At 36.6% G+C, this 72,089-nt stretch overlaps 1 protein-coding gene and 1 non-coding gene across 2 annotated transcripts; one reads left to right on the top strand and one right to left on the bottom strand.

The window, feature by feature from the left end:
* Positions 1-44,048: 44,048 nt before the first annotated feature.
* LOC145103644 (small nucleolar RNA R71) lies at positions 44,049-44,155 on the bottom strand. Its single transcript, XR_013706724.1, has one exon. It is a non-coding gene; the product is annotated as a small nucleolar RNA R71 (small nucleolar RNA).
* Positions 44,156-45,263: 1,108 nt separating this feature from the next.
* LOC145098353 (uncharacterized) lies at positions 45,264-46,205 on the top strand. The gene has a single exon (XM_079035990.1). The coding sequence runs from the start codon at positions 45,264-45,266 to the stop codon at positions 46,203-46,205; it is 942 nt and encodes a 313-aa protein (XP_078892116.1).
* The last annotated feature ends 25,884 nt before the right edge of the window (positions 46,206-72,089 follow it).

The raw sequence follows: 72,089 nt of genomic DNA, 5'->3' as shown, positions 1-72,089 counted from the left end.
CCAGTTATCCACAAATTATGGTAATAAATCTACCCAAGGTGTGAACTTTAAGAAGATTAAGCAGTAAATTATTACCTTTTTCTTCGGAATTGCAAGGAATAACAAGAGAATGGAGATGAAAGCGAGAGAGAGAGTATTGCTCGTCAAGCGGCTAGTGGCTGCGCTTGTGAGTATGTTTTACCAATTAGGGTTAAAACCCCTATTTTACAGAATGTGAAAATTATATATTTTTTTTGGGTAAATATGTGGACTCGCCGAGTAGGTGTACCTACTCGCTGAGTAGATACGCGAATTCGTGATTTTTCAGGATTTTTCAAATAGACTCGCCGAGTAGAGGAGTGGACTCAACGAGTTTTTCATTTTGTTTGAAAAAAATTTGAGTTCTTAAATTTTATGCCACCATACCCCACACTTGAGCAATGCTTTCCACAAGCAATCATTTTAATGACAGAAGAAGATTGATAAAAGCAAATCCTAAAAGAAAACAAAAATAAAATGAAAAAGAAAGGTAAAAAGAAAGTGAACTCTAAACTCGGTTTGCCTCCCGGAAACGCTTCTTTTTGAGGAGTCGTTAGTTGGGCTCCTTCCCACTTTACGTTTCAGTGGTTTCTTCCAAATGCATCCATTCTTCAAGTCCTTCATCTTTTGGGATCCATTCTTCATAATTCTTCACCCTATGCCCATTAACCATGAAAGGGGTTCCATCTTTGGATATAAGCTCAATAGCTCCATGTGGGAAAACTTTTTTAACCACAAAAGGCCCATCCCACCTTGTCTTTAGCTTGCCCGGGAAAAGCTTTAATCTTGAATTGAAGAGTAACACCTTTTGTCCTTCATGAAAGTCCTTATTACCCTTTAGTCTCTTGTCATGCCAATTCTTAGTATTCTCTTTGTATATCAAGGAATTTGTGTAGGCTTCATTTCTAAGTTCTTCAAGGGCATTCATTTGCACTAACCGGTTGTTACAAAGTTCAGCCAACTCAAATTTACACATCTTTAAAGCCCAATATGCTTTATGATCTATTTCAACCGACTAATGACAATTCTTTCCATAAACTAACTTATATGGTGTAGTACCAATAGGTGTTTTGAAAGTTGTTCGAAAATCCCAAAGTGCATCATTAAGTTTATCTGACCACTCCTTTCGATTTCCTCCAACCGATATCTCCAAAATTCTTTTTAATGCCCAATTCGCCACTTCAGTTTGTCCACTCGTTTATGGGTGATAAGATGTTGAAAACCTATGGTGTACACCATATCTTTTTAAAACCTTAGCTAATTGATCATTTGCAAAGTGAGTGCCACGGTCACTAATAAGAGCTTTAGGAACTCCAAATCTTGAAAATAACTTTTTGAGAAACGCACCATCATTCGAACATCATTAGTAGGTAATGCTTGTGCCTCTACCCATTTTGATATGTAGTCGACTGCCACCAAGATATATTTATTCCCTTTTGACATTGGGAAAGGTCCCATAAAGTCAATCCCCCCAAATATCAAATATTTCACAAACTTGAATATTATGTTGGAGCATCTCGTTACGGGATGATATGTTCCCCGCTCGCTGGCATGAATCACATTCTTTGACATATTGGGCAGCATCTTTAAAAATTGTAGGCAAATAGAACCCAATATCAAATTTCTTTTTAGCCGTATAATGTGCTCCATGATGTCCTCCGGTGGGCCTGCTATGGAAATGCTCCAAGATATCCTGACTTTCTTTCCTGAACACACATCTTCGTATCATCCCGTCTGCGCAGCTTCGGAAAAGGTATGGCTCGTCCCAAAAGTAGTACTTTATTTGTGAAAATAATTTCTTCTTTTGTTGGCGGTTTAAGTCTTTTGGAATGTATTCAGTTGCTAAGTAATTAGCTATATCTACAAACCATGGCACCTCTCCTGCTATTACCAAAAAAATACTCATTGGGAAAATCATCTCCAATCTTGTGTTCTTTCAACTCTTCCAAATGCGGGTTCTCTAATCTTGATAAATGGTCCGCAACCACATTCTCCATTCCTTTTTTGTCTCTTATTTCAATATCAAATTCTTGTAGAAGAAAGACCCAACGTATCAATCTTGGCTTAGCATCTTGTTTAGCAAAAAGATACTTAAGGGCAGAATGGTCGGTAAAAACTATTGTCTTGGATAAGACTAAATATGGTCGAAATTCATCAAAAGCATATACCACCGCTAGTAGCTCCTTCTCGGTAGTAGTGTAGTTTTATTGAGTTGGGTTTAAAGTTTTGCTTGCATAGTAGATAGGTTGAAAATGTTTATCAACCCTTTGCCCTGAAACAACTCCCACTGCATAGTCACCAGCATCACACATTAGCTCGAAAGGAACATCCCAATTTGGGGCTATCATGATGGGAATAGTGGTCAATTTTTCTTTTAATAAATGAAATGCTTCATGACATTCTTTAGAGAACTCGAATGGAGCGTCCTTTAAGAGTAATTGAGTCAAAGGCCTAGTGATCTTTGAGAAGTCTTTAACGAAGCAACGATAAAATCCCGCATGGCCAAGAAAACTCCTTACCCCTTTTACATTTGTTGGAGGGGGTAACTTAGCTATTGTGTCTAGTTTTTCTCTATCCACTTCTATCCCATTCCTTGAAACCTTGTGTCCCAACACAATTCCTTCTTTTACCATGAAGTGACACTTTTCCCAATTAAGGACAAGGTTGGTCTTCTCACATCTAGCTAGCGTCAAATCCAAATTGGATAAACAATCTTCAAAAGATGATCCGAAAACCAATACATCATCCATAAAGACCTCCATAAATTTCTCGATCATGTCGTGAAAGATGGCCATCATGCAACTTTGGAAAGTATCTGGTGCGTTGCATAACCCAAAAGGCATGCGTATATATGCGAATGTTCCACTTGGGCGTGTAAAAGTGGTCTTCTCTTGGTCTTGTGGGTCGATTGGAATTTGAAAATACCCCGAAAAGCCATCGATAAAACAATAATATAGATGACCGGAGAGCCTTTCTAGCATTTGATCGATAAATGGCAACGGGAAGTGATCCTTGCATGTAGCATCATTTAGTTTTCTGTAGTCGATGCAAACACGCCACCCGGTTACTGTTCTCGTTGGAATTAACTCGTTGTCTTCATTGGTAACCACCATCATTCCTCCTTTCTTTGGTACCACTTGCACCAGGCTTACCCATGGACTATTGGAGATTGAGTAAATGATCCCAACGTCTAGTAATTTAACCACCCCCTTTTCACAACTTATTGAATGTTTGGGTTATGTCTTCTTTGGCGTTGAACTACAGGTTTAGCTCCATCTTCTATGTTAATCTTATGAGAACAATAATCCGGACTAAACCCCTTGATATCGGTTATCTTCCATGCTATGGCACCTTGCCTCTTCTTTAGTACCCCTACAAGGCGTTCTTTTTCATGTTTGGCTAGATCAGCAGCTAGAATTACTGGTTTTTGTTGGCCATCTTCAAGAAATGCATACTCCAAGTGACCCGAGAGAGCTTTAATTTCAGTTTTCATGTTCTGAATGTTGAACACGTCGAGTCCAGTGAGGGGACTCGTCGAGTACTGGGTTAAATTCACGACTGATTGGGTTTCTTCGAATGGACTCGTCAAGTCGGTCGATGCTACTCGGTGATTCGCACTTTCTGCACTTCTAATTAGATCATTATATCCAGCTTCCTAGAGCAGTCTATCTATCTCCATCAGGTCTCTTTCAGCATCAAATTCTTCTTCAAAGGTGATAGTGGACTTGTTTGGCTCATCTTCTTTCCATTCATCTATTAACTCCTCCAACATATCAACCGTGAATGTCGTGTCATCACTACTCCTTGCATGCTTCATGGCTTGATCAACTCCAAACGTAACTGATTCGTCTCCCATGCGAAGAGTAAGTTTGGAATCTCGCATGTCAACTACAGCACTCGCAATGTTGAGGAAAGGTCTTCCAAGTATGATTGGGACTTGAGGGTCTGCTTTCATGTCTAGTACTATGAAGTCCGCGGGAAATACAAACTTATCAACTTTCACCAATAGATCTTCGCATATTCCCCTTGGAAATGTGACCGTTTTGTTTGCTAAGTGAATTCCATTCGATTTGGCCTTGGCTCCGGAAGATCTAATTTCTTGAAGAATGAGTACGACATGAGATTTACACTTGCCCCTGAATCAGCCAATGCATAAATAGTAGCTAAATTTCCGAATTGACAAGGCAAGGTTAAGCTTCCCGAGTCACCCTTCTTCTTAGGTAATTTGTTCAGCATGGCAGCTGAACAACTCTCATTTAGGACCACTTTCTTCACTTCTTCCATCTTCTTTCTATTAGTTAAAAGATCCTTGAGGAATTTGGCATATTTTGGCATTTGTGCAACGGCTTCGATGAATGGCATATTAATTTGAAGGGCCTTTAAGTGTTCCAGGAACTTTTGATAGTCAACATCATTCTTTTCTTGTCTAGCTCGAGCTGGAAATGGCAGTGAAGGCTGGTATGGCTTCACAGGAGTTTTATTTTTCTGTTCAGGTGGGGGACTCGTCGAGTCCATATCAACGACTCGACGAGTCGAGTCGGGAAGTCGGGATTCTTCAGTTTCTGCTTCTTCCTCTTGCCCCAGCTTAGGATCTTCTTTCTGAATAGGGGCCAGAGGATTTATAATCTTCCCACTACTAGTTGTAAATATGTTTATATGTTCACCTTTTGGGTTACTTTCGGTGTTGCTACGAAGTCCACTCGGTCTTCTTTCGTTTATTTGTTGTGCAAGTTGGCCTAGCTGCTTTTCTATGTTGAGAATGGATGATTGTTGATTCCTAAGCAAAACTTGTTGATCTTTCATCATAATTTGGTGTTCTCTCAACATGTTTTGTTGATCTTTGATCGCTGCATCGGTATCGTTATGCCTTTTCTCGGACGCGTCTACGAATCTTGTAAGCATATCTTCCAAGTCTGTTTTCTTTTCTAGCACCGGTTCCTCCTTTTGATAAAAGCCTCTTTCTTTTATATTATACTTTTCCTCCCTTACCTTCTTGTACTCATCATATGGTAGCCATTCTTTCTTGGGTTTTCACCATTTGTCATCATACCGATCACCACTTGAATAACATACTTGTACGTTTCGGTTCCCGTTTGCATCAAGGTCACAGTCTTTAGTAAGGTGGGTCCTTCTACTGTTTTCACATCCCACTCTAATGGCATGGATGGATTGGTCCATCTTAGACATTCTTTTATCCATGCTTTCCAATTTTGCCATCAATGCCGCCATGTCATCCGAAATAGCATTCACCATCCCTCTAGTTGAGTCATTCCTTGGGTTATGATATTCTCTAGAGTGTTTAGATAATTCTTCAATTAGCTCTTTTATCACCGGGGGGGGGGGGGGGGGTTCTTTTTTAGAGGTCCTTGCGAATCATGGAGCTGCCTAGTTGTTACATTCACTCCATCATAGAAAATGGAGACTTCTTGTTGACTATTTTGATCATGTTGGGCAATTCCTTAGTAGGCCTTTGTATCTCTCCCATGCCTCATAAAGTGACTCTACAGCTTGTTGTTCAAAATTAGCTATGGCTTTCTTCAACTTGGCTATCTTTGAGGGAGGGCAAAATTGGTCTATAAATTCTTCTTTCATTTTAGCCCAAGTAGTGATGGATTCTGGAGGGAGTGATTTCAGCCAATATTTCGCGGCCCCCTTAAATGTGACCGGTAACACACAAAGCAAAACAGTATAGGATTCACATTAGGAACATTGAAATAATCGGCTTTGTCGTTGACCTTGTCTAGGTGCTTGTACGAATCTTCGTGATCCTTCTCGAAGAATGGGATTTCCTTAAGTTGAGCAAGTATGTAGCCCTTAAGTACAAAAGTGGCGGTTGCGGGAATCGCGGGTTGCACGAGTCTCGGGTCGGTATCATCTCGCATCCTTTTCTTCCATTCACCCATGGGGACTTCATCAATGTTTTCCATTGTGTTAGCAAGTTCTTCTTCAAAGTTGCTTTCTTCTTCGTATTCGTACTAGTATTCATACTCATATTCGGTTTCTTTTGGCAATAGGTTTTCTTCAAAATTCTCATGCTTGCTTTCTTCGCTCCTTTGATTGCTAGACTTGCCTGCTTTCTTTCTTTTCTTCTTTCCAAAGACTGATTTAAGGTCCTTGAAAGGATATTTCTTTGGTGAGTTAGTGTCTTCAACGAATTTATCCTTGTTCTTCTTAAGAGTGGATTTCGGGTCTTCGTATGGAGGAACCAAAGGTGTATTCGAACCTCGAGTCATGTAATTCCTACAACCAAACAAGAAAAACACATAAAAAGAACAAAAATGAAATAAAAACGAAACTGAGAATTCACCTTGGACTCGTCAAGTAGCTTCGACTGCACTCGGCGAGGTCAAGGTTAAGACATAATTTTTTTTAACACAAACTTAAAAACAAAAAAACATAATACTTAATCGTAATAACTAAATTACTAAAGCAGAAACCTTGAGCAAGATAAATCTCACACAAAGGGTCGATAACACTAGTAATTAGAATTAAGTTTTGAACCGTTCCCCGGCAACGGTGCCAAAAACTTGATGTGTATAAAATTGCACTAGTTTTAATCCTGCTTTTAAGATATAATTAGACACACAAAGGCAGTGGACCTATCAATTGGTGGTATTGTTGTATAAGTAGGGTATCGAACACAGGGAACGATAATTAAACTAATGACTAGAATTAACTAAAACAAGTAATAAAAGTAAAAGGTTTTCTCTAGTTTTGCAAGACTAGAAACTTTAACACATTAAACAACACACAGTTTAATTAACTAACAACTAAAAAAACAAGTAAAAACCAATTAAATTCAATGATTAAAAGGCTTCTGTTTAGGTTCGATTCATTTACTCCTATGGTTGATTTTATGGCAAGTGTAATGGATTAATTGTTATTGGCTACCGATTAAAGTGATTAGATTCACATTCGCTATTACCAATCCTTAGAAAACAAAATAATTTAAGTAGTGATCAAGTGATTAAACTAATGAATTCCCTAGTTTATTTATTCGGGTTAAATAAGACTTGTAATTAGCTAATCAAATTAGTAATTCAATTAACCTCTTGCTGATGGTTTATCACACAAGCTCACACATTAATTTACCCATTTTCTAGTTAACCCTAGTTTCACATTTGCTATTCCTAGGCACATAATAATGTTTTCAGATAAATCAAATGAGGTAAGCAATTAAGAGATGTTCATACAGCTTAATTACTTGGCAATTAACAGAAAATAGTTATGGTTAATGCATAAGGTTCTTTAACAAGCTTAATAAAACATAATTCACCAATAAAAAATTAATCCAACCATAAATCAATCCATTGTTGTAAATTTATCTACCCTAAACAGAAACTATAAGGTTTTAGTTCATAATTATAGTAGAGAATAATCCAAAAACAAAGTCTAACAATTCACACATGGTTCTATTAGATAATAAGTAAAGAGTAAAACTTGTGTTGCCTTAAATCTCCTTAGAGTTGAAGGTTAGGGTTTCTCTCACGATTTCCAGAGCTTCAACTGCTTTCCTAGTCGCAAAATTCTTCCCAAGCATTCTAGAGAGAGCTTTTGATTCGACAATTTGGCTTCTATTTATAGTTCTTAGAAAATAGGGGCTACTCGCCGAGTAGATAACCAACTCGCCGACTCCCCTTTAAGAATCCGTATACGCCAAGGACTTTGTATTTTTTTTCTTCGCGAACATTCGTGGGGACTCGCCGAGTAGTCGATGCAACTCGCCGAGTCCTTCAGGATTTTAACTTTTTTCTTCTTTCTTCAATTCTCGAGTTCCCGAACGTATTTCCCGCTTCGTTTTGCCCCGATATACAGGGATGTTTCAAGTGATTTCCTAGGTTGGTAGGGTAGCTTATCGGTTGGAATTGCCTGAGTAGCTCGGTCTGATTCACAACACCTTCCATGTTTCTCAGCTTTGGAAGTGTGTGGCTGATGATTTAGCAATTATTCCCTTGGATGATATTCAGGTTGATGATCGCCTGAATTATGTAGAGAGACCAATGGTGTTTTTGGATAAGAAGACAAAGACCTTGCGCAACAAGGTGGTATCTTTGGTCAAGGTCAAGTGGTAGCATCGGAAGGGTTCTGAATGGACTTGGGAACCCGAGGCATAGATGCATGAGCATTTGCCCTGAGTTTTTCACGACAACGGACTTTAAGGACAAAGTCTTTTTCAAGTGCGTCAGAATTGTAACATCTTGATTTCCAAGTATTTACATTTTTTTACCCTAATTAGGAGATTGTTTTCAAAATGGTCCCATGTGGCACTTAAATAAAACGCATGGAACTGATGGCGTACGTTGGACGTATGTGATTGAACAACTAACCCTAATTTTAGGGTTTGGACCTTATTTAAACATCCTTAACTCCTAAGACCCTCTTCATTCATCAGTCTCTATCCCCATCTTCGACTCTAGCTAACCCTAATCTCTTGTGTGAGCATTTTTGACATTGAGTGTGTATTTTGGTGATCTTGAAGGAGGAAGAAGGAAGTGGAATCATCTTGGGACCTCAAAGACAATCTAGATCCAAAAGCACATCATCATTTTGCACCGCTTGGAGGTAAAATGCTCTGATCTTGATAAAATTTTGTTTAGATCTTGTTAGCCATGGATTTGTGTTCATTTGGGTCCCATAAGCATGGATTTTATGAGTATGGGTTACTCTAAATCATATTAGTTGTCCTTCAAACGTTTTAGAGTGTGTAAAATCATAAAAATGTAACCTTGGTCCTTAGTTCCCTTCCATGCATGGATTATGATGTCTTAATGAGTTAAGAAGTTAGGGTTAGGGTTTTTGGTATTAGGAATTTTCTAGCTATGAAAGTCATAAAGTTGAAAACTTTATGACTTAGAATGTTATTTTGGGACTAGATCTGCATTTGGACTAATGGACTTAATGGATTATACCCTAGTTAGAAGGATAAGTTGGCGACGGAGTACGCTGGGCGTACTCCTGCACGTACTCCCTTAAGCCCCCGATATTGATGTCGAGTACGTCGTGTGTACATGTTTCGTACATTGGGCGTACTCAGCCAAGGTGAATTGATTAACTTTTCGTACCCTTGACCAGTATTTTGACCTAAGGTTATTTTTGGTATTTTGAATAATGGTTTGAGACCGGGTCACTGTTTTTGTACAAGTGACCTGTAGAGTTCGTATACGCAGATGTGATGTATCCATACATCTTTTCAGAGTGAGAGGTGAGTTTTCCTCATTGTACTTGTGGGTCGAAGGCACCAATGTTGGTCCACTAGATTATGTATCCTAGTATATAGGATGTTGTTATGCAGTAGGGATCTGTTAGATATGTATCTCGGTATATAGGATGCTATTATGATGTAGTGATCCATAGATCTGCATGTTAGTCAGTTGACTGGTTATATGATTATCTGTTTGTTGAATATATGTTATTTGTTATATGTCGAGATAGTGCGATTGGGTTGAGACTATATTGCTTTGTACGGTCAGTCAACAAACTCGGGGTAATCCAACCAGAAGGTGGTGGGCTAAGGTAGTCTAACCGGGAGGTTGAGGACCCAATATGAAATACGTACGGCATGCCAACCGGGATGTTGTGGGCCAGAGTAATCTAACCAGAAGGTTGTGGACTCAACATGCAATATATATATATATATATATATATATATATATATATATATATATATATATATATATATAGATATATATATCTTGTTTGGTTGTGTGTGGTACTTTGGGGGAACTCACTAAGATTTAGCTTTTTGTTTTGGGTTATTGTTTAAGGTATTTCAGACGATCGTGGGACAAAAAAGGCGTGATTGTGCACATCCTCTTGGTTTTTTGATTTTGGATCTGGGCATACTATGATTGTGACTATTACTCTTGGAAATAATGTTTTGTAAACAATTGTGGTCGTTGGATAGTTTTTGCAAAAAAAAATGAACATTTTACTCTGATTTTGGGATGTTACACAAAAGTTGTCATTCTAAAACACTCTCTGGTTATTTTTAATATCATTCTAACCTCTTTAAATGGATTATAGATGGTATGGTTTTGTTATAAAGTCGAAAATAAACTTGTTATTTTTATGCTACCGTTGCCCGATTTTTAAGAAAAACTATCTTTTATTTATGTATCAAAACTCATTAGTGGTATCAGATCCATCTTTTATATATTAGAATGAGTTTTTATATTTGATAATCTTTGGTTTTTTTGAAAACAAAGACGGATTTCCTTTGGTTAAGAAATGTGCATATTTGTCTTCTTTAGCAACTTGTAATTTAAAATTATATATATATATATATATATATATATATATATATATATATATATGTGTGTGTGTGTGTATAACCACTTTTCATGCATTTTGGTTATATAAAATTTGCCCTAGAAAAAACAAAGAGTAGTTTGTTATTATATTTGATATGTTGTTGTATATAAACAAGCCATATAGACATTTGTGTTGCGTTTGGTTGATATTTATTTATTCATAAGATGTAATAGATAAATAGACATTTTTTTTATTTGTTTATTTGTTGTAATAAATTAGTTAGACTAGTTGTATTTCTTTTCAAATGTAACAAGATGAAGAAATGAGCATTCTGAAGATGACTTAACCACTTAAGACTATAATCCCTACCAAGAGCTTCTACTCTTGGTTTTGGGCTTAATTATAGTCTTATTGGTTTAAGTGTTACAACCTTTACAACATGAAGAATTGAAGTTCTTTTGCAAGCAAGAGTTGTCATGGAAAGTGGGAGTTTGAAGAACTTTTGAAGTGTCCCTTAAGTCCTTTAGAAAATACTTAATAATTCTTTTGATGGCTCACAAAAATTATTAATAGACATGACTTGGTTTATACATATTTTACATGCATGTGATGTTTATTTTATGATTGTTATATGTTATGTTTGATGTATAAAAATGGTTTTTGCAAGCTAAATAACATTTTAACAAAAGATAATATCACTTGAAGTTTGAAAAAAAATATTTAAAAGGTAACATAAGATGTTTATGAATGACTATTTACAAAAACGTTTTTACCGGTTACCGGGTAAAAATCTATTTTTTTGCTAAAAATAGTTTTATAGTAAAACTTATAAATAGCTAACTTTAAGATATTTGAAATGGTTTAAAACGTGTTTAAATGTTATATAAACTCGATGTATTTATAATAAATAATGAGTTTTTATTAAAAAGACTAAAATTGGTTTATAGCGAAATAACGACAAATAATAAAACTAGTGATTTTTTTACGTAAAAACTTGATATATGATATTAGTTTTTAAACATAACGCAACATGTTAATATTATGTTTTATGCATGCCAAAATGAGATTTAAAACATAAGTGTCATCACCGAAGTTTTGGTTTATCAGAATATTAGTTTTATCATTAGATGTATAAAACTAATTTTATTAAATAAAATGTAACACTCGTCTCCTTAGGTACAATTGTGACAACCCGAAAAATATGTCACCTACCGCCGTTAGTATTTAATGATAGAACACAAAACTATAATTAGGACAACGTTGTAACAATCTGGTATATTTTAATATATTCGAATTTTTCATCCTTAATTACTTCAACATTTAGGCTAAAAAATAAGTGCGCAAAAAGTCACTTCACTTGAGAACATGTTAACTTATTTAGACTCTATAAGTTACCACGATTCTAGAAAAATAAATTTCGCAAGAATCTGATTCCATATGGTTGGGATATAACTTTTATAGTAAATAAATATTTAATGTACTTAAAAACTTACAACAACGAAAACTACAAGGAGTATGGTTGACTTTTGGAAAAAGTCATAAACTAGGCAATCATATTACTACTTAAAGTAGGAATTATGAGGCAAAGAATGCCTAAAATGGAATCCATATGAGAGAATTATGATTTTTATAAAATCAAAACAACAATAAAAACTATTCGAAAAACTAATGTTAAAACTAGCTAAAACGACCAAAAGGAATGTTGTAGAGGAAAACGAGACCTACACAGATATATAAGAGCCGTTGAAAATGGAGTTCATGTGCGAGAGTTACGAAATTTCAAAGATGGATTTTTACCGTCACGCGCGCAGTGCGTCGCGCACACCTGACAGTCGATACATCTGGACACGGAGCGACATGGCTTGCGGAGAGGACGACACATGGCATCATCCTACGGTTCACATGCATTTGTGTGGCGCGCACTCCAAAACTTGCTATAAGTAGCAAGATTTTGCTGAACAATTTCCTTACCCATCTCATCCGTTCTCTCTTTGCCTTTATTCACGTGCCACTGTTCCTAGCGCCTCTCGAAGTACTAACTTGTGGTTTCTACCCTACAACAACATTTTCATAACTTACAGGTGACTTCACGGCCCTATTTCCCATACTCTTTCGGGGGGATACATGTTAAAATGCATCTATCACGTAGTTATTACTAATTATAATTAGATAACTACTCTCATAACATTAGCATGATATTATGCCCGATAGATACTGTTCCCAAACATTTTTGCTAATATTATGCCTAGTTTTTATACTGATTCATACTGATAGATAAGATTATACCTAGTCGATACGCTGCCAAGTTGCTAGGAAACATTGAAACACTGAACACTATTATAGCCACCCTTTGGATAAAGCTTAGTACCTAGTGTTACTCTGCCCAAATACTCGTCTACACTAAACACACTAACAAGGATGATCTCTAGTCGATACGTTAGTTAGTTGCAAGGAAACACAAATACTCTAGCCACCTTTTGATAAGCTTAGTACCTGGTGGTTACTCTGCCCAAATACTCGAATATGCAAAATACACCAACTCAAATACATATATATATATATATATAAGATAAATGATATAGATAATAAGTATTAACTATGAATACAATAACAACACGGCCAACTAAGGGAGGCCCCCATATAACAAGAGTTAGATGAGACACGATTCATCAACACGATGTAAGATATTCATCTAGCTCCCGACCTTTAATTGTTAAATATTAAGTGAGCGGGAGAGATATGGATAGATCTATATAGGATTGACACTCCTACCTGTGGTTGCGAGCTACAACCTGACAGCAATTCGAAACAAACATAATTTTCTAAACACATTTTCGACGCCTGATGAAGCGTCATGGTTTTCGGGATCAATAGGCAGAGCTAGATTATAGGAACTCATCATAAATTTGTTAAACTAACACTAACTGTCTTAGAATACTTCTAGGATATAACCTAAGAAAGTAGCGAAAGAACACACAAACTCAATGAAGTGAGTTTAGCATAAACGAGATAATAAAAATAACCACTCCACGTTTAATAATAATTAAACCTGTGGACTCACCAACATTATGTTGACCTTTCAAAAACCGCATGTATTCTTAGGAGAATGAACCCGAATGCAGGAGAAGGTAACCCCGGTAATGCAACTTGAAGTGCATGTGCTTTACTTTTTGTACTTTGCTTTCGTAACCTATTTGTACCTTGAACAATTGTGTAACATATTTTAGTCAATAAATAAATAGAAACATTGTTTAATATATTAGTGTTTTACTCAATGTATGTCTTTGGCCTGAGATCCAACACTCTAACGTCACACAACCCAACATTTTCGTTGCCATCCTGGGTGTGACAAAATTTCTTTGTAATTTTCTAAAGCTTAATTTTTAGGAAAATTGTTCCTATGCAGGGTGTAGGCTAGTCACCTACGCATGGCACAGGTCAAGAAGTCTTTACGAGGGTTTACTGCCCTACGCGGTGCATAGATATATCTACGCAAGGTTCAAACCCTAATTGTGGGGTTGTGAGCCCTATTTAAGGGCCTTGACTTTTTGAGACCCTCTCCATATGCAACATCCACCCCTCCATTCATTCACCTCGAAACCTTATCCCCTTAGTGTGAACTTTGAAGGGCTTGAGTGATTCTTTGTGTGTTTTGAGCCCTATCCCCCAGCGTGATCGGACAACATACCCTTGATTTTATTCTGCATTGAAATTTGATTTTTACTATGATGTTGAGAATATTTTATACTTTTGTTGATTTGAGACAAATTGGTTGTATTTTTGGGTATTTGGAAAATGATAATTTTACCACTGTTTTTGGGTTGTTACATAAAATGACTTTTATTCTACAAATGCACAAAGTCATCAGATTTTTATTATTAAAGAGAGATTTAAAATTGTGATTTTAGAACTCATGGAAAATACCAAGTCTTAAATAAAAAATGAAATTTTATTAAGACTATTACTGGTTCTTAAGCGTTCTACGACTAAACTTTAAATATCGAGTTTTAGTTTATAATTAATCGCAACTAATGGTAAATAAAATGAAGTTTTATTTGGTAGCTAAAGAAGCTTATAACAAGTGCTATGATTTTCAAAAAAAGGTTACATGAGTTGTTGGATGCATGTAATATTCATGAGACTATGTTTTTTATAACTATATTCGGAAAACATGTACATAAATCATTTTCTTACAAATGAAAGTCATTTCCGTCCTTTTGAAGAACACTCGAGCATCATTTGTGCAGTCTTAGTGGGCGATGGGTCACCTAACCACTAGGATTGTCTTATGATGTTCGGGGTAGTTTTGTATTTTCTAGTGACATAAGGGTCACCTAGTCACTAGTTTGTTGCTATGCTACAAGTTTTTTCAAGTATGAAGACTTTGATGGAATCTTGTGTGATAAAAGTCACCTACGCATGAGAGGTCTGAGGCATAGATGTGTTCAAACATGTCAAGATAAGCAACATTTTTTAGGATCCCATTGTCTAGGACTTATATCTTATGCAATTGGTAATCGCTACCTACCGAGTTTGATTAAGTGGATAAGATAAAGGTCACCTAACCATTTACTTGTTTCGTTACTTGGATGCTAGACTTTATTAAATTAATGTTATAGAAACAATAAAAGGTATTAATTTTTTAAAAAATTAATATTGAAAGTACTAAATGAAATTCTGTTCAATTCTTTAAATAACTGTTAGTATTTTACGCCCTGCTAGATCTCTCTCTTATTGAGTTTCAAGAGATAGTTACATTAGATGGTTATAATTTGTATAACTGGTATAATACATTGAGATTCTTCCTTAAGGATAAAAGAAATAATATATACTGAAAATCCTATTCCTGAACATCTTCCAACCAGTCGGTCCAATCATGATGCTTTGATGGAAGTATTATTGTGATGATGTTGATGTGTCTCACATCATGTTGGAATAATTGCCCTTGACTTGCAGAACGTCTTGGATAATTATGAGACATATTAGATGTCTATCAAGTAAAGAAGATATTCATTCAGAACAGTAGAACATGCTTTAAAACTGTTCAATCATTAATAAAAGGAAAGTCTGAGAGATTGTGTGCTCAAATAAACTTATAGTTCAGTTAAGGGAAATACATCATAAACCCAAAAATCAAGAAAGGACCATAACGATTAAATTTTTTTCTATTGTGGAAGAAACTAGACACTGAAAAAGGAACTGTTCCTCTAATCTCATCGAGCTGAAGAAGTTTGACTTGACCAAGACTTTAGATATCTATATAATAGAGCTATTTATTTTTCCATCATTCACTTAAGTATGTTATACTTCAGGTGGCACTAATAATTGATATTATGTGTTGATGATTGGAAGAAATAATAAAGTGATTACAGACAAATGGTATTTCGTGTTGAAGATATAACAATTGTTGTTATAGTGTAGAGCCCTAAAAATCAGAGTAAAATTTTTCATTTTCAAACACAAATCCATAAATCCACAAGTTACCAAAACATTGTTTACAAATCATAATAAGTCAAAATATCAAATCAAAGTATTAATCAAGGTTCAAAATAAAGTAAGGTGTGACTTTACGGCAATGTCAAGCATCAAGCTTTTCTGAGTCTTGGCGAGTCACGTCGTTTGTAAGGCATGACTTAAGACGACAATTTTGTATATAATTAATATTTTTATATGTATTTTCTACTATTATTCATTTTTATATACATATATGAATTAAGGCAGTATTTTAGTAAAGCTTGGCGCAAGGTACAAGCGTTGGAGTCATAACGAGCTTTTTAGAACCTTTATTAATCAATATAATCTGCAGGATGATGTGTACAATCACACCTTCGCTTTTCCCCGCTAATCAGAAGTACCTGAAACATTGAAATCCAAAATGTAAGTCAAAGCTTAGAGAGCTTTACAAAATACTCCACAACACAAACAAATATAGATACAATACAAAACACGCAAACAGGGTTTGTTGGTCCTTGACATCAACCCAATCATACCGAGTTTGTTGGTTTACAACACAGAGCAGTAAACCTCAACCCAAATTTCCATGGTTTGTAAGCATGTAGCCTCAACAAAACAATCCAGGTTTGTTTACACATGACCCCAACCTCACCATATCAAATATGTTGTCTTCCAGTCTCAACCCAACCATTTCGGGTTTGTTGGCATGTGGCCTCAACCCAACTTTCCATATGTCGACATATACACAAACAAATCACACATAGAACTATCATAGCAATCCTACATCCTAGGATATATATATATATATATATATATATATATATATATATATTCAATAAATGGGTCGGCCTTGGTGCCATAGACCCATTAGCGTAGTGAGAGAACTCACCTCTCAGTCCGAACATAAGCTGAAATAAATCTCGGCTCTAAATACCGGCTTTAGCCGTCACCTATTATTCAAATCATTGCCCAACTTCAATTAATACCAAATTACCCTAAATACTCTTTTATTCAAAATTGGTTAAACTCAACAACCCGACCGAGTTAACCCAACCGAGTCGACCCAACCTCGTACGGGCAACGTACTCAATCATGACCAGAACGGGGACTTAACTGTGTACACACGACGTATCATCTGGTATGCCCAACGTACGCAGTTGGATGTTTTCCGAAATCGTTAAGTGCTTAATACATAATCCTTTTCGTCCAAATTATAGATAGAAGTCCCAAATGTTGTCCTTGACCATAAAGTTTCCAACTTTATGGTCTTGCATGGCCATTAAGTGCTTAACGCTAACCCCCCCCCCCCCCCCCCCAACAACTTAAGCCATTAAGACAATCATACTCATGCATGGGGAAGAACCAAGAGTCAATATCCTATTTTTATTACTCTAGACATAGAAAAACATCCAAAAGGACAACCCATATGCTCTATAGTATGCCATGCACAAGAAAGTTATAGTTTGGGGACAAAAACTCATAATATCATCATACACACAAATCTATCAAGTTAATCACCAATATATGATTTTTATACCTTTTGGAAATTGAGGATGATGCAAGACTTCCAGATCCAAGCTTGCTTCTAGCTTCCAACCTTCACCACCACCTTCTTCTTCCTTTGAAATACACAAAAACACACTCTCAAGCTTCAAAATGTAGCAATGGAGAATGTTTCTAGTGATGGTGGCTGGAAATGGGAAGGGGAAATGGGACTTAAGGTTCAATATATAGGGTCCAATCCTAAAGATTATGGTTTATGTCCAGACGGAGTACGCCCAACGTACTCCCAAAACACTGCCATTTCACCTTACGCCCCTTACGCCCATCGTACCATCCAGGTACGCCCCACGTAAGGGCCAAAGTTGCAAACTTTACAATTTAAATGACTCGAGTGTAACAATTCTCCCCTAATTGGATCAGACTTCGTCCTCGAAGTCCGCCGAAGTGAACAGATTCGGACAATGCTCCCTCATATCCAACTTCAGTTCCCAAGGCCCCTTAGAGCCCTTTCGATGTTTCTACTGAACCTTAAACAATGGTACCACCTAGTTGCACAAGGCCTTTGTCTTTCGATCAAGAACTGCTACCGATCTCTCTATGTAGTTAAGGTGCTCGTCGACCTGAATTTCATCTAGCGGTACCTTCACCGTATCATCAACCAAGCACTTCCGTAATTGAGAAACATGGAAAGTTCTATGAATCTGACGGAGCTTCTCCGGCAGATCCAACCGGTAAGCCACCTTGCCCACCCTTGAAATCACACAAAATGGTCCAATGAATCAGGGTCCCAACTTGCCCCGCTTCCTAAAGCGTATCACACCTTTCCATGGTGACACCTTCAATAAAACCATGTCCCCAACCTGGAACTTTATATCAGAACGTCGTCGGTCTGCATAGCTCTTCTGTCGGCTCTGAGCTTTCTGTAGTCTCTATCTAACATGCTAATGGAGGGTTTTGAGCATTCTAACACTCCTATGGTGTACATGAAACGCTAAATACCTTGGATATATGTTTTCTCTATAATATATGCAAACTTGAACTTTCCAAGGTATTATCCTAACTAGCATAGAATCATTGATACTTGGGTAATATAAACAAGTTAGAAGACATACCTTCTCATGTAGCTTGATTCCATGGAGCTTAAGAGCTTAGTGCCTCAAGTGTGACACCTCAAATGGTTCACACAACATCACTAACATCTTGGAATAACTTGAGAGAAAAAAGGTTCCTATGCTCAAATCGGCTAGCCCTCATGTGTACACACACTAGTGCCAATTTCTTGAGCCATGGGGTCCGTATATATTGTGGCTATTAGGGTTACACCAAGTAACTCATGTCTTTTCCATATTCTTCATGCTCCATGGGTTAAAACCTCCATGGAGTATCCATGGGTTACTCCATGGGTTTAGCCCAACATGAAGAACTATGGATCATAAGCCCACATATATAAGAAGGAATGATTTACACAATCAATCCCCATATATTTAATTAGTCTCCGTTTGATCACAAAATTAATTCCAAATTAATTCTTGAGCAATACTAATTAAATAATATGATTTCATATTAATATATTAGAACTTATAATATATTAACAAATCATAATTACCCTTTTCTCACAAAAGTCTATCCAAATTGTTTCGATGCCATGCAACCCAAATGGACCAGGCCAATCGGTTCAAGTACATACCAATTATAGTTATGGACTTAGACACTAATCCAACAGTCTCCCACTTGGATAAGTCTAAAACTATTAATGCGTATGACTTCAAAACCCGACTAACAATCGTAGCTCTTAAAAGCTGCCGTCGAACTCTGAACAAATCAATGACGCGTCCATTAGATAAGGGATCATATATTACTCCATTCTAGATATCACTTGGACTGAGACATGGATTATAATCATTCTCTCTGTCCATTTGTTGTTTCCTGATTTCCGATTTATAACGACCGACTAATTGAACAAATCAAATCAGTCCTGGCTTGGCCAAGCACTTCAGGGTGTCATCACTAAATCATAGAGGGGTCCACAGATATCGCTTTTACCCCTTTAAGGGTAATTCGACTCATATGATTGTTCTACTACTTGTTGAATCATACACAAAGGCACGTTTTGTAACATCGAGTTACCAATGCGTTTTGTGCAATCAATGTATAACCAACTCATAGACAACAACCCATATCTATAGATTTGAAGAATATAAGATATTATTGTCTCATTATCACTTTGGATAAAATCCATGAAGTGAGTCATGTGACATCCCCAAAATCTCGGCCAGAAAAGACCGATTTCATTTATGTTTTTTAAACATTTTCAGAGTAAATCCTTTTAGTTTTAAAAGAGATGCGGAATTTGTTCCCAAAAACAAAACATGATAAAATAGATATTTATCAAAACATTTCATATAGAAATATGATTTCATTTCATAATCAAAAGTCGGGATGTCATGTTCCGATACAGATTATAAAGCATAAACGATAACATTACAAGTCATTCAACAAATATATACATATACGGACTTGTAAACAAAACAACTTGATGATTCGCCCATCTTAAGCTCTTGCGCCACTTCCTGTAATACAAATAAACTGAGTGGGTCAGGCTTGGGAGCCTGGTGAGCATATAGAGTTTTCAACCCACAATAAATAATTATATTTAATTTCACCAATCCACAATAAAACCCGATTACCCATTCCCGTTATCCTCACTCTACGTCCCTAAAATAACTTCTATTATAAGGAACCTAATTCAGGATTTTCATCGGGACGGACATTACTGCAGAGGGGCTTCCTCAACAATAAGTGCCCTAAAGGCAACCATGTAGGGGATAAAGTACACCGGTGAACACATCATTCACAACACCTACAGGTAATGAGCCTGCTAGTGTTCCACAGGACAGTCGAGAATAGTCCGTGGTCATCATCCATACTCTGCTGAATGACTAGAATAACACCAATAACATCGAGGCCTCTCATCTGTTTATTTCACACCAATTATCTACCCATGTTCTACCCAACATATTAGTAGATAAAAATATACATTTTTATACATTGTTTAAAAACCTGTATAGCATGCTTTAATCAATACATATTCCACATAACAGATGAGGCATACACACATAACACGTATTTCATAGAGAATATATCAGATCTATGAGATAGAAGAGAGTGAATATACATTCACACATATAACCACAAAATATTTACACGTTGCACATATTTTATATTAAATACTTCATAATATTGCGTTGGAATGAAAATAACTACACACTCACTTGATCAGAAGATGATCCGACAGCACTACGACTTATAGAAGTAGTATACTTCGATATATCTGGAAGATCTCCACCAAAATCGAACTCCTCGCGGGCAGAGCTTCGGCTCGGGAATAACGCTCTTCGGGATCCTCGAGGCTTCGGATCTTGCTTCGGGGCTCGGGAATGATACCGGGGCTTCAGGATAAATCGAGGCAAAACTTAGAGAGAGGGAAGAGTTTGAACAAGAGAAAATGGCTGATTTTGAGTTCTATTTATAGGCTGAGGGTCTAGGATTACGCGGGGCGTAATCTCAAATTACGCAGGGCGTACTCAGTACGCGGGGCGTAACTTGGTTACGCGGGGCGTACTTTGACGTCACTGCATGCGTCGATCTGTGGCACTCGAGTATTGGTCAGGCAACTTGCATCCGACTGAGTATGCTGGGCGTACTCAAATTACGCGGGGCGTAATTGACTCGTCGAACTTCTAAATTGCGTAACTTTCCCATACGAGCTCCGTTTTCGACGTTCTTTATATCCACGCGAAGGTCAGACCATACTCTACAACTTTCATTTAGACTCCGTCGGCTAATTTTGACTTTTATTTTTATTATTTATTTTTAGAAGTCCGGGACAGAAAAACTTCGTTATAACTTCATAACTTCTTCGTCTGACGTCCGTTCTCGCCTAACTTTTCATCGTTTCGCTACTAACAACGAGGTCTTCGATTCTCATTTAGATTGTTTTGGCTAAAAACCGCTCGATCTCAAATCGAGTATTCGGGCTGCATACTGCTAAGTCGAAACTTAGAAAAATCATAACTTCTTCATACGAAGTCAGATTTGGGCGTTCCTTTTATGCACGCTCTCGGTTTAACGAAATCTACGACTTTCGTTTAGATCACTAAGGCTAAATATCGCTCTATCTTAAATTCATATTTTACGTCACTCGGCGTCGTGCCGGTTCTGTCGCGAAACTTCGACAGGTCATAACTTCATTATAACTCGGATTTTGGCATTCCTTATATCTCCGGAATCCTTGTTTCAACCACTACAACTTTATGCAAAGATATCGGGCATATCTAATACTTTAATTTTGACGCTTATTTTATTCTTAATTCATTAAATTATAATAATTAAGAACACACACATAAATCACATAATTCACATAATTCACAAATAATACATTTTTATTATTTCAAATTGGGGTTACAAAGGTTAACCTAGACTATTACATTGCTAAAAATGGCAAGCCCAGAAACACGGGCGTTACAAGTCAAATGAGCGTGGGTTTAATCCAATACTCAGAACTTGTGAGCACTCATGAATGTTGTAACAACTCTTGCTATGTCCACTACCTTGGACATCTACAAACTAGCTTCATGACAGTCTTGATTCATATCTACTTCCAACATATGACCGACTGTGGATGGTTTGAATAACTTAGTTATTAAGGAAGAATGACCTACTTATTCTGGAAGTCAAAACATGCAAAGTGAAACACAAGTATAATCGAATCCAATATGGTCTCAGAACTTATGAATATAAATAGAACACCTTTTATTTATCACCATATTGATTACACATTATTCATTGCATACTGTTTCAAACTATCAAGTTTATACTTGAATTAAAACAATAGTTGTCTCATGCTCCGAGCATGTACACTATATTTTCTAAACACTAGGCATGCCATACACCAAGTATGCACACTTTGTTTTTCCAAACATTAGTTATGCCATACACCAAGTATGCACACTAAGTTTGTGTGTGATCTGTACTTTGTGAAATAGATCGATTGAACATAATTTCAATGATTCTCATTTCACAATCCCAAATCCTTACTGCAAATGCAAGAATTTCAAATTCTTGGCATTTACCTAAATCTGTTTTTAAACTTATATGCATTGATCCTCTTGTAATGATTATGCAAAAAGTCACAAAGACTTGTCAACAGACATTATAGACTATTCTAACGGAGATCACTCCATGGAAACGAAGTCTCAAATTCAAAGTATATTGCTTTGAACATCCTTCATGCATTAAGTTCCTAATCTTACACAAATTTAATGAATAACTTCCACTCACGGGAATATTTCCATATTCCCATTTTGACTATCACTCCTGAACAAGAGTTGCCTCTTTTCAAAATATCTCAATATGGTCCTTCCAAAATTAACATTATACTTTCAATTGTCCCTAAGCAACCAATCTTTGGTAAACCTTAGATTGTCCTCGACAATTGCTTAATCAAATTAGTCATATCCAGTTCTAGTACTTTTTCCCTCTTAATGCTCTAGGCATTTGGAAAAATTTAGAACAGATGAATATTATAGCACATGCAATCGACCCTATATCTAAAGCATATAAGACACGATTTATGATGTCTCACATAAAGACATGATACTAGACCAATCTTTTTGCATCTATAGTTATTTCTAATAGCAAAAACTTTTGAAGAACATAGATATTTTTATGATAGAAAAAGTTTTTATTATTTGGCTTATTTTAAATGAAAATTTTAACACATAGCTAACTATATATAGTCCTTTTAGAACTTTTAGAACGTGTCAATCTTTTAATACCACTTATTTTTCGACCCCACGATTACTTGTAACGATGCAAAATAATTTTTTTGCATATATAACATATCTTTTTATTTTTATTTTTATGTCGACATACCAAAAAGATATTAATCACTTTTTGACAATAGTTTTTCATTGTGAAGCCAAGATGGTAATTTGATTGGGTTGTTTTCGAAGTGATTCAGTTTCGGCCCATATTTTAATTGTTGAAACTTGAAAGCATTTCAGCTTATCATTACCGGGCCCAATTTTATGTTTTGGTATTCATTATTCGTTGTATCAATAAAAGAATATTGGGGTATTTACATATTTTTTTTCTTCCTAATGCAAAAAATGGGGTTAATCAATAAAATCATAAAATAAGAGGTGATAAAACATGAAAAAAATATATATTAAGAATATCATAAAGACCATCATCAATTTCGTAAAACAATTCTAATTTTCGAAATTACTTTGATTGTTACTATAAAAATGTATGTCTTGCAGAGTCTAGTAGTTGAACAATGAAATTCGATGCAAGAGGTCAAGGGTTCAAACTGTAGCACATCCAACATATTAGGGGCGAGTATGGGTCGGTTTGAATCAATTTGACCTAAAATCAAACCAAAAACCGACAACCTCAGTTTTCAAACTTTTAAAACCAAACCAACCCAAACCCATCGATTTGGTGTTTCAATTTTCGGTTTCTACTTGAGTTTCCCTAGTTCAGTTTCGGTTCCACACACCAACCGCAATTGAACTTTTAACTCACCTCAAGTCTTCTTTTGTGTGTGTGTGTGTGTGTGTATATATATATATATATATACACACACACCTGAATTTGAAGTATGTTTTAATCATTGGCTCAATGTAGGTCACAAAGTGGATATCAAATAAAGCATGTAGATAGAGAACTTATATAACATGTGAGAATGGTTGAGTTTCAATGTTAGTAACGATGTGGGATGGACTTATAAGCTGGGAAAATAAAGCAAAGTGTAAATAAATAACGATAATCGAACCTACAGCTTCAATTTAAACAACTAGCGCCTTAACCAGGGCTGGTCCGCGATATTATGAGGCACAAGGAAAAATAAAAATTCCGGCCCTTCACAATTAAAAAGCACCTCCGGAAAAAATATTAATTACAAAGTAATTTTATTAATTAAAATTTTATATCTCTTTAATTATTGATATATAATTAAATAAAGTGTTTTTTAATTTATAGCAATCAAACAAAGCTCTTATCCACTTTTTGTATTACGTAGCTTCAGATAGATTTCTTTGTAAGGTAAATCATGGCTATGAAATATAAGTATGATCGTCAATTTTGTAGCTTTAGAATTATGTAGTTGTATCAATTTTTAATTTTACTGACTCTAACTAAATGATGCTAAAAGCAAGGTGTTTGGAAGAAATTAGGGTTCTGGAGCAAAAGTAGTTATCCAGATAAAAATGAGAAGACTTAAAACAACTTTAAAATGGAGATTTACTATTTTGTTGGAATACCATCACTCTCACTTCTCTCATCCCCCTTTCCTTTTATCCTCCAACCAAGTGTCCTCCTCCATCACCATCAACCATGGTATGTATATTATCCCTATACAACATAAAATCTTGAAGTTTAGAAAGACAGAGAGATCAATATTAAAAAGATTAACATTTAGAACTTCAAATTAAGCAAATGAAGTTCAAGAAACGTCTCTAACTTAACCAAATTAAAATTTGATTCTGCCTTTAACTTGCACATTTTCATAAAAAAATCGAAGTTCACAAACGAATAAAAAATTTCAAGAAGGCTAGACTTTACAAAGATTCACAATCAGATTATTAGAAATTAATTTCTTCTCTAACCCTCGATTCTAAAATACGAAAACTTCATACTTCCGACCTATTGAGAAAGAAATCTAAGTCATCGACTATGAATTCAAGAAATCCAAGGAGAACTGAAGAAGCAATCAGACTCACGAATCTAAGTAATCATTTGATTCATTGATTCTCGATTCAAATTCTAGTAAGGTGGTGTGGTTGTGGACGAATTCAAAAAATTATAATAAAAAAGAAGGAGAAGAAATTGGATTTCACTTGAAATCTTGAATAAGAAATAGAAGAAGGATAATCATTGCTTCTTGAGAAGACGTCGTTTGGATTTTCCATACGAAAGAGTTACGATGCCTTGGAAGTTGGACGCATGCCATGTCTAGGTCTCGCTCCCTCCCATTCCCTCTTTTGGACCGGTGTTTATTATTAGAGTATTGGGCTTTGAAGAACTAGTCCAACATGCTGAAAGTTAACAGCCTGATAAGTGATAATATATATATATATATATATATATATATATATATATATATATATATATATATATATATATATATATATATATATAATCAATATAACAAGTATAAAATAGGGGTGATGGCATTTAGGGGGCCTGGAGCCGCCACCCAGCTTTGCCCAGGCCGGCTTGTCGGCCTTGGCCTTAACTACCAGACTAGGAATTTGTTTGTGTTTATGAGTCACGATATATATATATATATATATATATATATATATATATATATATATATATATATATATATATATATATATATATATATATATATATATATATATATATATATATATATATATAGAGGTTGAATTTGTTTGGAAAAATAAATCAACATAATATATATGCCATGTTTGAAGATTTAAAGAGTCAACGCGCTAACCACATGAACCAATTTGAAGATTTGTTATTAATTCGTAAAACATATTTATATTTATATTATGTATACAATATATTTTTTTAACATTATATATAATCGTTTCAGTTCGGTTTCTTTCGGTTTCACCAAATCCAAAAATCGAACCCAAACCTAAATTTTCGGTTATTGAAAAATTTAAACCCAAACCGTCAGTTTATGTTTCGGTTTCAGTTTTTTTGGTTTTTCGGTTTTGCTCACTCCTACAAAATATTGTTAGTGTTTTGCGATTAATCTCCTACGTGGGCCTTAGTACGGGTTTATGTGGGTCCTTCAGAGGGTGAAGTTTATCATTTTTACTATAAAAATGTCTTATTTATTTGCTAATTATTTGAAAAATAATAGGTATTTTTGAAAATAATTAACATTTTCCTAGAATTATCAATAAATTAATTTTGCAAAATCCAATTTTATAAACTAGATAGTTACTTTTTAAGATTTTTCCAATGTGTTCATTTTAATATTTTAAATCCGAAATTTTTGTGAAAGTGGGCTTAGTGCCTGAACCCATTAAATGGTGGGCCTATTTAGATGGCACCTTGACATGAGTATTGAAGTTCCTTGGATTGAATGGGTCACAATGAATGGGGTGCGTTGTTACATAATACATACCAAAGGCCAATGGCCTAGCGGTAAGGAGGGGTCCTCTCATAGGAGAGATCATGGGTTTAAGTCTCGGTAGAGACATAGATGGTTATTTAGGAGTATGTTAGTTAATTTGCTGTTTCAAAAAAAAAAACATAGCACTTTAACTTTTTGTTGTTGTGGATATTTAATGAAATGGCATGCGCATCACCAACGACTACAGTATATTTGTACCAACTGACACACTTACCTTTCTATACAGAAATTGTCAGGTGACCATTGTAATAATATTTAATGGTTGATATGGATTTAACAACGTACAAGCAAGCAATTTAAAGCGTATGATAAAGATCGTTCGATTATAAGGTTTGGATTATATAAGGTGTTAAAATGAGAATTCCACCCATAACATAAAAATTGTAATGCTTAGTTTCATGGAATGAATCTCCACTTTTGGACGGTTTCACCAATAACTATTGTTGTATTAAGTTCTCTTTTGTGTTGTTGATCCTACGATGGAGTCTAAGGATAAGATTTATAACCGGAAAATCGGACCGAAACCGGAATCGGACCGGAATTGGAACTGTTAGAACCGGAATATATATAACCGGTTCCGGTTCTGGGTTTAAAAATTGGCTTTATTCGGGTTCCGGGTAATCCGGGTTTGGGTCCATCGGGTCCGGGTAAACCGGGTCTAAAAACCGGAACCGGTGTTTGGAACTGGAACCACTTTTAGGGCCGGAACCGGTTTTTGTGAAACGTTTAAAAGATGCATATCTCATTCGTTTCAACTCCGATTGACATGCGGTTTTTTCCAACATATAGTTTAGAGTTTGTATATGATTTTAAACTATAAATTTACCATTTTTAGTTTTATATTCATTAACTTAGAGTCCCTCAAAGTTGAGATATCAAAGCTGAAAGTTTTTAGTTTTTCAGTTTTTTTGTATTCGGTGGAAGTTTTAAAATATGCATATCTAATTCGTTTGAACTTGGATTGACATGTGGTTTTTTCCAACTTGTAGTTTACAGTTTGTACATGATTTTAGACTATAATTTTGTAATTTTTAGTTTAATATCCAATGATTTACAGTGCTCCGAAGTCGGGATATCAAAACTAAAAATTTTCAACTTTTCAACTATTTTTTTTTGTACTTTGTATTCTGTGAAGATATTAACACATGCATATCCCATTCGTTTAAAGTCGGATTGACATACGGTTTTTGTCAGAGTGTATTTTAGAGTTTGTACATAATTTTAGAGTATAATTTTGTTAATTTTGGTTTCATATTCAATGAGTTACAGTCCCCTAAAGTCGGGATATCAATATGAAATTTTCAAAGTTCAACGCACTAAGTAGTAAGTAATTACTAAAAAATTCCAGTTTTTCCGAGTTTTCCGGTTCTAAATCCACTTTATCCGGTTCCAACCTAGTCACTTTGATGTTTCCGGGTTTTCCGGTTCTAGACCCACTTTACCCGGTACCGTACCCGGAACCGAACCGGAACCGCTTCCTATATATTGGTCCGGTTTCCGGTTCTACAAATCTCGTTAACCGGTTCCGGGTCCATCCGGTCCGAGTTTGGACCCACTTTCATCCCTAATGGAGTCTAGTGGTTATGTAAGTAATTCAACGCATAAAGTCTAGGTCTAAGGTTTGAATCTTTGCATGTTTAAAATAGTGTGTTTTATCATTTTGTTGCATATATATAATTTGAGTATAGTGAAAGAAATATGATGAAAATGTAATTTTTGTAAATTTGATTAACATTGTCATTTTGTAAGTATTTAATAATATTAAATAAAACTTTCAATTATAGATATGCGGAGACCACTCACTTATAGATATGCAGAGACCACTGTTGATAAAAGGAAACACTATTAATAATTTGAAATCGTAATGACTAATAAAAAACTTTGAAACAATATATAAATTTAAAAAAGTTTTGATTTGTGTTAGTAAGTTTATAAATTTGTTTTAAAATAAATATATAAAGCATCATTAAAAAACAATTTGCTTATAATAAGTTCAGACATTTAATAAAATCATGAGTTTGTATAATGCAATATACAATTAAATATAGTAAAAAAAACAAAAATAAATAATAATGGAAATGATATTAATATATGAAAAATTAAAGATGACGATAATATAATAAACATACATATAACCAACACAATAAATTGAAAATGTTACACAATAAATTGAAAATTAACATGATGAATGAAGTGTGATTTACTAAAACTAAGTAAAAGATACTATAAAAAATAAACATCGTTTATAATTTTCTAATAACTTCTTTGTAAACAATATTGTAAGTTTTATTTATGAGTCTACCATCTTTATTTAAAGTTAACAAATTTTAACCATTCTTTAGTTTGAACTCTAAATAAGGCAACATACAATTAACCATGTAAAAAAAAACAGAATCTTTGAGAAACAAGCCAACCTTGGATAATGATTGTCCTTGACTCTTATTAATAGCCACTCTAAAATATACAACCAATAGAAATTGTCTTCTTTGGAATTTGAAGAGAATTTTTTCTGAAGGACTTAAGGACATTCTTAGAATAAAATCCCAATTTCCATTCTTACTTCTAGATATGATAACTGCCTCAGTAACACATTTTGGCAATGATATCATATGCGGTCTAATTCCATTACATAAGTCATTTTTCTTAACAATCTTTCTCAGTAACATAATCTGGACCTCGATTTTTAAAATTAACTTATGATTTGGTAGACCTGAGACTTTAAGACAATTTAAAACATTAGGTCAGCATAATTTTGCATCAAACTGATCGTGAATAAACTCGGATTGGCATAGACTATCTGAACTTAAATATTGACCTTCATCTCCTGGAAACAATGGCAACAAACGATCATTTATTTCATGAACAACTTCATTCTTTGGAGCAAGTAGTACTCTATCTTGAAAATAGCATGTAACGTTGTAGTTTTCCAAAATCAAAGGATATACAAACTCAATTAATGAACTTATAGGATAATGTGGATCATTTATGAGAATATCCTTGGGATCATCAATAATCGTTTCGCTATCATTCGGACCACCAAATTTTCTTTCTCCTATATCCAATAACCAATTTGCAAAATCACTTATTTTTTGAATAGCAGATGGATCCATTCCAACAGTTAATTTATGGATTTTGCATTTTTGCCATAAATATGAAGAAATCAAAGAAAAATTAACAATGTTTTGTCTATTACCACCCGAAATAATAGGTAGAAATTTGACTGAAATCTCCTCAAAAAACAATTACTTTTCCTCCAAATGGAATATTTGAGTTACTACAATTTTCTCACCTTATTATATATTTCAAACTTTGACCTAAAAGCTTCATTTGCATACTTGTGGACCATAGGTGCTTCATCATAAATGATCAATGAGGTTTTTCTTAATGAGCTAACAAGTTCTGTATTTGGATTTATTTTACAAATAGAATCCTCATTAAGATTCAACAGAATTATAAACCGAGGGTGTGTTGTTCTACCTCCGGGTAATAATAATGAAGCAATACCACTTAAAGCAACATTTTAAAACAATCTGACCATCAAATCTAATTCATGCAGATATTGTCTTCCATAGAAAAGTTTTACCCGTTCCAATATAATCATACACAAAGAAAACACATCATTTATTATCTTTAACTGCATTCATGATATCTAGGAAAATGTCATGTTGCTCACTTGTCAATGCAAGAAAAAGAATATCAAAATCGGTATGCATAATGGGCATGTCATAATCTAGCTCCTCGGTGATAAGTCGATTGTTTGAAGAAGAAACATAATCAATGTCCATATAAGGCATCTTTATATATTTTTTGAGAATAGAGCGGTTACGAAGTAAAATTTGTTATATCTCAAACAAAGGTAAGTTTTTAAGTTGATCTTTATTGAGTGATAAACCTGCTGGTCGAATAATATCTTAATTATAATATATCAGTAAAAATATTTAATAATAATACAAAATAATTTAGTGGATATTGGTAAATAAATAACATTCGTCTTAAAAAAATAGTGAGAGGAATTTATAATACCTAGAGACTTAAATCTTTGTCGTTGGTTGTAAAGAATTTCATCCGATAAGTATTCCCATGTATTTTCCTAAACAAACTCTGGTTTAGACATATTGTTAGACATCAACATAGTAGCAAATAAGAATCGTAGAAAAAACAATATCCATAATGACTTTCTTCCTTAATTGTGTCGATGCATTTCTTGTTATCATCCAAGAGCCCAAGAGCGTAACAATCATCTCCAAAGGAAGAACATGTTTCACTATTTATTATGCGAATTTATTCAAATGAATTTGGACCTCTCACTTTATTTAAAAGAATCCTTAATAAATAAGCTTCGCCAAGATTAGATGAACCCGAATGAATTCTACCAATAGAAAATCCTACTTCCCTTGTCTTCCAAGTACTATCAGCAGGATTTCAAACAAACTTTGTAGAAAATTCAACATATATAAGTGTCTGTGCATCATGATAAATTTCATTACGCTTGATCCAAGATGTGAACATTGAAACGACAACTGAAGGCTAGTTAAGAACATTATCAATATCATCATCTGTCGCAAATACAACTTGTTGTTGACCAGGAAGATGAAAAGGTAGTCTACCCACAAAAGAATACTTATAATGAACATCGTATCCAAATACTCCACATGATGCTTCACATGCATATAGATACCTACAATCATAATATTGAATTATTGAATTATTGATTTATCTCATCCATCGCATCATGCTTTTCACATTCATTGTTGTTTTGTACAACAACAAGTGTAGCTCTATTAGGTCCATTGTTTATGTATTTAAATAAACACTTTATAGAAGAGCCTTGATTGCACCATCCAAAATTAATGTGTACTTGATATCTTTTCAATAGATATTTGTTGTAGGGAACAATGTTTATTTACCTAACTTCACACTGGATTTTACAAACAAAATGTCCATCGTTTCTTCACCTATATAAGGGAAAACCATTCGGATCGACTAAAGTATGATTACATAATTGCTTTGGAAAGTTTTTAGAATACATTTTGTCCACCATGCATGGGAAATTGATATTTTCATCTCCACAAGGACCATGAATCATGAATTCATTCACAAGTGAATACAAATCTGGATCTTCATCGATGTTTGGAATCTCAGCAGATGTTATCAGATTAATAATTCAATTGTTGGAAGTTTTTAGTCTAAATGCATAGACAGACATATATGACTATGAGAAAACCTCTTTTTTGAAATTCAATTATATAAACCACTACATATAAAATTATACAAAACAATATATGATTTTTAGCAACAAAAAATATAAAATAAAAAAAATACAAAAACCATATTTTTGGAACAATTAAGAAAATAGAAAATTTTAAAATTTTAAATTGTAAATTTAAATGCATGCTTGAAACGTGTCAAAAATTTTGTTCTCCCTTAGGTCTTTAATAAATGCATAAATCTTTATCTTAAATAACCTACAAAGTATATTAGGTCATTCTTTTGGATATAGTAAAGTGCCCTTAAAAAACCTTTTAACTTCAAGCCATTTGGGATTACACGTAAAGGATATAAAGAAATCAAGATATCCAAACCATTTACGTAGCGACATGGTGTCCAAATAGTTTTGCATCATACAACGTGAACCATGAGTAAATGATGAAGGTAATATCACATGTCGTCCGACCTTATAAATATTTGTATTTCCGTGAGCCTTTAGATTACGCAAATTCTCATATGACTCGCATCTAAGAATTTCGTAATTTTACTGTAATTTACAATGCTAAAACATATAAAAAAATGTACAGAAAGGTCCCTTTTTTGAAAGTAAGATAATATTAGGAGCATATTTTCAAAGTATATTACTCTGATTTTTGTTGTTGATAAAACTATAAACACTTAATAGTATACAACTTATAAAATACTTGTATGTGTATATAGGGGTTGTGTGTGTGTTTTTCGATGTGTTAGAGGAAACATACAAACACCGTACATAAAGGTCCCTTTATGTTTATTTCCATTTTTTTTACTTTTGAGTAAAACAATTAAAAAAATGCAACATAAATAAGGTTAAATCAAAAGGGATATAAGATTATTCAAAAGGGTGCATTTATATTTATTACAATGTAATAGCAATGTACTTTCGCGTTCTATAAAGTATAATCCTAAAACATACATAATATAACCAAATACAACAAACACATATCATTATATGAGACTTTCATATATATATATATATATATATATATATATATATATATATATATATATATATATATATATATGCGAAACTATTTTTTTTAAAGTACATTGCTATTTATACTTATATCTTACAAAGTATGTTATCCAATTACCGTTTTTATGGAAAAAAAAATTTAAAACACAACACATTACTAAGAACCATTAACAATATAGAAAACATTAAACATAAAAACAATACCCAATTCAACAACCGTCCTCAACGAAAAAAAAATTGTAAAAAAGGAAAAACAATACCCTCACCAAACAACAAAAGTGTCCAAAAAGCCAAACCCAAACCAAAATCTCATTGTCCAAAAAACATACCATAATTTAACCTTTGTTTCTAATCACCCAACTGAACACTATTTCTTAACTTTTGGTACCAAAAGTGGGTTTTTTTCACCACTTGACAATTATTTTGATTTGGTTGAGGAGAAATCATTTTGTGGATCAATTTCGTAAACTTCTTGCAAGTTACACTCTAATTCACTCGAGTTGTTTGCTAATTTCAAAGGACTCGTTGCACTAGTTTTCTCAACAGTTGTAGGAGTTAAATTCTCATCTATTTGAGAAATTGACACCCAATATAAAAAGAAACAATTTTTTTAGTTGAGAAAATTAGTATATGCACAATATTGAATGCAATAAATTTATATTTAAATACAACTATAATGCTATAAAAGAAATACCTTCACAACTTTCGTTTCATCTGAGTATTCTAGAAAATAAGTTATAAAGTTAATGGTTACTTGTGTAATTACTAGGATGTTCACTATTCGGATAAAATCGAATTGTCCAATTGGACAATTTGGTTTGGATTTTTGGATTTTTGGATGGGTTTCCAGTAAAACCGAATTATTATTTTGGATTTCGGATTGGTTACGGTTTATAAAATTAAAACCGAATAGTCCAAAAAAACCGAATAAGAGTTTATTATTTGTCTATTTATATATATTTGTTTCAAATATACATCTTTTAGTTATTTATTAATCTGCTAAATTGTATTTTTAAACAGATTAGAAAGTATTATCCAATAAAATACTTTAATGTATACTTTTCAATAGTTTTTTATCTATAAAATATTGAATTATAATAAAAATTTTAATAGTTGTTCATAATTTTAATTCTCACCAAACAATTATTTTAAAGTTGATTAGTATTATGTTATATATATTTTTAAATATTATGCTTCCTGAAAACCGAATTGTAAAAACCGATCCAACCGAATTGTAATTTGATTGGCTCGGATCGGATTTGAATTTTGTTTGGACTATTCGGATTCACGTTTTGAAAACTGAAATTAATTTTGATTCACGTGATTGGATCGGATCAAACCGATCCATCCAAACGAACACCCCTAGTAATTACAAAACAAATATAAGTTTCATAGGAGATATTACATATAAAAAGTTCAATTTTATTTTCCATGTCATTAATAATGGATACATCCTCAACCAGTTTGAGAATGAAATATAAATTACTATTGTTGTTGACATTATAGCTAGTAATCTCTACAATACAAGATAGTTTGCGGTTTTTCAAAACATTTATTTCATTTGAAAATAGTTTCAAACTATCTCCCACCTGTAAATAAATAAAATATATATTATCTTAACATTAAAAAATATTTTTTATTTCAAAAATAAAATTATTTAATTATACCACTTTATGTTTTTTTAACCAATTCATTTGTAATTATCTTCAATAACCTCTTAGCTTCCCTATCAAAGAGAGTCAAACTCACATACCTAACATATCTTCTACTTTCATAGAAATCTAAACATAAAATTTAACATTAATAGGTTTTGTAAAAAGTAAATGTTTAGTATAAGTTAGAATGTGTATACCTTGAAGATTTAGAAACATCTGACTTGTTGCAAATCTTATTTTTACACTTAATAACAATCTTGTTTGAAATATCATCAGGGGTGTCAGATGAATAATTGTTAGTATACTCTTCGATTACTTTTTTACCACAATTTAAACATGCATTATAATACCAAGGAAGATTGTGTCTGATAAAAACGATTGTTCCAACCAAAATAAATTTCATTTCCTGAATGTAGTTAAATGTAAAAATTAAAAACATAAAATGTGGTAATGAAGTTATAGAATTTCAAACCATTTAATATACATTAATTGGTTCCACGATTTCACATACACTTTTTAAAGGAAAATCATCCTTAAAATCATCATTATAAATATTTACAAAATGCAACTTTTGGTTTGCGAGTGTAAAACACTATAACTAAAAGTACAACTTCTTATGCATAATGTACAAGTATGTTAATGCATGAAGTTGAAGTTCGGTCCCTCAACTTTGTATGATTCGTCATTTGCAACCCTTTTATTTTGTAACATGATATTTTTCATACCTTTACTTTTTAAAACCTCAAATTAGTATGATCCGTCACTTGCAACCCTTCTATTTTGTAAAATAATATTTTTCAAACCCTTACTTTTTAAAATATCATTTTGACCCCTTCACCTTCAACTTTGTAAAATGTCACGTTCACCCCTTCATTTTCTAAACTTTCGTGTTTATCATCAATCCCTGTAGTATTTATATATAACATGATTTTCCTTCCTCTACTTTGGAAAGTACATTTTCAGTCCTTTATTTTTAAAATATTACTTTGACACCCTCAACTTTCAATTTTGTAAAACATCACTCTTATCACCTCCATTTTCTAAATTTTCGTGTTTATCCCCTGTAAATACGAACCAAAAATACATAAAAACTTGTGGCAAAGTGGAGACTCAATTACTAGTTATCAAAGTAGAGTGATTTAGAAGTATACTTATACTACTACCAAGACATATTTCCCTCGTTCACGCATGTCAATCTGTTATGTTTTAAAAGTAATTATTTTATGTAGAAATTCAAAAATTATATTGAAATTTAAAAGTTGAGGAAAAATAAACCAACCCTTTTTTAATTCATTAATTTCAACAATATCTTCATTAATACATAACTTCCATACATCAAAATAAGTTGAAGCTTGACCAACACTAATAAATTTTTTGAATAAAGCAAAGTAATTTTAAGAAGAAAAGTAAATAGTTTCAGTATAACGACAACCCCTCCTAAACTTTGAGTTTAGAGAATTGAATAATTATAGTAACACGAATAATGTTGGGTTATTAGTGAAAGTCTCTGTCATTTCCGCAAAGTCACCTTGAGTTGTACATCTCTACAAGAAATAAGTATATAGATTAGTACAATAAAATGTAACGTCCTAATTTTCAATCCAATTTTTTTTATTTTTATTAATTAAAATATATTAGAGTGTAATTAAATTATGCAGAAACGTTGCGAATGCACGTATGTACAGTCGAACCATGCCCTTCTTACGAGTTAATGAAGTACCTGAAAACATTTATAATCAACTGGGTAAGCACGAAGCTTAACGAGTTCCCCAAAATATCATATCCCATAATAACAATGCATACACATAATGGCCTTCAACATAAAGTTGGTCCACCCTTGGCCTTCAGCACAAAGTTGGTCCTCTCTTTTTTCCTTCAACATATAGTTGGTCCGCACTTTGACCTTTAGCATAATGTTATTCCGCCTGAGTCTATTGGCCTTCATCACAAGACTGGTCCGCCCTTAACTCCCTACATAATAAATCAACACATATATGACATACCGACAATTCAATATACATGAAACTAACTAAACTAGTCTAGTGGCCTAATTGCATACTACAGGACGACTATATCCTAACATACATAGGATATATACTGGAACACATAATATAGTGAGAAAACTCACTTGGATAATTAATTAGACGATTGTTAACTATCCGAGTGATCTTACTGGCGATCCAAATTGTTGGTAACGCGCTTGACGAGTAGTAACATATAATAGTATAACTTTATTAATTTCTATGACAATCTGGTAACGAAAGTTAGATCTTTCAATACTCCCAATGAATATCAAGATTTCTATCTAATAAGGATCTGTTAGACCAGACAGTTAGAGGCAAAACCATTTCAACATATAGCCATTCTGAAATCCAACAACCAAACCAACATGACCTTTCTAGACACCTTTTCCGTAAGTAGATCAATCAACATTATAACTGGAATTACTAAAAAATCTTATTTATACGTTCATAACAATGACTATGATATAAATATTAGTTACACTTAAAGCATAGTAAGTGTAGCCTAACTTACTGAGAGTTTATAGCGAAAACCTGGATTTACTCTAGTAGAACTTCGACAGGGGACGATTCAAATTCCCGAGCCCTCTGATGCTCTAGAGCTTCACCAAAAATGAAACTTTCTAAACTCCTAAAAAATACCAGAAATCAGACTTAAAGAACTAGATAAAGAAGTTAGAATGGTGTAGAGGGAAAGAATAGGATTTGCCTTTATATATATATATATATATATATATATATATATATATATATATATATATATATATATATATATCCAATTTTGGGGTGCACGTCGCACACATGGTCGGGTGCGCGCTGCACACTATGTCGGGGGGTGTTAACGTGGCTCCATGCAGAAATTAACATGCGGTGAAAGATGGGTGGTGTGTCAGTGCACACTGTATAAAAGGGTGTGTGCGCCATGCACATGGGTGGTGCCTGGTGTGCCACGTGTTGTAACATCCATAAAATTCGAGCCAATTCAAAATTTTTTAAGTCAATTAAAATCATTCAATTATTACAATTTGTTTTCAAAATAGTTTAAAAATCAAAGTTCCCAAAAATCATTATCATCAATCAAGGAAGTGTACGGTCATGCCTTCGCCTTCCCGCGTCCATCCGCTGAACCTGAAACAACAAACTAAAAATATAAGCCCGGAAGCTTAGTGAGTTACCCCCAAAATACCAATGCCATACAGATAACCACATCATATACATAATCAACAGAACAACCATGCATCACGAGTCTACAGTGTGACTGGTCCACTCGCACCGAGCTTTTAGTCCACCTGTTCCACTCTCTGAGTCTACAGTATGACTAGACCGCCCGCACCGGGCCTTCAGTCTATCTGGCCCACTCTCTGAGCCTCGGCACGTCTGGACCGCCCTCTCGGGGCCTTCAGCCTATCCGGGCCGCTCGCCGGGCCTTCGGCCCGACTAGGTGCCCTCCTGGGCCTGCAGTCTATCCGATCCGCCCTGGGTATGTTGGCTTACAACACAAAGCAGGACCCGCTCAACCCAACCCCAATCAAACAACCATGTGCACATATAACAAATAATCACATAACAATCCATAAACAAACAAACCAATCTAGCAGATCATATAGCATAACAACATCCTAACCAGGATACTGACCTAACCAGTCACTAACATAGCATAATCCTATATACCAGGATACCAACCTAAACCAGGTCACTAACATAGCATCATCCTATATACTAGGATACCGACCTAAACCAGGTCACTAACATAATACCATCCTATCTACCAGGATGCAGATCTAGTATATCAATAAACATATCAAACAAAACCAGTATACAATCCGAGAAAGGGCCGACCTTGGTGCCTTAGACCCTGTTGATATAGTGAGGATAACTCACCTCACAAGTAGCTCGGAAGGTAGCGTCAAACTCTTCCAGATGTTGCTCCAACTCTAACACCTATATTCACCAATACCCCTTTGCTATCAAAATCCAATTTACCAAAATACCCTCAGAAGTCCAATAGTCAACCCTTGGTCAAAGTCAAAGTCAACAGTCCATGTTGACCTCAACTCGTCGAGTACAACCAGCCACTCGCCGAGTTCCTTACATAACTCGCCAACTCACCGAGTCACAAGAGCGACTCGTTGAGTTCCTAGTGTCAGTGGCCGCAAACCCCTTGGTTAACTCGTCGGGTTTCCCTATACAACTCGACGGGTTCACACGTATCTAAAGGTTGGGAAAACCCTATCCGAATCGCCGAGTCACTTGACTGACTCGCCGAGCCCAAGGCATTCTTCATCAGACTTGCCGAGTCGTTCATCCGACTCGTCGAGCCTACAACTATCTTCATCGGACTCGCCGAGTTGTCCTGATACTCGTCGAGTCCATTAAGTCCTTCCAAACAGAGGCTTTTTAAGCCATGCTAAGGCTCCATATTGCAGATCCAGTCCCCCAAGGCATGTTTATCACGTAAAATTGCAAACTTTACGTGCATGCAAGGTGCTAATGACCTAAATCAAGCTAAAGAAGAGGTTCTAGGCAAAAGAGCTTCACCAACATGCTTAAGACTGAGACTTTATGATAATAAGAGACCAGATGAGCCTATATCTGAAGTTGCTACTTCAGATCTTGGTTCATCACTCGAAATGCAACACCAAATGCTCAAGATGGCCCCAAAACTCAAATATAAAAGGGATCTAGCTAGAAGAAGCTCAAGGTGGTGACTTGATACCTCCAAATGATGACAAACTGAGGTAGACTTCAAATCCCCAACTGTTCCTTGCTCAAAGCTTCTTGATCTTCAAGCCTTTCCTCACTAAGATCCACCTTTCAAGCTCAAACATACAAGTATGGAGAGGAAATGAAGATTTAGGGTTTATGGACTCATAGGGGCTGCAAGGGAAGCTAATGGGGGCAAAGGATCCTTTAAATAGGGTGCAAAACCCCGAAATTTAGGGTTTCATCTGCTAGTTCCTACTCGTCGAGTCCCTTCTTGGACTCGGTGAGTAGGACACTTAAACACACGGATCAACCCGCTGCTACTCGGCGATTCAGGCAACCGAATTGTCGAGTAGACCTTGAAATCATGAGAAATTATCACCACAAATTGATACATGAGAATCGGGGCGTTACACATGTCGCCTTCTAGAAGCACACACCGTGCACCTGACGTGCACTATGCGTTGCTCAAAACACATATTTTGTAAATTCCATAACTTCTTTATATGAGATCCGTTTTCGACATTCTTTATGTCCATGCATAGTTATTGACGAGATCTACAACTTCCTTTTAGACTTGGCCGACTAATTATTACTTTATTTTTAAAGCTATATTTTTAACAGTTTTAGACTGTTAAGGCCCGTATAAAAATCCTAACTCTCTAATATGAATTTCATTCCCAGTTGTCTTTATATCGGCGGAATCATATGGACGATATCTTCAACTCTCTTTTAGATTGTTTTTCCTAATAATCGACCGATTTCTATTTTGGTGTCTGTGTCGTACACTGCTACGCCGTAACTTCTAATATCATAACTTCCTCTTATGAAGTCAGATTTGGACGTTCTCTATACGCACGCTCTCGTTTTTGCGATTACTACAACTTTCGTCAAGACTATTTAACCTAAATAGTCCTCTATCAAAACCGTCTATTTACATGAACTGTCGATCATACTATAAGGCAAAAATATGGTGTTTTAACTCTTTCCCAATTTTAGAGATTTCGTCCCCGGAATCTTACTCATAGTGCACCATAAGATAATTCTTATACTATCCTACTGGGGTTTCATGAGATCACCTCATGATCTTAGCTGGCGTTGTCGTGTCAAATTCACTTATCTGTACTTATTTAGCCGTTGAATTTTATTTTCTACCGTAGACGTACTCTTGAATTTCTCACGAAATTTTCCAAAACCGAGAATTCGTTGGTTTGGACTTCTAGAATTCACAATCCACGGTTGACAATCTCCTTCAGACGTGAAATGTCGACATAGTCGACTCGTTTTTGAAGTGATTAACGATGGAAATTTATTCCATGACATTCTATCGTAATCTACTCTTTTAGAACATGCCCTTAAAAGGATTATGGCATATCTTAAAACACACAAGAATCTAGATCACAAACGTATTCGAATCTAATTCATGTGTTCCAACATTCCAACTTTTAACCAAAACTACTATGACGAGGTTGTTGGCGTGAAGACACTGGAACCTCGTTATAAGGCTTTATTATCTTCCAACCTATTATATTATAATGAACACCAGTTCACCAATAGGCCTTTTGCATGGATTTAACTGCTTTTCTTACATAAAGGTGCAACTATTGTTTGATCATTTCGCTCTTATGTCTGATCATGATATGTCGTGACATTATCCAACAACTAGGATTAGATACTAGATCACTCTTGTCATCATCCTCATCGGGCCTGAAGACTTACAATCGATGCTTTGATATTCTTTAAAGACTCACAACCATATTCGACTTTCCTTAATGGAACTCAATCTCCATCCTTCCTCGATGTGATAACATATCTTTTCTATTTAAACTTTTTAGACTACAACCAATTAGAGGTCCTTAATTTATGGTGTCGAGACACTAAAGTCTATTCTTCATCCTAAATTATCCTATGAATGTTGAACCTTGATCCTAGTTTCATATTAATTTTTACGTTTATTGTCTAAATGAATAACTAAACTAAATACATAACTCGCCCCGAAGACCAACAACGCATATGCAGTTGCACTCGACGATCTATCTTACATGACTTTTAACTAAATGAACGTGTCTATATTAATCACTTATGATCATTTTGTGTTCTCTAACACTAAGTGAAGCCTTACATTCCAAAAGCTTGAACAAATTCTTGACAATGTTCTACCATCTTATTTAGTTTTAAACTTCAGAGGAAATCCTTAAATCTTTTCCTTGCAGGTCTATCTTTTATTGATATTTGAAGAGGCGTCTAAACGACAGAATCTTCAACAATTACTACTTCTTACATAGTTTTAACATTGGGTCACTCCTAGATTGAACTCTTACCAGTTTACGCTAGGGACTCTTTGTTAATCTTAAATACTACGGACAACACCACGACCGTTCGGTTGAACTTGGCTCAATAACTTGATTTATCAATCCTATTATGTATATTAATGATACATCTTCAACTTTTGGAAAGTACTACCGCCTATCATGGTCCATATCGAATGATTCTCTTCTAGGCGTCTCTATACGCATTTTAGACAATGACTTGAAATGTTCGTGCTACGGAAATACCTTCTCATTAAGTTCGATAATGTGGTTTCTGACTTCTGGAATAGGGCAACTTGATCTTTACTACGAGCTTAGCTAAGCTTTCTAAGTTCGATGTACTCCTTGAGTACTTGATACCCTACATATAGTAATGATATTTGCATTTTTAGCTATTTTTTTTGTTTGATTTTTATCATTTATTGGATAATTAATTGCATATTATGGACAAAAGATGCTTAATATTGTTTAAATTATATTTTCAGTCCAAAAAAGAAGCTCGGAAGCAAAAGGAAGCAGGATATATGAACGGAAGCTCGGGAACGAAATAAAGAAGAAAAAAGGCTAATTCTGAAGCTGCTCGACGAGTAGGACCGTCTACTCGGCGAGTAGGAACGAAGATTTGCAAAGTAACACGTGGAGTCCTTTCCGTATACGGATTCCTCAAGGGGGACTCGGCAAGTCAGTTGTCTACTCGACGAGTAGCCCCTGTTTTGAGAAAACTATAAATAAACTTCACAAACCCGAATTGAAGACTCTCTCTGGATTTTTGGTGGAACACTTGGCGATCAAGGAAACCTTGGAGCTCTGGAAAACGATTGAAGAACCCTAATCCTTCATTCATAAGAGATTAAGGCACTTCAGGTTTAATTTTCCACTTTTCTTTTGAATTGAATTATGTTAGGATAATTTGAATTTGTTTTTAAGCTTTCATACACTGAATTCATGAACTAATTTCATTATTTTTTGTTTGGGGAAACAATTTTGCTCCTATGGTTTAATTTACTCTTTTGATTAATTGTTAGTTGGTGATATTGTTAAATTAAGCTTGTTAAAAACCCTTATGCATTAACCATAATTGTTTTCTGTTAATTGCTAAGTGATTAAGCTGCATGAACATCTCTTAATTGCTTATCTCATATAATTTATGTTAACACAATACTATATGCCTAGGAATAATGAACATGAAACTAGGATTAATTAGAGAATGGATAAACTAAAGTGTGAGCTTCTGTGATGCACCATCAACAAGAGGTTAATTAAATCACCAAATTTAATTAGCTAGCTACAAGTCTTATTTAACCCAAATAATTAACCTAGGAAATCTATTAGTTTAATCAATTGGCCGTTGCTTGAATTGGTATATTTTCTAGGGATTAGTAATAATGACTGCAAATCTAATCACCAGAGTCGGTAACCAACAACAATTAATCTATCATATTATCATAAAAATTAACCATAGGAGTAAAAGAGTTGAACCTAAACAGAAACCCTTTTTGATCATTGAGTTTAGTTTGTTTTTACATGTTTTCAGCTTTTAGTTGAGTAATTAAGTTTTAGTTAAGTTTCTAGTCTTGCAAAACTAGAGAAACCCCTATTTTTTTATTACTTGTTTTTAGTTAATTCTAGTTTTTAGTTTTAATTTTCCGTTCCCTGAGTTCGATAACCTACTTATTTAGCTTTACCACAATTGATAGGTCCACTGCCTTTGTGTGTCGATTTTATAATTAAAAGTAGGATTAAAACTAGTTGAGTGTTATCAAGTTTTTGGCGCCATTGTCGGGGAACGGTTCAAAAATTAGTACTAAATTCTAGTTTTATCGATCCTTTGTGTGAGATTTATCTTGCACAAAGTTATTTTTAGGTAATTTAGTTATTAGGATTAGTTTTAATAATTTCTAGTTTTAGAATTTTAATTAGGAATTTTTTCTGTTTCTGCCTTGAACTCGCCGAGTGCAGTTGAAGCTACTCGACGAGTCCGTCGCAGTTTCACACTTTTGTTTTTATTTACTTTTTTTTTCTTTTTACGCGTTTTTCTTACTTTGGTTGCAGTTGTTACATGATCCGAGGATCCAATACGCCTTTAGTTCCTCCACTTGAAGACCTGGAGTCCGCCCTAAAGAAGAACAAAGGAAAAGCCGTTGGAGTATCCGCTTCTTCGAAGAGCTCGCCTTTGAAGAATCTAAAGTCTGTTTTCAGCAAGAAAAAGAGCAGCAAATCAGGAGCATCCATCACCTCTTCCTTGGCAAACGAAGACCCAATCAAGGAAGACACCGTGAAGAGTCCGAAAGGGAAGAAAGCGAATTTGGAGAAGATAGCGATCTAAAAGGTGACTTTGACAACACCATGGCGAACATCGATGAAGTTCCCATGGGCGAATGGAAGAAGAGGATACGAGATGACACTGGCCCGGGGCCTGTGCAACCCACAATCCCCGCGACTGCCACTTTTGAGCTCAAAGGTCACATACTTGCTCAACTCAAGGAGATCCCATTTTACGGAAAAGACCACGAAGATGCTTATAAACACTTGGATGAAGTCAATGATGTAGCTGATTACTTTAATGTTCCAAATGTGCCTTGCGAAACCCAACTGCTTCGTATGCTTCCAGTTACATTCAAGGGTGCTGCAAAAGATTGGCTCAAGTCACTCCGTCCCGGATCCATCACTACATGGGCTAAGATGAAAGAAGAATTCATTGACCAGTTTTGCCCACCTTCAAAAATAGCCAAGTTGAAGAAAGCTATTGCCAACTTTGAACAACAACCTGGAGAGTCCCTTTATGAGGCCTGGGAGAGGTACAAAAGTCTACTAAGGAATTGCCCACATCATGATCTTAATAGCCAACAAGAAGTCTCTATCTTCTATGATGGAGTCAATGTTACAACTTGGTAGCTCCTTGAATCGCAAGGACCCCTCACAAAGAAGGCGCCCCCGGTAATCAAGGAATTAATTGAGGAGTTCTCTAAACATTCTAGAGAATATCACAACCCACGAAATGAAGTAAGTAAGGGGGTAGTGAACACGGTTAACGATGGCATGGTGGCAATGATGGCTAAACTAGATAGTTTAGATAGAAGGATTACTAAGATGGATCAAACAATCCATGCTATTCGGGTAGGATGTGAGAATTGTAGAGGACCTCACCTCACTAAGGATTGTGACTTGGATGAAAATGGAAACAAGAAGGCTCAAGTATTCTATTCAAGTGGCGACATATTTGATGATAACTGGCGAAAACCAAAGAAGGAATGGCTCCCGTACGAAGAGTACAAAAAGGAAAAGGAAGATAAATAAAAGCAAAAAGAACGGGGTTTCTATCAAAAGGAGGAGCTGGTTGTGGAGAAGAGAGATGATTTGGAAGAGATGCTTACTAGATTTGTAGCCGCGTCCGAGAAACGACACAATGGTACCGATGCTACACTTAAAGATCAACAAAATATGTTGAGAGAACACCAACTTATGATGAAAGATCAGCAAGCTTTACTTAGGAATCAGCAAACATCCATTCTCAACATAGAAAAGCAGCTAGGGCAACTTGCACAACAAGTGAATGAGAGAAGACCGGGTGGACTTCCAAGCAATACAAAAAGTAACCCGAAAGGCGCACATATAAACATTGTCACAACCAGGAGTGGGAAGATTATTACCCCTCTGGTCCCTATTCAGAATGAAGATCCGAAGCCGGTGCAAGAGAAAGAGGCAGAAGGGCAGAATCAAGATCAGTACCAGCTGGACCCAGACCCTACTCACTGAGTCCACGATATAGACTTGACGAGTCCGACACCTGATCAGAAAAATAAACCTCCTGTTAAGCCATATCAGCCGCCATTGCCATATCCAGCCCGAGCTAGACAAGAAAAGAATGAAGAAGACTTCCAGAAGTTTCTAGAACACATAAAGGCTCTTCAAATCAACATACCATTCATAGAAGCGGTTGCTCAAATGCCAAAATACGCCAAATTTCTCAAGGAGCTTCTAACTAACAGAAGGAATATGGAAGAAGTGAAGAAGGTGGTCCTAAACGAGAACTGTTCAGCTGCTATGTTGAACAAACTTCCTAAGAAGAAAGGAGATCTGGGAAGTTTAACATTGCCATGTCAATTTGGAGACTTGGCTACCATTTATGCACTAGCTGATTCAGGGGCAAGTGTGAACCTCATGCCTTATTCATTTTTCAAAAAGTTAGATCTCCCCGAGCCAAGACCCATTCGCATGTCAATCCACCTAGCAAACAAAATGGTTACATTTCCTAGGGGAATTTGTGAAGATCTTTTGGTGAAGGTGGACAAGTTCGTGTTCCCTGCGGACTTTATAGTTCTAGACATGGAAGTGGATCCCCAAGTCCCGATCATATTAGGAAGACCTTTTCTCAATACAGCAAGCGCTATAGTCGACATGAGAGATTCTAAACTTACCCTTCGGGTAGGAGACGAATCAGTCACTTTCGGAGTCGATCAAGCCATGAAGTATGCAAGGATTAGTGATGACACGGCGTTTTCAATCGACATGTTGGAAGATTGGAATGAAGAAAAGCCAAGCAAGTCCACCATTTCATTTGAAGAAGAGTTTGATGCTGAAAGGGACCTGATGGAGTTAGAAAGACTGCTCGAGGAAGCTGAGTATGACGATCTGATCAGAAGTGCAGAAAAACCGACTCACCGAGTAGCCTCGACCGACTCGGCGAGTCCAGTCGAAGAACCCCGTACAGTCGCGAAAATTACACTGGACTCGACGAGTCCCCTTACTGGACTCGACGTGTTCAACATACAGAACACAAAAACTGAGCTCAAGGCACTACCATATTACTTGGAGTACGCATTTCTTGAAGATGGCCAGCAAAAACCTGTAATTACAGCTGTTGATTTGGCCAAACATGAGAAGTAGAGCCTTGTGGGTGTACTAAATAAGAGGCAAGGTGCTATAGCATGGAAGATAACCGACATAAAGGGAATTAGTCCAGTCTATTGTTCCCACAAAATCAACTTAGAAGACGGATCAAAGGATGTAGTACAACGCCAAAGAAGACTCAACCCGAACATGCAAGAAGTTGTGAAAAAGGAGGTAATGAAATTACTAGATGCTGGAATCATTTATTCGATCTCCGATAGTCCATAAGTGAGTTCGTTCCAAGTAGTTTTGAAGAAGGGAGGCATGATGGTAGTGGCCAATGAAAACAACGAATTAATTCCAAAAAGGACGGTAACCGGGTGGCGAGTTTGCATAGACTATAGGAAGCCAAATGAGGCCACATGCAAGGATCACTTTCCATTGCCTTTTATCGATCAAATGCTTGAGAGGCTTTCCGGTCATCTTTATTACTGTTTTGTCGATGGGTTTTCGGGGTACTTCCAAATTCCAATCGACCTACAAGACCAAGAGAAGACCACTTTTACATGCCCAAGTGGAACATTTGCATATAGACGCATGCCTTTTGGGTTATGCAATGCACCGGCTACTTTCCAAAGGTGCGTGATGGCTATCTTTCATGATATGATCGAAAGGTTTGTGGAGGTTTTTATGGACGACTTCTCGGTTTTTGGGTCCTCTTTTGAAGATTGCTTGTCCAACTTGGACCTAATGTTAGCAAGATGTGAGAAGACCAACCTTGTCCTTAATTAGGAGAAGTGTCATTTTATGGTGAAGGAAGGAATTGTGCTAGGACACAAGGTCTCAAGGAGGGGGATAGAGCAAAGGTGGACACTATAGTCAAATTGCCACCTCCAACAAATGTCAAGGGGGTAAGAAGCTTTTTAGGCCATGTGGGGTTATATAGGCGCTTTATTAAAGACTTCTCCAAGATCACAAGACCCTTGACTCAATTAATTTTGAAGGACGCCCCATACAACTTTTCTAAAGAATGTCTTGAAGCCTTTAATTTGTTGAAGGAAAAGTTGACTACTTCACCTATTATGGTAGCTCCAAATTGGAGTCTCCCTTTTGAGCTAATGTGTGATGCTAGTGACTGTGCAGTGGGAGCTATTTTGGGACAAAGAATTGACAAGCATTTTCAGCCAATCTATTATGTAAGCAAGACATTGAATCCAACTCAAGAGAACTACACTACTACCGAGAAGGAGCTGTTAGCAGTGGTATATGCTTTTGACAAGTTCTGGCCTTACTTAATGTTATCCAAGACAATCGTGTTTACCGATCACTCCGCATTGAAGTATCTATTTTCCAAACAAGATGTGAAGCCAAGATTGATACGTTGGGTTCTACTTCTACAAGAATTTAATATCGAAGTACGCGATAAAAAGGGAATGGAAAACGTAGCTGCCGATTATTTATCAAGACTAGAGAACCCACTTTTGGAGAAGCTAGAAGAAGATAAAATTGGGGATGATTTTCCCAATGAGTATATATTGGTAGTAGCGGGAGAAGTGCCATGGTTTGTGGATATAGCAAATTATTTAGCAACCAAATATATCCCAAAAGATTTGACTCACCAACAAAAGAAGAAATTCTTTTTGGAAATTAAATACTACTTTTGGGACGAGCCATACCTTTTCCGAAGCTGCGCGGATAGAATGATAAGAAGATGTGTATTCAGGAAGGAAAGTCAAGACGTTTTGGCACACTGCCATAGTGGACCTGCTGGAGGACATCATGGAGCACGTTACACCGCGAAGAAGATTTTTGATATTGGGTTCTATTTGCCTACAATTTTTGAAGTATGCTGCTCAATATGTCAAGGAATGTGACTCATGCCAAAGAGCGGGAAATATATCATCCCGAAATGAAATGCCCCAAATAGCATCCAAATATGTGAAATATTTGATGTGTGGGGGATTGACTTCATGGGACCCTTTCCCATGTCTAAAGGAAATAAATACATCTTGGTGGTGGTTTATTACGTATCTAAATGGGCGGAGGCACAAGCATTACCCACTAATGATGCTCGGGTGGTGGTACGATTTTTAAATAAATTATTCTCAAGATTTGGAGTTCCTAAAGCTCTCATTAGTGACCGGGGCACACACTTTGCCAATGATCAATTAGCTAAGGTGTTGCAAAAATATGGTGTTCACCATAGATTTTCAACATCCTATCATCCTCAAATGAGTGGGCAAACTGAAGTTACAAATAAGGCATTGAAGAGAATACTAGAAAGATCGGTTGGAAGTAATAGGAAAGAGTGGTCAGATAAGCTTGATGATGCACTACGGGCATTTAGAACAGCTTTTAATACACCTATTGGCACTACGCCATATAGGCTAGTCTATGGAAAACATTGTCACTTACCGGTTGAAATAGAGTACAAGGCTTATTAGGCATTAAAGGTGTGCAATTTTGATCTAGCTGAATTTAGAACTAACTGGTTAATGCAAATGAATGCCTTTGAAGATCTTAGGAACGAGGCATACACTAGTTCTTTGATTTACAAAGAAAAGACCAAGAAGTGGCATGACAAAAGACTCAAGGGTAATAAGGACTTTTACGAAGGACAAAAGGTGTTACTTTTTAATTCAAGGCTAAAACTATTTCCGGGCAAGCTTAGGACACGGTGGGATAGTCCATTTATAGTAAAGAAATTTTTTCCACATGGAGCTATTGAGCTAATATCAAGAGATGGAACTCCTTTCAAGGTCAATGGTCATAGGGTGAAAAAATATGAAGAAGGAATTCCGAGAAATGAAGAACTTGAAGAAGGGATGCTGCTGGAAGGGATTACAGAGACGTAAGCAGGAAGGAGTCCAACTAAAGACTCCTTAAAAAGAAGCGCTTCCGGGAGGCAACCCGCGTTTAGAGTTTGCTTTCTTTTCTTTTTCGTTTTTTTTCATTTTGCTTTGGATTTGTTTTTATCAATCTTCTTCTATGTTCGAAATGATTGCTTGAGGGCAAGCAATGCTCAGGTGTGGAGTGGCATATATTTTATTTTGCAAACTCAAAATTTTCACAGAATGAAAAACTCGACGAGTCTCTAAGGCTACTAGACGAGTCCATTTTAGAAATCCCGAAAAATCAATGAATCAGGCTTCTACTTGCCGAGTTGGTCCGCCTGCTCGACGAGTACATATATTTACCCGAAAAAAATTATTTTTATTACATTCTGTAAAAGAGGGGTTTTTACCCTAATTTGCAACACTAAGCCATTCATACGAGCCGCCTCCCCCCCACTCGACGTGCAAACACTCTCAAGCATCCATCTTGATCTTCTCTTATTTTGCAATTTCAACCAACAAGGTAACAACTTTAGCTCTTAATCCTTTACAAGTTTCGATCTTTGGTGTAATAACACCTTTAATTTCTGGAAAATCCCGTTTTTGGGAAGACTTGGATTCTAGGGTTTTGATTTTTGACAAATTAGGACGTTTTAGACGTGAATCTTTACAAACATAGACTGTAACGATCCAATTTTCACGTCCAAAAATTTCGTTTTAAAACATTACTTTAGAAAAAATTAATAATTAAAACATTGCTTAATTAAACCATTTCACATCGAAAACCAAATTTGAAATCCATAACAGTCAAACAACCAAAATATCAGAGTATCAATCCCAGGGTAAAATCATAAATGCGGAATCAAGGAGTGTGTGTGATGAGCCGCTACCGCACCTGCTCCTTCCTCTTGGCTGAAGAGGTACCTGAAACAACAACTGAAAAACATAAGCACAAAGCTTAGTGAGTTCCCCCATCGTACCACATACCGTACAACACATAACATACATACTGCCAGGCTATTCTGGGGTGCCTGACTACCCGGTACGGCCATTCTGGGGTGCCGACTACCCGTGCGGCCATTCTGGGGTGCTGACCTACCCGTGTCAAGCCATTCTTGGGTGCTGACTACCCGTGTCAAGCTATTTTGGGGTGCTGACTACCCGTGTCAAGCTATTCTGGGGTGCTGACTACCCGTCGGTCCTGACAACCGAGCCTCAGGGACTATTTCACCCCCTACTGCTACTAACACATACATCATACATAACATATTATCAAACATATCTGGGGTGTCTGAACTACCCTTTGGTCCTAACAACCGAACTCGGGGACTGGTCCCCTCCTACTACCTCTATTGCATATAACATAACAAGCCAACATGCAAACACATAATCATATACTGTCAGACATTTCTGGGGTGTCCGAACTGCCCTTCGGTCCTAACAACCGATCTCTACCTCTATCACATAAAACATATCATGCTAGCATATAACATATCAGGTAGCAGCAAACCTAGATGATATCACAAAGATAATCATCTAACTCACCTCAAAGTAGCTGCTGATCTGATCGGGAACCGACTGTCTGCTGCTGCTCCGGAAATCCTCCGACTGTAATTCCCACAACATACTCAATCAAGCACTGCTAACTGTCCTTTGGGTAAAATGACCATTTTACCCCTGATCATGTCATAAGTCAAAGTCAGAGTCAACTTTCAGTTGACCCGACTCGCCGAGTTGGCTCTCCAACTCGCCGAGCCCCTATCCACTCGATTGCCCTGAATCCCATCTCTACTCGTCGAGTTAGGCGTTGACTCGACGAGTTCTCCTTCCAAACTGATGTTCAAGTCCTTCATCCTACTCGCCGAGCTGTATGAACAACTCGTCGAGTTCATCTTCATCCGATGAACACTTATGTTGCGACTCGCCGAGTTGTATGAACAACTCGCCGAGTCTGATCTTGATCTAAGGAGATTGCCTTGAACTCGCCAAGTCAGGGAAATGACTCGCCGAGTTCCTTCATGGATGGGTTCGGCTTCCAACTCACTGAGTCACACCCCGTGACTCACTGCTCACACTCGACACAACGAAAAGGGGACAAACTCGGAGACTCGCGAGCAGACTCGCCGAGTCAGATGAACGACTCGCCGAGTCGTTACCATGCAAGCACTATAAACGCGATTTTGCTTGGATCCAGTCCATGCCATTCACAGATCTGGGTTCCTAGAGCATGAATAACACGTAAAGTTTCCAACTTTACGTGTAAATATTCCTCCATGAGAGTTTTAGGGTTCAAAATGCACCAAAAGGGTAGATCTAGGGTCTTCATGCAATATGGGTCCATAAAGGCAACAGATCTGAGCTCCTGGAGCTCAACCATGCCTAGATCTAAAGGCCAATCAACTTATTACGAATTATGTTGCACATACAAGCTTGGGGAAGGGCTCACGAAAGACTTAATGGAGTAATAAGCATAGAAACAGAGGGAAAACGGGTTATACATCGAAGGAATCACTGAGAGAACACTAAGATGCTTGGCTTCCTTCCCTTCCTCTTGATCTACACCACTTCCTTCTCAAAACCTTCAAGAACACACAAAAATGCTTCAAACTCTCTAGGAAATAAGATTTGAACGAGGGTTGGGGGCTCTGAGGGTGAATGGGGGCTGGCTTGGGGCGGACATGAGGCTTAAATAGGGCGCAAACCCCTGAAACTTAGGGTTTCATCCAACAGCGGTGACTCGCCGAGTTCGGAATATGGACTCGCCGAGTCACCAACTTAAACATGTCCCGGGTCCCGTCTCTACTTGGCGAGTCAGACCTATGACTCGCCGAGTCCAAGGCTAAAAATGGAAAATACTCAAATAAGATTTACGTACTGGGAACCAGGTGCTACATAAACTCCTGGAACATACCAAAGCAAACCCCTGGAATAATTTTTGGATTTGGCCGTTTAATTTCATCAGAGTGATTTTGGACTCCCGCTGTTCTTAACACTTTAGGTATTGTGTTTGTGGTTTTCTTGTTTCTTTGTTGTGCAGGAACCATGCCTAGGAGAGGTCAAAGCTCATGAGGAGGCGATAGGGACATTCCGTGGTTGACTTTTCCAAGCATCACCAACAAGTCTTCGCTTACACAAACAAAAAACAAGATGGAGGATTTAAGGCGGAAGAAAATATATGTTCCTAATGAGTTAGACTGGTCTTGGATGGGGCAAGCTGGGCTGGAAGAAGCACTAAGCCATTATTTGGTCAATTCTTGTGAAATTAATGGGGTGCAAATAATATGTGACAGTTGGAGTCGGTTGTTTAAGCTGCAAGAGTCGGTGTATCAAGAGCTTTGCTGGGAATTCTTTGCCACCATCTATTTCTGTGGTGGTGATGACTACTATAGTTCAAACATTATTTCATTCTACCTTGGAGGAGAGTTCCGCCAATGTAGCATTGCTAAGTTGGCGTGGAGGCTGGGAATTTATGATCAAAATGAGATCATGTCTGAGACTTTTGAGTCAATTTTGGAGCAGTGCCATAAAGACTTGCCCAAGGGTGTGGTAGCCTCTACTTGGTGGAACACCATTGCCAACCAAGTCTATATCCCTTCATCCACTCAAGAGGGGATGATCCGCTCCCCGATCCATCGCCTAATACATCGTCTGATCGCGAGCTCTATAAACATGCGAAAGGATGACGATAAAGTCCCCACTCTCAACATCTTCTACATGTGGAGTATTATTACTCCTAATGTATTTTGCAATTTACCATATTCCTGTTGGGTTTTGAGCAATCTAACACTCCTAAGTGTACATGCAACCCTAAATACCTTGGATCTATGTTTTCTCTATTATACATGCAAATATCAACTTTCCAAGGTATTGTTCTATTCTAGCATACAAAAACTTTGAATAACACAAGTTAGAATAACATACCTTTTGTTGGTGCTTGTCTTCATGAAGCTTGAGTGCCTAGTGCCCCAAGTGTGACACCTCAAATGGTTCACACAACACCATAAGCACTTGGAATAACTTAGAGAGAAATTAGAACACTTCAAGAATCGGCTTGCCCTCCATGCATATCTTAGTGGCCGATTTCTCACATCAATAAGATGCTTATATAGTTGTTACAATTAGGGTAAACCCTAATTGTCATGGCTTTCCATTTCCTTGGATCCATGGGTTCAAATACACCATGGAGCATCGATGGAGCATCCAATGGGTTTGAGCCCAACTTGATAATCCATGGAGCATTAGCCCACTATATAAATATGGATGATTTACACAATCAACCCATATATTTAATTAGTCTTCTTTTGATCACTTAATTAATTCTAGATTAATTCTTGATCAATACTAATTAAATAATCTCTATTAATATATTAGAACTTATAATATATTAATAAACCTTAAGTGTTATTTCTCTCATTTTAGTCTATCCAAGTGCATGATGCCATGCAACCCAAATGGACCATGCCGGGTCGGGTCAAGCCTTACCAATTATAGTTATGGACTTAGACATTAATCCAACAGTCTCCCACTTGGATAAGTCTAAAACTATTATTGCAAATATGACTTCAGAACCCGACTAGCAATCGTAGCTCTCAAAAGCTTCTGTCGAACTCTGACCTTGTAGATGAACTCTGACCTTTGTCAATGACTTGTCCATTAGATAAGTGATCATATATTCCTCCATTCTAGATATCATATGGACCGAGACATGGATTATAATCATTCTCTCTGTCCATTTGTTGTTTCCCGATTTATGATTTATGACGACTGACTAATTGAACAAATCAAATTAGTCCAGGCCCGGCCGAGCACTTACTTTTGTCATCACTAAATCTTCGAGGGGCCCACAGATATCGCTTTTATCCCTTTGAGGGTAAAAGGAATGGATAAACTTAGACTCATATGCTTGTACTGACTACTTGTTGAATCATACACAAAGGCACGTTTTATAGCATTGAGTTACCAATGCGTTTACGTGCAATCAATGTATAACCAACTCATAGTCAACAACTCATATCTCTAGGTTTGAAGAATATAAGATATTATCGTCTCATGATTCACTCGTGATAAAATCCATGAAGTGAATCCAAATGAGCGTGGGTTGAATCCAATACTCAGCCCTTATGAGTACTCATGAATGTTGTAGCAACTATTGCATTGTCTAAAGCACTTTAGACAAATCATACAAGCCAAATTCACGACAGTCTTGATTCATATCTACTTCCAACATATGACCGACTGTGGATGGTTTGAATAACTTGGTTATTCAAGAGAATGACCTAGTTGTTCTGGAAGTCAAAACATGCAAAGTGAAACACAAAATAATACTAGTCCTATATGGCCTCAACACTTTGAGCGTAAATAAAACACCTTTTATCTAAGCACCATATTGATCACTCGTTATTCATGTTTCGACTAATCAACTTAATACTTGAATTGAAATAGTAGTGATGCCATGCTCCAAGCATGCATAATATGTTTCTCTAAACAATAGCTATGCCATACTCCAAGTATTCACACTATGTTTACATGTGGTCGTCTCTTTGTGAAATGTATATCAATTGAACATGACTTCAATGATTCTCATTTCACAATCCCAATCCTTATTGTAAATGTAAGAATACCAAGTTCTTGTCATTTACCATAATCTATGCAATGATCCTCTTGTAATGATATTCACACAAGTCACAAAGACTTGGCAACAAACGTTACAAAGTATTCCAATGGAAAGCAATTCCATGGAGATGAAGTCTCAAATTCAAAGTACATTCCTTTGAACATCCTTCTTTGCATTAAGTTCTTTAATCTTACACAGATTCAAAGAACAACCTCCACCTATGGAAACAATTCCATATTCCCATCTTGACCATCACTTTTGAACAAGAGTTGCCTCTTTCCAAAATATGTCAATACGATCCTTACTCTATACTTCCAATTGTCCATGAGTAACCAAACTATGGAAAACCCCAAATTGTTCTCGACAATTGCTTAATCATCTTAGTCATATCCAGTTCTAATCCCTTTTCCCTTCTTAACGCCTTAAGCATTAGGAAAATTTAGAATGGATGAATATTATAACACATGCAATCGATCCTATATCCGAAGCATATGGGATACGATTCATGCTATAAAATTTTTATTTGCCATGTTCTCATAATTCGAACTATGAAGAGGGATGCCGTAATCATAATCGAATTTTGAGAAAGCAACATATATAGAAATTCCTTATGTTGAACCATTCCAACATAACATTCATATATATTCTTGACTAAAGTTGATTAAAATCTCAATCTAAGCTTGTAGAATTGGAATGAAGTATAAATTTCTCTCCCTTAATTATAGTAAAACAACTTTTTCAAAGCGAGTTGAAACTTTTGTTTTCTATAATTAACATTGCTAACTTGCAACATAATCATCATGCTCCCACTAGCATAATGATTATTATCTAACTAGCATAACACTTTATGCTCCCACTAGCTTTGACATCTACCTAGAAATCAGTCAGATTTCTGATACTAGATTGCCTTGATAAGACTTTATCAAATCATACACCTGGAGTCTAAACCTTTCCTTAGATAGTTCACATGTGAGTCTAAACCTTTTCCATTCTCATTAGTTAGTGTGCCGGTTAACCACACACGCTCCACTAACGACATGAGAATGCAAACTTCACACTTGCTATCCACTTAAATCTACTTAGTGAAAGAGTTTCCTCACTATCATTTTCATGAATCGGAGAGAAACCTTATGACACTTAGATTTTGATGGTGTATGTGTTCCTATCCATATGAATTTGACATAACCATAATCACACGACAAGGTTAATGACAAATCCAAACTCATATGGACTAAACTCAATCTAATTTCTTGCCACCTGGCAGCTCAAGGGCCTGCCATTGCTTCCAAGTTGTTATGCAACCAGTTGAGAACTCTTAGAACTCCAATGCAAAACCAACTTTAACTGGAATGGGCACATAATATGTCAACACGATAGGTTACAAACCTCAAGTCGTGGTCTAGTGATTAACAAAACTCTTGATTAGTTCTTGAATCTATCTTAAGATCCTTTTAAGACTCCCACTGACCTCTTGACATATAAGATTCTCTTTGTCAAGAACCATTCCTTGACAAAACCGAATATTCAAGAGTTAGTGTAGATTCTTATCAAGTTAAACACTTCTCACAATTGGTCTTAGTTGGTCTTTGTTTTATCCAAAACATCACAACTTACCAATTTCAAATGTACAAGAGTAAGAACACATTTTACTCTACATTTAACAAGTGTTTTAAACCTTTCTTAAGATTATGTCACTCAAGGCTTAATCTTGGAGTATGACTCTAAGATTTAATTTTTGGAACGAAGTATAATTTATCTTTTGATCTAACCATTTCAACAATTCACGATTCCTCTCCTTAGCCAAACAAAATGAACTAAGGTGTCCTTAGAGGATCAATTGTGACATGGTTTCATAATCACTAAGATAATCATAAAACAAGATACTCAAGTACTCTCCCATCTCTTCAGATTAGAGAAACTTTTATCTTTCTGCCTTATTTGATTCTTCTTACTCATTATGTCTATCATTGAAACTTCTCCAATGATCCAGAACTATACTTAAACTTGTAAGTATAACCATATTTACTAAACTTTAGTAAATCATAATGAATAATCTTATCAACTTTGTGGTGGACTTGATCAACGCACACCCAAGTGTATCCGATCCCTTTGTCCTTCACTTGATTCACATGTACATGTGAACAAGGAATTAGACTTAATTTCCCAAATATATAAAAAAATTCTCATGATCATACAATACAAGTTGCATGATTCCAAGTTTCTATCCAACTGAAACTTGGGTGATGAGAATCTTTCCTTATTTGGTAAATTATGACACTTCCACTAATGAAAGAATCAAATCCATTTACCCATATTGCTTATCAATGGAAACATATAATCAACAATTTTTCACAAATGCCATTGTAAGGATACTTAAAATAAATAAAATCAAAACCATTTTTCTTTTTATTTTAAAACTTTGTGGAAAAATTTATCCTTACAATCCATATGGAAAACTTGTTGTTATCTATTCCTAAGCAATATATCATAACTCTTAAGTAACAGCTCAAAAGTCTGATCACCGAACCATGCGATCGAAATCCATCTTCGCGATCAGAATCAACATATACTTCCTTTAAGTTTCTTCACCTTTTCTTTGATTCTTAAAACATCAACATGTGACCTCATCATATTATGCAATAAGAATCTCAGAATAGAAACTTAATAGAGTTAGACAATGGACTTTACCTGAAGTAGAGTCAAACCTATTGACTTTACCATCCTTAAGATGTTTCAGGTAAATTTAGCAGCTTCGCAACCAATGTCTTTCCTTTGGCAACAGAACCTTATGGACTCTTTGGAAATGGTACATGGGACTATCACAGACTTAACCTTTCTCTTTACCATTTGGTCAACCGAGTTGACTATGGCCGATCCCTTTCCATTGGGAAGAGAAAGTTTTTCCTGGACCTCCAATGTCACCATTTTCAATGTCCAAATAGGTTTGGAAAGTAGATCTTCCAATCCAATTTGCTTTTACTAATGCTCCAAATCATTGCTGATTTAGCATCATCAAGCAAATAGGTAAGATCATTAAGGGTCTTGTCGCGACCTGTCATCAAGGAGTGACTGAAGAACCAAGTCAGCAGCCAGCTACCTCGAGACTTCGACACCCGACTCTCCCGACTTGTCAATATGTGGCTTAATCCCCAAGATCTAAGCACATATAGACTTTGCTTGCCAATAGGGATTGAGTGACCTAGAACTTATCAAGTCTTAAAACTTGTGGGGTAGGGAGATTTATTCGAGGAGGTGGATGAAGTGAAGTATGATTTCTAGTTCCACAAATGCCCAACAAAGGGATTGATCTTTCACCTTGATTGCCATTTGGGATATCATCTTCACTAGGAAGCTTGTTCCTAAAGATTTGAGAAGACCATAGCTGTCTAAACTAGACATCTATAATGGGAGAAATTCAAGTTAGTTGATTTAAAGTCCTTAATATAACACCTAATATGAAATATTAAGGCTAGGACCCAACAACCTATTTATAACTGGAAGAGGGATACCGTAATCCAAATTATAAAATAGTTGAAGGTAGGTAAATGACGATTTACCAATTTCCACCATGAAAACGAAATATTTTATTATTAGGTTTTATTGGTTTTGAAACTCCTAGATCTTTTGAGATACATTGAACTTTTCAATGGCATGTTTGAATCTCGATTGTTCCCTCTCAAATTTGTGACTGGGATGCCGAGGATCATAAACAAGGTGTGAATAACCATACAAATTGACTTGGTACCCTTAACAATATTACCTAATTGATGTGCCGGTTAACCACACACGCTCCACCGATCTATAATAAAGCCAAGTTACCCTTTGCCACTCTTACTAGTCCATGTTAGTGTGCCGGTTAACCACACACGCTCCACTAACGACTTGGTAAGGTACAAAGTGTAATTTTATGGGCTAGCACCTTTTCACATTTTCCTAAGTAACTAAGATTGAGAATTTATAAGTGTTTAGTTACTTAGTATTTTTCATTATACTTTTAATGAAGGGAGAATTATAGTCCATTCCTACCCGTTCGGCTAACGACCCTACACCAGTCAAGGAAGCGGTGGGTGAGAGTGGACACCCATTAAACTGCCATTTTATAGGCAGTAACCTTATACCCCCCTTATAGACCGACTTCGTGAATGAGGCCTACTAACGGTAAGATTGACTTCCTCTTATACATATCTATATAATTATAATTATAATAATAGTATAAGGGTTGAATTTTAAACCTTTTAAAATTTCAATGTTCAATTTGGAATTAAAGTATACATGAGGAGTAACTTTTCAAATTCCAAAACTTGAGGGCAAGTTTTGAAACTATTTCAAGACTCTTTAAATCATAACTTATGAGTTTAATGGTTCATTAAAATGAAGACTCTTCATTTTAATGTAACCCCTTATTCTTTAAAAACACTTTAAAGAAGTGTCTCTTCAACATCCATAACATGAGGACAAGTTATGGAGTCATTAAACTATTTAATGGAAAAACTCTTATATTTTATGTAACCTACAAAACTTTTATGAGTTTTTAAGATTCATAAATATGACTTTTCACATAACTTGAAGACAAGTTACAAAAACATATTTTATAAACTTCTTTTAGACTAATATGGATTGAAAACAACTAAAACATAATTTTTTCATTATCAATCTAAACTAACTCATAAATCAAGGAAACATAAAATTCTTGAAAATTCATAACTTTAGGACAAGTTATGAACTCCATACAATTTTCAACAAGATCATGAATTATATCAACAAACAATTTGCACGCAATTCCTATGATCTAGCAAAACTCATAAGCATGATCATTCATAATCAACAATTTTCAAGAATAACATGAACACATATAAACTTGAAACTTTTATTATAGCATTGAAATTGGTTTAACATAATCATTACCACATTCAAAACAAGTTTTATAAGCCCAAAATAGTCAAAGGTAATGATTCTAGACCAATTCCAGCACCAAAACTCGAAAATATGCTGTCTGGGGGTCCAACTCGTCGAGTGCATGAACAAACTCGGCGAGTTGGATGCATTTTGCCTTGGTCTCGTCGAGTCCCTTCATGGACTCGGCGAGTCTGCTGGGCAGACAGCACCAAAAGTCGATTTTAAGCAGTTTAAGCAAGTACAACAAGAAAACAAGCCTAGGCTCTGATACCACTGTTGGGTTTTGAGCAATCTAACACTCCTAAGTGTACATGCAACCCTAAATACCTTGGATCTATGTTTTCTCTATTATACATGCAAATATCAACTTTCCAAGGTATTGTTCTATTCTAGCATACAAAAACTTTGAATAACACAAGTTAGAATAACATACCTTTTGTTGGTGCTTGTCTTCATGAAGCTTGAGTGCCTAGTGCCCCAAGTGTGACACCTCAAATGGTTCACACAACACCATAAGCACATGGAATAACTTAGAGAGAAATTAGAACACTTCAAGAATCGGCTTGCCCTCCATGCATATCTTAGTGGCCGATTTCTCACATCAATAAGATGCTTATATAGTTGTTACAATTAGGGTAAACCCTAATTGTCATGGCTTTCCATTTCCTTGGATCCATGGGTTCAAATACACCATGGAAGATCCATGGAGCATCCAATGGGTTTGAGCCCAACTTGATAATCCATGGAGCATTAGCCCACTATATAAGTATGGATGATTTACACAATCAACCCATATATTTAATTAGTCTTCTTTTGATCACTTAATTAATTCTAGATTAATTCTTGATCAATACTAATTAAATAATCTCTATTAATATATTAGAACTTATAATATATTAATAAACCTTAAGTGTTATTTCTCTCATTTTAGTCTATCCAAGTGCATGATGCCATGAAACCCAAATGGACCATGCCGGGTCGGGTCAAGCCTTACCAATTATAGTTATGGACTTAGACATTAATCCAACAATTACGTGGCAAAATACTTGGCGGAGGGGGCAGTCAAAGAATGGGTAACTTCAAAAATCAATGGTGGCATGTTTGTGACAAGGCTTGTGAGAACCTATGGCATTTTGGACCGACCAGAAGCACGAGTATTGACTATGATTCCTAGTCCTCCCTTCACCACAACTTTATTTAGGAGGGCTAGGATCATTGAGGATTATGGAGGGTGCCATGTTAGCATTTCAAATGATGATGAACCGTTGGTACCGGAAGAATCGGGAAGGAGGGTAAGGTGAAGGAGAGAGCGGGTGCCACAAGACCCACCGGTTATTCCGGTGGATGAGGAGCTACCTATGGATTGGTATAATGTTGAGCTGTGAAGATACCAAGATGACATAGGGCGGGAGTGAATTTTGTCAATGAGTCTGTTGCTTGTTTATTTGAGAAAATGCATTTTACACTAAGGCCCGGATTCCCGTATATCTCCAGTTGGGATGAAAGGGTGCAAGCGAGAGGAAATCAAGCGGGTGGTAGTGGAGCTGGAGGAGATGAAGACGAGGAGGAAGATTGATGCTTTATTTTATTGTGTTTTTGATGATTAAGACTATTTTCTTTTCTTTATGTTGGGTGATGAACTTGTAGGATGTTTAAGTAGGAACTTGTTTTTCTTTTATTACTTGTGGTTGTTTTCTTTTCAGATTGAAGAATTGGATGCATGCAAGAGTCTCAATTGTCAAGTTTAGAGTGAGGATCGGGTCTAGATGAGAATGTGCATGAGTTAGGGTCGAGTCCGTGTTCAAGGAAGGTCTTAGAGTGTTATTTGTTGAAGAAAAATGAAAAAAAATACACTGAGTTATCATGCCCAGCCACATCAGAAACGGAACCTAAAAGCAGAATATTTTTATTTTTCACTCAGCGATGGACTCACCGAGTGCACATTACCTACTCGACGAGTCCGAGTTCAGTTTCACGATTTTTCTGCTTGATACGCTACCGCTCGTCGTGTTTTTGTATAGACTCGACGAGTTTATCACTTTTTCATTCTCAAGGCTTATATTATGCTTATATTCACTATGGGTCTCGCTCATATTCCTTAGAGTTTTAATTTCTGAAGATTTCCGAGTATTTTTCCTGCATTTTTGGAGCTTTCTCACACAAAATATGACACCCAAGGCATGGATGAGCTGTTCCCATGTCTAAAGACAATTGAAGATGGCGCTTTAACATGAAGAAGATCAACCTCGCCACTACTACCCAGGGGAGTTTGTTCCAATTCTCTCTTTATTTTATTATTCTTTATCATGCATAATATGCAATGAGGACATTACATAAATTAAGTGTGGGGTAGGGGTTGGTTACATTTGTTAAAATTTTAGTTAAATTTTAAAACTAAAATTTTTTTTGCATACAAATTGCTTGGGCTAAATTAGAAAACTTTGGTAAAAAGAAATTAGGAATCATGCTAGTGTTATGTTTGATGATTGCATGAAGACCCAAATGTTTAGTTAAGCTTATACACGTTATAGTTCATTTGTGGCCCCTTTTATTCTAGTGAAATCATGGGAAAAGAACACAACCTCACTTAGTTTGAGGGATGCAATAAGTTTAGCATCGTGTACTTGAAATGTATCCACGAAAATTATTATCCTTAATCAATAAAGGTTGAAGTTGAGCGTCCCTGCTTAAGCAGGTAGGGGTTTGAGTGAACAAAAAGTGAGGTACATGTAAAAAAAGGGAGAATTACAAGAAAACTTGTAAGAATTTTGGAGCAGTTAAAGTAAAGATCAAAAGATCAAAATTCCAAAAGTTCAAAAGTTGAAGATACCCAAAAATCATAGAAAAGAAAAAAGGTGGCAATTTTGAAGAATTCAAAGAAATCAAAGTTCAAATTATCAAAGAAAGTGAAGAATTCCAAAAAGCTCCATAGTGGTATCAAAGAATTGTAATTTTTAGAATATGTATGCTTGGGTTGCTCAACCAAAAACACCTTGAGACTGTGAGGTTTTCTGCGGATGGATTCGGAGGGATGCATAAAATGAGCATTGTTCGGAAAAAGTGGGCGAGTGTTTATGAGGGTTTTGAGTATTTAGGATTAAGGGGGGTCCTTAGGAAAATTATTTAGACACAAATGCATGCGTTGTGGTCTTGGCATAATGGTTGGGTTGGATTGGGATTGTCTATATAATATTACTATGCTTAATTTCAATTTTGCTTGGGGGCAAGAAAAAGTCAAGTGTGGGGTATTTTGATATTTGCATTTTTAGCTATATTTTATGTTTGATTTTTATCATTTATTGGCTAATTGATTGCATATTATGGACAAAAGATGCTTAATATTGTTTAAATTCTATTTTCAGTCCAAAAAAGAAGCTCGGAAGCAAAAGGAAGCAGGAGATATGAACGGAAGCTCGGGAACGAAAGAAAGAAGAAAAAAAGGCTAATTCTGAAGCTGCTCGGCGAGTAGGAATGAAGATTCGCGAAGAAACACGCGGAGTCCTTGCCGTATACGGATTCCTCATGCGGGACTCGACGAGTCAATTGTCTACTCAACGAGTAGCCCCTGTTTTGAGAAAACAATAAATAAACTTCACAAACCCGAATTGAAGACTCTCTCTGGATTTTTAGTGGAACACTTGGCGATCAAGGAAACCTTGGAGCTCTGGAAAACGATTGATGAACCCTAATCCTTCATTCTTAAGAGATTAAGGCACTTTAGGTTTAATTTTCCACTTTTCTTTGAATTGAATTATGTTAGGATTATTTGAATTTGTTTTTAAGCTTTCATACACTGAATTCATGAACTAATTTCGTTAGTTTCTATTTGGGGAAACAATTTTGCTCCTATGGTTTAATTTACTCTTTTGATTAATTGTTAGTTGGTGATATTGTTAAATTAAGCTTGTTAAAAACCCAGATGCATTAACCATATCTGTTTTTTGTTAATTGCTAAGTGATTAAGCTGCATGAACATCTCTTAATTGCTTATCTCATATAATTTATGTGAACACAATACTATATGCCTAGGAATAATGAACATGAAACTAGGATTAATTAGAGAATGAGTAAATTAATGTGTGAGCTTGTGTGATACACCATCAACAAGGGGTTAATTAAGTCAGCAAATTTAATTAGCCAGCTACAAGTCTTATTTAACCCGAATAATTAACCTAAAAAATCTATTAGTTTAATCAATTGGCTATTGCTTGAATTGGTATGTTTTCTAAGGATTAGTAATAGTGAATGCGAATCTAATCACCAGAGTCGGTAACCAACAACAATTAATCTATCATATTATCATAAAAGTTAACCATAGGAGTAAAAGAGTTGAACCTAAACAGAAACCCTTTTTGATCATTGAATTTTGTTTGTTTTTACGTGTTTTCAGCTTTTAGTTGAGTAGTTAAGTTTTAGTTAAGTTCGTTGTCTTGCAAAACTAGAGAAACCCCTATTTTTTATTACTTGTTTTTAGTTAATTCTAGTTTTTAGTTTTAATTTTTCGTTCCCTGAGTTCGATAACCTACTTATTTAGCTTTACCACAATTGATAGGTCCACTGCCTTTGTGTGTCGATTTTATAATTAAAAGTACGATTAAAACTAGTTGAGTAAACACACATCAAGCAACTATACCATCTATTAAATTCTTGATCCTCTGTTGTGAGGATATATCCTGCATCCATGAAGGTACGAACCTAGATGGTTCTCTTGGCTATGAGCCACAACTAGGAATTTAAATACTTCCTAAATCCTATTAGTCGATTGGGAGGAAAGACCAAACTTTCCTTGAGAAGCAAGAAATTCATATCTTCTGGGTACTTTAACAGAAGAGTTCATTCTTTTGTTACCCGCTCAACAAAAACGAAACTAACAATCCCCGCCTACTCGTGCCGCTACTCTCTTGGACTTTTAAGTCAAAATCAATTGACCTTCATACATTCTCCTTAAGGGTCGGTTCTCTCCTACTTGGTTTCGACCCACCATCTGCTGCTACTTGCAACTGATCAAAGCTTAAGCTAGTTCAACTTTTTTCATTTATGTCTCTTTTTGACTTTGAAGAAACTCGTGGTTGTCATCTTCAATGACCTTTTACATTCTCATCGTAGTACTACAAATTCTTCCTACTACAAGTGGTCTCCTTGTTGGATTAGGTGCCTAAGCCCATAACTATAATTGGTATGTACTTGAATTGATAGTAACACAATCCTTTTGGGTTGCCTTCATACTAGCAACTAGACAAGATGACCTGTTGAGAAAGAGGGAAAGTTTATTGTTTGATTAATAAACTGGAATAAATGATTTATTAATGTATTATTGAAATAATATATTAATTACAAATCATATTATTAAATTAATATTTAATAAAAAATTAGTTTGGAATTAATTTTGGGATTAAAGGAATTAATTAAAAATACAAGGGTTGTTTGGCAATTTATTGATAGTTGTGGAATTGACCTCTAGAATCTTCCTATATGGATTGGACGAAATATTCTAGGGAAGAACTAGAAATTTCGTCCAAGGGCCTCTTGGATGATGTAACATCTTGTTCCAGATTGTTTTGTGATTTAAGGCCCATGGGCCTTAATCCAAGTATGAGAAGGCTTTGAGGCTTTGAGAGATAAAGGTTTAGGTGTTTTTAGGATATGAGTAAGGTAGGTTGTGTGATAAAAGAGTTCGTGTTGTGCTTTAGAGCCAAATGTATTGTTAAAGGCGCTGGAGGAATAAAGTTGATAGAAGTGTAGCGTTTCTTGGATATAAAGTGCGTCGGAATCGGACATTGGGAGAAGGAGTTATGGAACTTGCAAGTTATTGGCATAAATGGTCCCTTGTGGAGAAAAGTTGGCATGGAGGACCATGCATGAAAATTGGAATGCGTGTGGGTACGCCCAACGTAAGCTGGGTTACGCCCAACGTATGATAGGAAAAGATCGCGGGTGCCTTCTGGCGTACGTCCGACATACAGGATGTATGCCCAGCGTACGTCCAATGTCCAGAAACCCTAATTTTAGGATGTGCCACAATATAAAGAACATATTGGTTCAAGCCCTAGCCTCCTTATCTGTTCCCTTACCCTCAGAAAACCCTAGAACGCCTCATCCCCTCATTCCTGAGTGTTTTTCTCCTTAAGAAGCTCATTTTGGTAGTGTAAACTTGGAAGAAGGAAAAGAAGAAGTTGGCATGGAAGAACTTTCGAAGTTGGAGCTCATAGATCTAGAATAACATCATCATTTGGGACTCTTTGGATGTATAAAGTTCATGACTTTACTTATGGATGCATAGATCTAGTTTTGGAGTCATTTTGGGTCCCAAGATTGGACCTTTATGATGAAATCTCATTTATGAGCTCAGGGTTGCCACCCTCAAGGCTAAAAGTGTTTCATAACCAGTAAAGTTTCGAACTTGCTAGTCCATTCTTAATCATGCATGAGATCTAGGCCTCTTTATGGAAGTAGAAGATCATTTTTGGAGTTTGAGTTGTTTGGGCCAAGTAAAGTCACCAAGTCAGTGACTTTATGGAATAGGACATGGAAAAGGACCTGGATCTGATTTTGTAGCCTCTGGAGTGGGGTAATAAGTGCTTAATGGAAAAAGGACTTAACAGGGGAAATTACGCTGAACATATGTGCAGGTACGCCCAACGTACTCACCATCTTGTGTGTACGCTTAGCGTACGTAGAGGTACTCCCCGCGTACTCTGTCAGTATGGGTTTTGTGTCCTTGGGCCACGGTTGGGCCACGCCTTGGGTCTTTGGGGCCTTTTGGGCCATCATAAATCAGATATTATGGGCCAAAGATATTTTTGGGATTGGTGCAAGGCCCATTGGAGGGATTGGGCCCAGTTTAGCAAATTGGGCCATTAGTGGGCTTGAGGAGTTTATCTAGTGTTGGGTTGGCCTTCAAGATTTGAGATTTGGGCCTCTATAGAACCCATTTATCATTGGGCCTTGGTGGGTCCAATGGGTTTTAGGTTATTGATGGGATGATCAGTGGTCTGTCTTGGACATTCTGAGTGAGAGTTGGACTTAGTTCCTAATTGGGTTAATTGTGGGTTGGCACAAAGTTAGTAGCTGATGTGTAGCTACAACATTTGTAGGGGTTGTTTATCATCCGAGGTGAGTCTTCTCACTATACTTTACCTAGAGTGGTAATTATGTGTGACCAGAGGGTCTTATGTGCTGCCTGAGTTATGCATTTTATGTGTGATATGTGTTGTGTGCTATATTAGGTGATGTTTAGACCGGACGGGAGGGTCCAACGGACAGTGCTATATTATGACCGGACCAGAGGTTCCAACGAACTATGAGACCAGAGGGTCCTCACTTAGACCGGACCGGAGGGTCCACCAAGTAGTGAGACCGGAGGGTTCTCATCCAGACCGGACCAGAGGGTCTAACGAGCCATTGGACTGGAGGGTCTCATTGAGACACATCGGACCGTAGGGTCCTATGTAGTTATAGCCTCGAGTGGCTAATATATATATATATATATATATATATATATATATATATATATATATATATGTGCTATTTTGGGGAACTCACTAAGCTTCATGCTTACCGTGTTATGTGTTATGTGTTTTAGGTTCTTATCAGGATCGCGGGAAGGCGGCGGTTCGATTGTACACACAAGAGAAAAGAGTCATGAATGAGGATCCTGGATTTTGATAATTACTTTTGAAAACTATTTTGAAATATGTTATGACATCGACACTTGAGATTTTGAGAATTATTATATGTGATGTTGGTAATTTAAAATCGAAAATTGTGTTTGAAAATTTACGGTGTTACAAGTTGGTATCAGAGCCTTAGTTTGAGGGATTCGGATACACCTTCAGGTATGTCTGAACTCTAACTGAGGATTTGAGAAAAGTTTTCAAAAGGAACGATTTTTCTAAAAATGAGTAAGAGAATTTTAAGAGAAAGAGGAAACGAGTAGTGTGTACAATCAGCCAGCGCCCGAACGGTGATTTCCCAGAATACCCTTACTTATGTGTTATAAGATGTTATGAGATATGTTATGCATGCTAGAGAGTAGGCTAGGTATTTCATATTTTAGGACTAGAGTGGCCTGATTTTTGATGCCTTAGCCTAGGAGTTACTACTATCTGTCAATTGCTTTTGAGTATGTGCGGAGTAAGAGTATCTAATAGGAATCCTTTCTAAAGAGAGATCTGAGTAGAAGAGTAATCTAGGAGAGATACCTAGATGAGCATTGAGGAGTCTACTGAGAGGGTAGTCAAATTCCCTTGAGGGGTGGAGTTGCTTGAGCTCGATGATACCTTTTGAGTATGAGTATAGCAAGTGGAGTTGTAGCCTAAAGTGGTTATACGTGTTGATAGAGAATATTCGATACCTGAATGCTGCTTGCTTCGTGCTTTGTGGAACTCTTGATGATGAGAGTTAGCTACTAAGTGAATATGGCGATATTCAGGAGGTAGATCACTGGCATCATGAGGAGTTCTTCAGCAGCTGATGGCGGAGAAGTGTGAGAGCCTAGGAATAGCCTAGGGAGTGACCCTTGTCAGATGAGTATACTGATAGAGGAAGAGTATTTGCAAGGGAGAAACCATGTATGACGGGATTGATGATTGAGGAGGTTGAGCAGCTACTTAGGAAATCTGGGATGATCCATGTGGAAAGTATGGGTAGATATGGCAGGTAGTATGGGCCAGTACTACTGAAAGTAGAGGACCCATACTCAATATAGGGAAAATTCCAAAGGATCTAAGTAGCAGATAAGAGGTGATCACATGGTTCAAGTACCATGATCCATAGCAGATGAGAGGTGATTACATGGTTCGAGTACCATGATTTATAGCAGATCGAGAGGTGGCCACATGGTTCGAGTACCATGACCCGTGGCGGTTAGTGTTATTGGTTCTACCAGTTATTCCGTTGTGATTGGTTAGACCGAGGTCAGATACGATAAAGTATGAGGTCAGAGGGTCATGTGGAACAAGTTCCAGCGAAGCATCCCTTGTGAGGGAAGCCGAGATGATTCCAAGGTATTTTTGGTGAGATGTCAGATGAAGTCGCAAGGCTCAAGGATGAGTAGAGATGGCGTTTATGGAGGATTGCAGCATGAGTTGAGCAATCAGCCGATAGTGGAGATGTCACCTTCTATGACCTAGGTGGTATTATTTCCGTTTCCTATGGGAAACATAAGAGGTGTTGAGATTTCGGTTCCTGAGCTTGGGGGTAAAACCCTACGGGTTAGCATTGATAGCGACTTTCCATTAGAATATTTGGGCAGTATGTCTGCTGAGAGGTAATGTTAGAGCATGAGCAGGTTATCAGTGGGGACTGAGATGGTTAAGGAGAAGGACACACCCTATTTGAGCATAGTAGGGCATGTATTAGCTGCAGGGGAGGACGATTAAGAAGAGGATATTGGGGCGGTGGCTCTTATTATCTATTATGAGTATCAAGTGTGGTAATGAGGTCACTGTTCTTATTACAACCCACGTGATGGAACGTTGGTTGAGGAGATGAGGATGAGGAGTATGATAGTTCATTATTTTCATATTAAAAGTCAGAGTTACTGCCGAACAGTTGAGATGTCCGGTAATGGGATGGTGTGAGATTATGTATGATCAGAGGCAATCATGATGAGAAGTTTCTGAGGATTTCATCTGAGATTCGGGGTATTTGGAGTTGTAGGGTCTCTATCGGGGAGACCACCGAGCATTGCGTAGTACCTTCCAAGAGTAAGTGCAACTTTCCTGGTGGAAACTCTCTGTGGAATAGATTATTGGTGCGCTAATTGGTGATAGTTCGAACCCTAAGTGGGGGAGAACCGAGTATTCTATCGAGAGGATCAGAGATTTGTTCAAGAGCGGTTAGGGACCTGGATGGAGACATGCACTATGGATCCATGAGATCAGAGTTATTGGTGGTCGAAGTGAGTTGCAGAGGGAGTTAATGAATGTTTTACGCGTTCAAGAAAGGATGAGTGTCTGTACGGCAGGTGACCGTTGGTCAGAGGCCTTGTAGTGGATAAGAAATTTTCGAGGTGGTTGGTTCATAGGGATACTTCGACAGTTAGGAAATTTTGGTTCGATGAATGGATTATCTTATGCTCTTTGGAAAGGGTAAGAGGTGATCAGACATCCAATTTCCGGGTCGGCATGCGTAATCTCGCTTGGGTTTGAGCAATAGAGGAAAGAGTTTCGGAGGGTCATCTTTATGTTCTGAGTCGTTGGCGATTTCTCCATGTTTCAATTTGGGAGTTGGAGTATTCCAGGGTATCCGAGTTTAATGTCCTAAATATCGGATTATTTTGAGTTTGAGTTGAGATGGCAAGTGGTGTGTCAAGTATTGACGGTTCCAGTGGGGGCCCTCCGACCAATTGACATCAGGCGAGATTATTTGATAATGTGGATTACAGTAAGGAAAGGTGTTTTGTTATGGCGTATGTCGTCAGAAATAGCAATAATTTGGGTAAGGGTGTACACCTATCTATAGTTGGTCCACAGGGCATGAGTTAATGATCACAGTGTACGTCGACCTGAGTATGAGATTGTGAAGTGGTAAGAGCAAGTACGGTAAGACTGCGGGGTGTTGCAGTCTCAATGAATTAGTGCAGAAAGGTGTGGTGATGCTACGGGGAACCGTAGTACTCAGTATTTAGTGAGGGGTTATGGTGATGCTACGGGGAGCTGTAGTACTCACTATTCAGTGAAAGGGTGTGGTGATGCTACGGGGAGCCGTGGTACTCACTATTCAGTGAGAGGTTGTGCTGATGCTACGGGGAGCCGTAGTACTCACTATTCAGTGAGAGGTTGTGGTGATGCTACGGGGAGCCGTAGTACTCACTATTCAGTGAGAGGCTGTGGTGATGCTACGGGGAGCCGTAGTACTCACTATTCAGTGAAAGGTTGTTGTGATGCTACGGGGAGCCGTAGTACTCACTAGTCAGCGAGAGGGTGTTGTGATACTACGGGGAGCTGTAGTACTCACTAGTTAGAGCATGGCGCAGAAGGGTTTTAGGCTTGGGTAACCATAATGATTGAATATTAGGAGCCTGGTGGTTGGACCAGGGACGTCTCCATATTTGTCAGGAATCACTATATTCTGAGTTGATTCATGGTTATCGCAACCGAAGGGAATTGGAGAAGTGGTGTACGCGTGGACTGCGAACCTGGGGTCACGACTTGAGTACCAGATTGGAATTGAGTGGTTCCAATTCTGTTATTGAATTCGACTCTCTAGATTGAGTCTGGATTCGTTCGTGTGTTTAGTAGGCTAGATGAGGTTTCAGATTCGTAGATGGGTTTATTTTGAGAAGTATTGTTCTCCATCAGTTGTAATAGACCAGAGTGAGTTAATTCGATGGTATGGGAAGAAACGCGGAACACATGGAATCAGTGGTTGGTAGACGACAGAGGTCGAAGGTGAGACAATTTTAGATAAGTTGTAGTATTCTCTTGGGGTAAAGCGAACCACGTGACTTGTGTGTCGCGATGAGATGAGATAGGTATCGTGAGCAGGAGGGTTGTAAAGTCATTTTATTGGGTGTACAAGGGGTAGCCCTTGGAGGTTCAACCGTTGGGTCGGGAGCTGACCTGGTACTCAGAGTTGGAAGTGTTCTATCCGAGTCAGTTATTCGATGAGCGATTATCAGAGTGATATTCTGCATGGGCGGTCTGGTGGGGAGACAGACCACTATGGTCTTCCAGTTTTGGAGAGTTGGAGCAGATACCTCCGTGGGAAAAAGGGGCCCGTCCTTCTTCGGTTTGGGAATTTCTATTTGGTTTCGAATGTATAGGGAGAAGGATCATTGAATGTTAAGAGATTTTCCGGTTGTGCTTCTCGGGTTAATTGTTTTGATCTATGCGAAGAAAAAGAACGATTTCGAGGGCAAAATCTAATTTAACCGGGGGAGAATTATAAAATCCTGTTCCAGATTGTTTTGTGATTTAAGGCCTGTGGGCCTTAATCTGAGTATGAGAAGGCTTTGAGGCTTTTAGGGATAAAGGTTTACGCCTTTTTGGGATATAAGTAAGGTAGGTTGTGTGATAAAAGAGTTCGCTTTGTGCTTTAGAGCCAAATGTATTGTTAAAGGTTGGACGAATAAAGTTGATAGAAGTGTAGAGTTTCTCGGATATAAAGTGCGTCGGAATCGGACATTGGGTGAGGAAGTTATGGCACTTTCAAGTTATTGGCATAAATGGTCCATTATGGAGAAAAGTTGCCATGGAGGACCATGCATGAAAATTTGCATGCGTGTGGGTACGCCCAGCGTCAGCTGGGTTACGCCCAACATATGACAAGAAAAGATTATGGGTGCCTTCTAGCATACGCCCGATGTACAGGATGTACGCCCAACGTATGTCCAATGTCCAGAAACCCTAATTTTAGGGTGTACCACTATATAAAGAACATATTGGTTCAAGCCCTAGCCTCCTTATCTGTTCCCTTACCCTCAGAAAACCCTAGAACGCCTCATCCCCTCATTCCTGAGTGTTTTTCTCCTTAAGAAGCTCATTTTGGTAGTGTAAACTTGGAAGAAGGAAAAGAAGAAAATGGCATGGAAGAACTTTCGATGAAATCTCATTTATGAGCTCAGGGTTGCCACCCTCAAGGCTGAAAGTGTTT

Source organism: Lactuca serriola, chromosome 4 (genome assembly GCF_051521515.1).
Source record: "Lactuca serriola cultivar US96UC23 chromosome 4, Lser_US96UC23_V15, whole genome shotgun sequence".
NCBI lineage: Eukaryota > Viridiplantae > Streptophyta > Magnoliopsida > Asterales > Asteraceae > Lactuca > Lactuca serriola.
Note: the sequence above shows the minus strand (reverse complement) of the source record. Positions and strands in the feature narration are given on the sequence as shown.

What these genes read in the sequence shown, in the direction of transcription:
- LOC145098353 (XM_079035990.1), top strand. Translation starts at nt 45,264, where the DNA reads ATGCCAAAATACGCCAAATTTCTCAAGGAGCTTCTAACTAACAGAAGG.